The sequence below is a fragment of the Amia ocellicauda genome, chromosome 13, assembly GCF_036373705.1.
Source record: "Amia ocellicauda isolate fAmiCal2 chromosome 13, fAmiCal2.hap1, whole genome shotgun sequence".
NCBI lineage: Eukaryota > Metazoa > Chordata > Actinopteri > Amiiformes > Amiidae > Amia > Amia ocellicauda.
The window spans coordinates 15,440,874-15,512,962 of record NC_089862.1 but is presented as its reverse complement, the minus strand read 5'-3'; the positions used below and the strand labels follow the sequence as shown (position 1 = coordinate 15,512,962).

Genomic DNA, 72,089 nt, shown 5'->3' with positions numbered 1-72,089 from the left:
TGATTGGTTGGTTAGATAATTGCATTAATGAGAAATTGAACAGGTGTTCCTAATAATCCTTTAGGTGAGTGTATTCCTTGATGATGGTAGTTACATTATTTGCAAAAACCTCAAGTCAATAGTATTATCTCAACCTCATAGCTGGAGTTACTTAATTTCTTGGATAATTCAAAGTTTCTAGATTGACAAGGAACACTATTATAAGATTGAACTGAACAACACAGTATATTTGCTTTCTCTGTGCTATGGCTGAAATGTTAACTGTTTAACAGATATTAATGGCTCATAATTTCCTCTTACTTTTGAAATGGATAGATTTAAATTAAGTGTAATTAATAATTAATTGGGGTTCATTACACTCTACTTATGTATCAAAGACATATTTTCACTCTTGGGAATCCAGGGAAATTATGTCACTCAGACGCACACTTTGCATACTTTTAAAGTGTATTTTTAAGGATTTTTTCTTATACAAGATTGTTCCCTATACAAAGTATACTTTAATACACAATGCTTCTAATGTCTATACATGACAACTGCTGAAAACTATCAACACAATTAAATAGCAATTATATATTACTTCTTGAGGTTTGACAATGGGGGGGGTTGAATAATTTGACTGTGAAAAATCAAATGTATTAACTGTTCTTATACAAATAAGGTTAGTAATTTATTTCTTGTTATTTTTGCAAGAGCTTCAATTAAAACAAATCCAATTAGTTATATCAGTAGTGTGCCTGCATCCAGCAGCTTGATTTATGGACAAAAATAAATCACAACCTTAAATTGTATTTATCTAAATTATTATAATCTATTTAAGCACAACTGACAGCTTTACTTGAAAGACTGTATGAAGTAATACTGTTTAATAATGTTACTATTACCATCATTTTTAAAACAGCATGTTGTCAACCTAAAACTTAAAAGGTTGTTTACTTGCAATATAGTATATTCAATGTTGCTGGTGAAGTAATGTTAGTGGAATAAGTAACATATTCTTTTGCTCTATTAGGTCAACAAGCTTAAAAATTGAGGTAAATGGAGGAAACCTGAAATGGAGGTATTTACATGTATATACTACTGACTGTGTAGCACAAATATGTAACCTTGTTTAAAAAAAAAAAATATATATATATATATATATATATATATATATATATATTGTTAATCCACCTGTCTCACTTAATTGAGTCGTAAAGTGCCTTTCTGTAATTATGAAAAACAGTATACAAACTGTTGTACCCATTTAGCTCAAATCTTCAAAGTAACAGATACTCATTCTATCTGATTTAGTAAGAGCATTTAATGGACAGATGAATGCATTTGAATACTAAAACTGAATGACAACTTATTAATGCCATTCTGCTACATTGAGGATACAAAAGTTTAATTCTAAGTATCCATGAAAATGCTAGTTTTATATGAACATGTATAAGTCCAACCAAACATATTGGATTTGTTTATACATCAAATATAATTCAAGCTCTGAAGTTACATGCATAAAATATCAAATATCCTTTGTTTGAATAGTTACTATACGTGTGTGGTTAAGCAAATCAATTGAAATTCATCCAAGCTCTTACAGAAATATATACTCCCGACTCTAGTCCTCTGACATGCCTCAGTTCTCTCAGACCCACGGTGATTGATTAAAAAGACACCTCTGCAGACTTAAATGTGTACCTCAGATAAGGCTAACATGATCAGAATTTTGTGTTTAGTATTCCTAAAAAATAAAACAAATAAAAAATTGAATCGGTCCACAAGTTTTGTAGAATATGGGGCCAGCTTATCAAGAGATGAGACCAGGATGGATGTTATGTTGGGCAGGTAGATTAAGAGTTTTTAATGCAAAAGTAAACTTAATTGTTAGCAAATGTAGATGAGTCAGTTGTGGAGCAAAATGTGTGTTGCTCTTGTTACCAGTTATTACAATTATGGCTGAATCATTGCCTCCCTGCTGGTACACAAACAATGTTGCATTTCGATGGAATCAAATGACTGAGGTTAGAGAATCTCCTTACAGAATGGGTTTCACCCAAGTGTGATGCATGGTGTGCCGTAAAAATGGGATCCAGAGTAAGAACTAAAACTAGACATCTTCTTGGTGAAACTAGCATGGAGGTGATTATGGACTCCCCAAAATATCATTAGTACCCGTCGCCTGGTGCTATCCATGTGGTGGAAAATCTGTCTCTGAGAAAGCGATTGAGAGGGAATCTGTCATCATGGCTCTTGGTCTCCATTAGTTGTCCAAATAAATGTCTGTGTTAGGCATGAGCAGCTTGCTGATGCCTGATATACAGTCTGCTGATGACTGAAAGCCAAGAATCTGGCCACAGTTGCTTATGAAAAGCCAACTTGGAACATGCCCATAGCTTGGAGGTATTTTTTTGGAAGTCTTCATTAACAGTGTTGGTGGTTGAAACTTTATATTGTCTAGTTACATTTTTCAGTAAATGGGATTTATGTAAAACAAATGAGGTGGAGGGGAGAAGATTACATCGTGTATTTGATATACAAGGATTGGTGGTCAACAGTTACACAGTATTGTGTTAAAATTATGCATTAAATCTTGGTCCCTCTCTCCATTTCTTTCAGTCTTTATTTTCTGTTTGGTTGCTGATAAACATTATGTTGTAGGTTGATAAAGGCGTGATTCTTGGAGTCCAGTGTAGATTGTGTTCTTGCATGTCAAACTAAACACGAATGCAGACTTTTTAAATGGGTTTGCTAAAGAGCTCAAGATAATATCTAAAAAGGCCACTAGCCTAAAGTTCTGTAGACATCTGGTGTTGTGCAATATGGCTCTACATGTGGAAAAACAAAACAAACCGCAACATTTTTAGTCAGAGTATGGAAAGTAGTGGAAAAGCATACAAAAATAGCTTACACATTTTTTTAAACAATTACAAACTATTAGAAAGGGGAAAACAATTGTGTTTTTCTTAACATTGTACAGTTTATATTTTTGTGAAAGCAATTACAAACTATTAGAAGCTATTCTTTAATTGCTTTCACAAAAATATACCACACCGCATCTTCAGTCTTCAGAGATACACTAATTAATTAAAACCAACAAAGAACAATTTAAGACAATTACTTCACTCTGGGAGCACAAAAAATGTCATGTAACCAGCTTACCTTATTAAAGGTGAATTCTGAGCCCTTTACAGTGGTTTACTCCATGTGCTCTATTTTCATTCCAGCCAAATAAAGAATCATCCTTGTGATTCCATGGCAACGTTGTTCCTATAAAAGTACAAAAGCGTAGGCCTCACACTTTAAAGGTCCTTTTAGGCAGTTGAGGTTTTCTTTCCCCAAGAACACAATGTCGTGCAAAGCAATGGAAAGAGTAATGAGATTTCGTCTGCTAAATGAAAGAACAAAACACACAAAAAACATGTAAAGTAATGCTGTAATGTGCACGCTTCTCATGCATGGATGTTTAATGGTTGTTTTTGGTTTAATGATTGCAGTTATGGTGGTATATGTCAGCTGTTTTAGATCACCAGGTTCAAAATGTTTGGAGAACTGTAGAACTGTATAGATCTCTGCTATGTGACATATAAATGCGTGCTATAAAGGCTGTGTGCCTTGGGAGCAGCTGATGTTATGGCTTTGCTTCAGGATATTAAAACTCCAAACATCCATGTCCAGCATTACCTTAGACCTTAGCATCCAATGCCAATGCAATTGGCTCACACACTACAACTTCCTGTGAGATAACACAATTTTTTTAATAAATAGATTCTGGACACATATGTCATTCTCACAAGCATTTGTTTTTAAATGTTCACCTTGGATCATCAATGCAGGATCTCAGACAGCAATGGTTCCCCCAGCTATAAGAAACATTCCTCATGCCAAACCAATTTAGGTTCTATGTTATACAACAAACTGTAAGAAAAAATGTTTTGTTTTTGCTCCCTGCTTTGACTGAAATAGTCTAAGCATAGAACTTAGCATATTCATTGTGCCTTTCTTCCATCTAGATCACCTTGGTAGATTAACCATTTCTATTTCGTATGACTTTCACAATTAAATACAATTTTAAATAATAATTATTATTTATTATTATTAATATTAAAAAATATATATTAAGCAACTCCAGTATTAAGTGACCACCATTATTCATTTCTAGATGCTTCTCTCTTGTAAAATGTTCTGTGAGTGATTACGTTGCCTAATATTCAATTTTCTGAAATTACTGAGAGAATAAAAATCAATCAATTACACCTGCATTCTGTATCAAAATTGCAGACATTCTAAACATGTATCTCTTATAAAACTTTCCCAGCTAGCGATTACATTGTTTACTGTAGCATAATACTCAATTGTGGGGAATTACATTTAAATTCATCTGAGAATGTCACATGATCAAGCCATTACGCCCCCATTTCATATCAAAATTGCATAATCATATGTAACTCATATTTCTAGGAAAAGTCACGAAAGTACATTCCTGGAACTGTCAGAATAGTGGAGAAAACATGTTTTATAAACTGGAAATAGTCCAACTGACCTACTTGGTAGTTCCAATATTAAAGTCCACAGTTTAGGGGAGTACAGAAAGCCTGCTACAGATCCATAATTTCACAGACTGAACCTCAAACTCTTTTTCCCCAGACTACGGCCATTTGTCACACATTTGCCCTCGTTTCCGGAAGGTGTCAATCTTCTCCTTATCTTCCACTTGCAAAGATGGCAGAGAATCATAAATCCACTGACAGTTACCTGGTAAGCAAATAAGCAACCAATTGTTGGGTGGTGAGTCAACCTCATATGGAACCCACCAATGAGGAATGTACCACGAGGACTCAGACCACACCCCACAACTAGCAGTACTAGCATACTAACTTCTCTTAAAAACTGATATACCTATATCTATACAGCTCAACAAAGTAGCTCCTACAAAACTCCAAACTTCCCAATGGAAGCTGACAGAACTGTCCAAATACAGAAAGGAAGACAAACCAGCAGCCTCCAGATACATTGAAATGCATTCTTCATCGACGGAGACCTAACAGGTGGAAACCTAATTCTTTTACCACCCTTGAAACCGAAAACTTCAGTTAGTTAAGAATCCAGGTCCTACCAGTTACACGATATCCAAATTATAATGATTGGAGAATAATGAAAAAAAAACTGGTGATAAAAAAACAGCAGTGGTATTAATTAGTAGGCATCCTTTATGAGTATATTTTAATTAAATTAAACCCAATAAAACTGTCATTTTTAGCACAGGAATAAAAGGAGCTGGGAATGTACAAGATTTGGTTGTCATTATAATAATGACAAGCAATCAGGGAAGCTGGGAGTAGAAACATTTAATCTGACAGCAGTAAGATCTTAATAGAAAAAAGGTAAAAAAAATGCTTTAATATAGGTTAGCTTAGTAATTATGTGTATCATATTTCAGACCTCAAAGAGTTTGTAATGTGTCCTTTGTTTAATTGCCAATCTGACTGCCATGGCTGTCATGCTTGTCAGTTTTTCAACCTTCTTTTTGGCAAGGCTATACAGCAATGTGACCATTACCTATGGCCACTTTAGATTTCTAAAACTGGATCTGAACCAAGAACAGCCCTTTGTGGGTAGAGTGCCAACAAACTGTAAACAGCCAAACTCAGCACAAATTATACACTGATTCTATTGTAATTTTCTCAATATAGCCATGCATGTTCAGATTCTGTTGAACAATGTTAACATGACAACAACTGTATATGATTAACAGGTTGTAAACATATAAATATAATATATATCATAATATAAAGGGGTATCTCTCTCTCTCTATGTATGTGTGTGTGTGTGTATATATATATATACACTCACCTAAAGGATTATTAGGAACACCATACTAATACTGTGTTTGACCCCCTTTCGCCTTCAGAACTGCCTTAATTCTACGTGGCATTGATTCAACAAGGTGCTGAAAGTATTCTTTAGAAATGTTGGCCCATATTGATAGGATAGCATCTTGCAGTTGATGGAGATTTGTGGGATGCACATCCAGGGCACGAAGCTCCCGTTCCACCACATCCCAAAGATGCTCTATTGGGTTGAGATCTGGTGACTGTGGGGGCCAGTTTAGTACAGTGAACTCATTGTCATGTTCAAGAAACCAATTTGAAATGATTCGACCTTTGTGACATGGTGCATTATCCTGCTAGAAGTAGCCATCAGAGGATGGGTACATGGTGGTCATAAAGGGATGGACATGGTCAGAAACAATGCTCAGGTAGGCCGTGGCATTTAAACGATGCCCAATTGGCACTAAGGGGCCTAAAGTGTGCCAAGAAAACATCCCCCACACCATTACACCACCACCACCAGCCTGCACAGTGCTAACAAGGCATGATGGATCCATGTTGTCATTCTGTTTACGCCAAATTCTGACTCTACCATCTGAATGTCTCAACAGAAATCAAGACTCATCAGACCAGGCAACATTTTTCCAGTCTTCAACTGTCCAATTTTGGTGAGCTTGTGCAAATTGTAGCCTCTTTTTCCTATTTGTAGTGGAGATGAGTGGTACCCGGTGGGGTCTTCTGCTGTTGTAGCCCATCCGCCTCAAGGTTGTAGGTGTTGTGGCTTCACAAATGCTTTGCTGCATACCTCGGTTGTAACGAGTGGTTATTTCAGTCAAAGTTGCTCTTCTATCAGCTTGAATCAGTCGGCCCATTCTCCTCTGACCTCTAGCATCAACAAGGCATTTTCGCCCACAGGACTGCCACATACTGGATGTTTTTCCCTTTTCACACCATTCTTTGTAAACCCTAGAAATGGTTGTGCGTGAAAATCCCAGTAACTGAGCAGATTGTGAAATACTCAGACCGGCCCGTCTGGCACCAACAACCATGCCACGCTCAAAATTGCTTAAATCACCTTTCTTTCCCATTCAGACATTCAGTTTGGAGTTCAGGAGATTGTCTTGACCAGGACCACACCCCTAAATGCATTGAAGCAACTGCCATGTGATTGGTTGGTTAGATAATTGCATTAATGAGAAATTGAACAGGTGTTCCTAATAATCCTTTAGGTGAGTGTATATATATATATATATACAATCTTGGGAATTTCATCTTCATTTTACAGGTCTTATTTTTAAAACATCATTGTGCCATCTTATGTAAATATCACCAACCAAAATTGCCTGCGTATTTAATCTAAATTAATGTTAATAAAATATTATTCTGATGCTCCTGAGTGACTGGACTGGTAAAAGTCTCTTCTTGTTCCGCAGGTTGGGCCCTAGAGCCCAGACATCACCGGTCTAAATCTTGGCCAAACAACAGCTGACTGTGACTGGGATTCCCCTTCATGTGGAAACAGTTGGCCAAGTACTGCCAGGGTTGGGTGAGCTTGAACTTGGCCAGGATTGCCTTGGCTTGATGCATCATAGTGGCCTACTGTGCACCTGTGTGCCCATGGTGTTGTCAGTAACAGATGCATTAACATTATGAAAAAGTACAGTTAATTACACTGTAAATTCAGGACTTATATTAAGCTTTAGAATACTTCCACCTCCCTTTTCATAAGGGTAGGCTTCTCTAAAATGGTATAGGTGTCCCGTTTCTGCTAGGGAATTACAATGTGAAAAAAGGGAATGGGGTGAGAGAATATCAGAGGGCAAGTTAGTGCCAGGGTTTTTCCAGTTGAGTGTAGTCAAGTAATTTGATATTAGAATAATACAAATATTCAGAATACATTTTACAAATATGGTGTCCCTTAAAAAAGCAATCCACGAGCACAAGTCATGTATCCCAGATGAGTTGAATTGGCCAGCTCTTTTACATAACTGGGTCATTTGCAGAAAAAGGTAAGCTTTCACTTTCCTTTTAAGCTGCAAATCAGATTGATGGTGCATTGTAGTTATCATGGCAATGATAGTGCCCGCAGCTGCATTTCCTTCAAGGAGCAGGATGTTTTAGTGATTAAGGCCATGTATTATATAATTGTCAGACTATTTTCTCTTTCTTATGATATAATGGGTTGCAAGTGAAATAAACTCCCCTTCACTCATATAAAACCATCATGGTTGATGTTTGTAAATATTTATGCTTGGTATAACAAGAAGAGAGAAAATACATTAACAGATCTGAGAACTAGCACAATTATGTGACATAATTGAAAAGGAAGAACACCTGAAAGATGGACAGAGGAAGCTATCAAATGGATCCCAAGAGATAAGAAAAGACCTAGAACACCTTTGCAGGCGTGACATGGAAAAGGAAAGCTGTAGATCAAAGCAAGTGGAAACATCATGGGGAGGCCTTCATCCAGCAGTGGATTGAAATAGGCTGATGATGATATATACAGACGGGTGACAAATTAAAGGAAAAACCTGAATAAATTAGTGGAGGAACATTACAAATGCAGATGCCTCCAAACTGGTGTACTGCATGATACAATTAAGCAATTTACATCCTATTATGCTCTGTGGCATGTATAAAAATGCTGAGCAGGCCCAGTTGACCTCAATTTTGGATCAAGATGGCAAGAGGAAAGGATCCAAGTGACTTTGAAAAAGGGGTCATTATTGGAGCTCAAACGGCAGGAGCTTCCATCACAAAGACGCTCAACTGGCCAGTGTTCTCAACAAGTGGGCGAGTGCATGTGTGGCGGCACCAAGAGAATGGCATAGGCCTGACTGCTTGACCCCTACAGTGAGGGGGTCTGAGTCTCTGTTATGCTGTGGGGGGCATTTTCCTGGCATGGTTTGGGTCCACTTGTCCCCTTAGAGGGAAGGGTCACTGCAAATCATTACAAAGTTATTCTGAGTGATCACCTTTATCCTACGGAGAAAAAATTATATCCTGATGGGAGTGGTCTCTTCCAGGATGACAATGCCCCCATCCACAGGGCATGAGGAGTCACTGAATGGTTTGACAGCGCTCTCCACTACCATCATCAAAACCCCAAATGAGGGAATATCTTTTGGATGAATGGAGCTCCATTCCTCCAGTAGAGCCCAGAGACTCGTAGAATCTGTGGCAAGAACATTGATAGCTGTTCTGGCGGCTCGTGGTGCCCAACACCTTACTGAGACACTTCATGGTTTTAGATTGTCCCTGTCATAAACAAATCATTCAAACAAAGGAAACTGAGGAAAGGCAATCAACAATGAATCATTCAAACATGCAATACAAATATATGATTAACACAGATTTAAAAATAATATGAAATAGTAATCTTTAAGATAGTGTTTTAAATAATAAAGAGAAATGAACAGATGCACCTATGACAGGATGATACAATCTGGCATAGACAGCCCTTGCTTTGCCATAATGTTTCTCAGAATTGAATGACATGCTCACACTGAGATAGGATAGCTATTCCATGCAACTTGAGAGGTAGCCCCTGACAATCATTCTGATATCCATGCAACAGTTGCTAATTCAGTTTTTTTCTTTATCCTTTCACATCATGAAACTACTAAGGGGTCTTTGTGACATTCTGCCTACCATCTGCTAAAATGTATTATTAGAAAATCTTTATCATATAAATTACATTTCAACATTTCCTCACACCTCCAATTCGTATGGGTGTAGTATGGAAAGCCAAATTATCTTGTACAAATATCTCAGATTACATTTTCAGATATCTTCTAAAAAGGAATTTCAGATATCACATTTAACTCTTTAACATTTTGCTTCTAGTTATGTACCATTTATGTTAACTGTAATGGGAAAAAAAATAATAATAAAAAAAAAATATATATATATATATATATATATAATGTTAAAATGTATGTATGTATTCTCCAATTCAATTTCTAACCAATAGAACATCTCCCATCAAATATTTTATTTTAGCTAGGAAAAAAGCATATGTATGCTTTCAGTCTACTTAAAATTCCAGCCATGTCAACAGAATGTAAAAGCTCTGTTCATGTTAGCTTTCTTTGGTTTAGTAAGGTGTTCTAAATTTACTTTTGCTACCTCCATATTTGATCCACACTCTCATCTTGATTCTGTCCTACTTAACCATTGTCTTATATGATGCATGTCTTCCAATGTAGTGAAGCAAAACCCAAAACAAAGGTGCCTAGTTCAGAAAGGATTTATTAATCTATTATTTAAGTTACAATCATTAGTTGGATCTTTTCAGTCCCTTTCTCTACCAAGGTTCTTCCCCACCTTTCCTAAATTAACAACAAAAGCAAAAAAAAGAGAGATGTGTTTCCCTGAGTTCACAAAGTGCATAATCATCAGCAGAACCATTTTCAGGCATTCCTTCAAAATTAAAACTACTTCCTCAGCCTTTCATTGTAGAATTCCTGACCATCTTATTAAACAGCTCCAAATTCATTTAATTTCTATAAAAATACCTCATTGCTTGGATGTTTTGAGTGCCTTTGCCTCACAGCCAGGCTGTCATTCTACACCCAGGAGTTATATGTGTTTTAGACTTTTACTTATTATTATAGTACTTTTTAATTAATGTGTGATTCATCATCAGATCTCCATGATTGGATTGAGAAATGGACATGTATTTACAATGTTAATTACAGCTTGAAATGCAGATAGTGCCAGGTAGAATAAAAGTCTAAAGCAGGCATTGACAGAGGTTCTTGCCTTAATCAGCATGACTTATGCCTGGTTTTGTGAAGAAGGGTCACGACTGGACTGCTGATATAAATATTACTGATAATGCTTCTATTAATAATAGTAATAATAATAATACACATTTACCATGACTTTATTTTATTGTGTCATTCATAGAATACACAATGTCCTGTTACAACATTAATTTGGAAAAGGTAAAATAACACACATATTTCAGCACCATGGTGTGAGTGAGAAATCCCTGGTGAGAATCTCTCACTTGTAATTAGTGTTCCTGGTGTGCATTATGTTGTGTAAATAGTTAGGTGTGAAGTATTGCTCTTTTAATTAAATACTGATTCAAGTGGTAGACTCAATTAGGAATCATATAAGTTTGCGAGGTTATAAGTGTAAAGATTCATATTCAGATACAAAACTACATGAAAGACTAAAAGGTGTGGACTGTTCCTCATAATATCCTAAATCACCGTTTCACATAATTTGGGAACCACTGTTATAATGGTAACACATTTTTACTACTCATATGCACAATGCAAGATAAAAACATTTATTTTCAACTTTTCACATAGGATGAAACCTTAATATACAAATGTCACAATATGATACACATTTCTTCCCCCAAAACTTGTAGTGTGCCATGGAAATTAGTTTCCCCTATGGAATTATGGATTTGGAGAACTCCGAACTTTACATGGATCACCCAAACCCAAACAAACAAACAAAACAAGCAGAAAAAAATAACAATGTACATAAGGATATAGCCTTGAGTGCCTGGGGAGATGCATTTCCACAACTGTCATGAAAATTGGTTCCCCCGGGCAAACTAGCCCTATTTGAATCCGTATTTTTATTTTCATTTAGTTTTGGGGGCGGCAGGGTTTGAACATTGTGAAAGTTATAGTCCAATTCTCCCCCAAACCCTAATTCTGTAGGGGAACCAGTACCAGTTTTTTTTTGTATTAGACAATGTAGCATATGCATTTAATCATTGCAATACATGTATTCTCTGCACTACTTCCCCCATTTGAGTCTAAAATTGATCAACACTAATATTTTATTTATTTAACAATAATGTATTTTTGTATTGTCAACAACTAATATAAAATAAAATAGGTAAAAGCACTGTGTATGTTCATGTTTCCTTCAAGATTTCACGGATTGTGAGTTCAGACACAAATATGTTATGTCTAGGAACAGTAAAATACTTTCAAAAGCTTTGCAGTGCTCGGATATAGTCGGCGCATGTTTGTGCCCAGAAGAAATGCACTGACAGGAGCTGCACGTTCATGGAGAGAGGCGAGGAGGCCCTGCACACACTTTGAGGAGATTGGAGAGTGATCGCATAGCACGTGCACATGACATGCAGGGGAAACAGATTTCTATGGGGAACTGAATTCTGTGTGACACCCTATTGTTCACGGTAGCCCAGCTTTCCTCCACTTCTAACAGACCAGTAAACGAGGAAGCAGTAATAAAAAAATAATCATGTTTCTGTATGTAAAATGGTCAGGGAGATGGCAATGACAAATCTGATTCATATAACATCTTGAAGGAAATGGTATGAATAATGAGACAAATTGAGTCGTGACAATTGTGTCAGTTATGGATTATGCAAAAACATTACAATACTATAAATGATGTTGAAGCTTGTGCTGAGTTTGGGTGATGTTTGAAAGAAAAACAAAAGTCAGTCGTAGTAGTAATGGGTGAGACATTAACACCAAAGCACCACTGAATGTTGTGACTCGAGTTACTATGGGGACAAAACATCCAGTGATTTGGTACCTTTTCCTGTGTTTCCGTTATCCAGGAAATGATGACATGACACATCCTGAACCCCTGAAATAGCTTTTCACCATTTCATCTGCCATTTTTTAAATTTTTGGTGATGCTTTTGTGTTGCTTAAATTATAGATGTTGAAAAATCCCATACACCTTACTTATTGATTATAAGCAATACATAAAGACGCAAAACAACATAATTTTGGGAACCGTGCTAATTCCCCATTAACGTAATCAATATTAAACACATGCAGTTAATTAGTGGAAATTAAATGCCTGTTCGTCACCTCCCGTGACACTTATGTAATTTGACAGCTCATAACAGATTATTATAATGGCATCTGAGATAATTAGTTTTTGCAATGAAAGACTGCATGATGGAAAAATATATTTTACTAGGGTGTTTAGTCATAATTGCAAACCAAAGATATGACAGGTAAACATTTCAAGACCTGTTATTATATCCAAGGGAACTATTAAATGTGATACTTTTTAACAGACATGCATGAATACATTCAGCTACTTTCTGATTATATATTTTTTAAAGAACAACAAAGAAAAATGTTAACATTAAGAGTTTACATCTCTGTAACTATCATCCAGACATAAGTAAAACTTGTGTCACACATAATATCAATACATAGAAATCAGTAAAATGTGTGTCAATGGGCAAGAGTTAGCTCTGGTCAGAATTTTCTGTTCAGCAGCTTTTAACATGGTTTCAGTTGATTGTATAAAATGCATTGAGACATTTTGCGTTTAGGGATGTTATACCAATTATATCAATGAAAGGCTAAATAATTGACTATTTATGGTATTTCTGTGGTATATGTTTCAATGAAACGGTTTCAGAGGGAAACATATCAGAGGGATTGATTAAAATACACATATGGTGTGTGTGTGTGTATATATATATATATATATATATATATATATATATATATATGTGTGTGTGTGTGTATGTGTGTGCATACATTTTAATTGCTCCCTTTTCTGGCAAATGCTTTGAAAAAAAATCATATCTAAATGTAAATGAATTGTGCCAACTTGAATATAGCCTGTTTGATCAGAGGAATGCTGTTAATGTTGTTGTGGGACTGTGGCTAGTAAAATGGGCATGTTTGATGTTCAAGACAGAGTGCTGAAAGAAATAACAGCGTGCAGTGGTGAGGAAGCAGAAATTATTTCACAGCCAACCTACAACAGGTCACAGAGTGGGCAGATGGTGAGATCATGATTATACAGCACACCACATCTTCTGCACCAAGTCATGTTACATGTGAAATAAAAGTGCGTTTTGAAAGGCATGTATTATTGATAAAGCATTGTATTTAGGAGATAGTGTTTTGCCTGTGTGATTCAGCACAGGTTCAAGTTATATTAAATATTTATAAAAGACCATTATTTTCACTCCCATTGTAGCTCCCAGATTGAGGTCCCAGATTAAACCTGTCTCATTCTGTTAAAACAGGTACAATATGTACGTCTTCTTTGATTTCTTCAAAGTCTTCTTTGTGTGCATGCATACAGTAGCCTCCAGATGTATTCATACCCTTACTGAAGTGTAACTAAAAGTGTATTGAGCAAGGCAATGCAGGTGTCCACTTGGTATTTCTTCAATACAAATAAACAGAAAAGTTCTATGTGTCAATAGCATAACTGTCAAAACCAGTTACATAGCATGCGGAATACCTGATGTTCAAATATATTCATACAATCTAAATCCATAGTATTTGAGAAGATGGTAAAAGGGCTTCCTGTACCTCCAGGTTGTGTAGGTTATGCTTGTGGACAATTTTTTTGGTTCATAAAACACATTTTATATTCTATTCTATCCTATTTCTATTGAAGATTGTGGTTGCCAATTAAGAACACTAGTTTTGTACTCCTATAACCATTTATTTAATCTTGCTTGCTTCAGATTGTCATTGTGGGGTGATGTCTATTTCACAGATGGTATACATATATTTACATATATGTGGGAATTTTTTTTAAAGCGTCATTGTCTTTGTCAAACCAGTGGGAAGGGGATGCAGTGGAAAAGGCTTGGATTTAAAGGGAAACGTATAGGACATATCAAGGTGGCAGGCCAACTGCAGAGCATCCCCAATGCACACAGTTTACACAAAACTGTTCCATTGTGTTGGCACAAGGCCATCTCCAATTATCTTGAAACAGGCAATGGCAACCAGGGCAGATCAGCCTTGATTAAAACAGGTACCTGATCAGACAGCAACATTAGTATAATCTCGAATTAAACAGGTATCTGAAGGACAGTCCCAGTAATGGGAAGGTATCACGGTGTGGTCCCAACCAGATCACAACTAAGAGGAAAAGGTTTGCAGACGGCAAGAAACAGCAGCAGTAAGGCTGGCAAAAGCAAGTAAAATAACAAGTAGTACTAAAACTAAATATGTATAATAAAACTGGTACTAGTATACAGCATACCATAGTAGAGAAGTGGCAGCTCTCTTGCACATGTAGTGTTTGTTGGCTTAATGCTTGTTCCTTGATTGCATAATTCACAAAGCTGTTGCCCGCATTCTCCACCACTGTTACAGAGTGGGGGGTTGGGTGTTGTAAAAGTATGAGGTCGGCAGGGTGTACAGGCACAGAGGATCTCACGACACAGCAAATTCAAGGTGACACAGCTCAATGGCTGTACTTGTATTTGTAAAATGGTGTGATCTGTCCAACAAAGAACAGAACAAAAATAAAATCATGAAAATAACCTCTAACGTTTCTTTGACTTCTATCTTTACCTTTTATTTTAAGTTTCCTCTGTAAAACTAGGCAGTGAAGGAACTGTCTGTTTTGCGAACAATACCGAAAGGAAACAGACTGTGTTGTCAACACACAGTCAATGCCAAAGAGGGTTCATCCATCTATCCATCTTCGAAACCACTTATCCTCGTGAGGGTTGCGGGGAAGAACAAAAAAATCAAAGCAGTCATCATTCCTTTCTTCTCCTCTCCTTCTCTTCTTTTCATTCTTCTTAGCCGCCCTCCTTGTCAATGTTCACAAATGGTATGAAACAAGAGGAATGTTTGGTGTCCTGCTTTTATACAGGCGGCTCTGAGCATACCTGTTTCTGTTAATGGGTCATCTGTCTGGCAGAGGAGGTCAGCTGTGCTTGGGCACCTGGGAGTTGTTGTCTTTGCCCCTGGTGTTGTAGGCCTAGTGGCAAGAAAGTGAGAATGCAGGCAACAGCCTTGTGATTGACTCTATCAAGAAACAAGCATTGCAAACCGTATTCAGCAACTTGTGTAGACCAGCATGTAATATACAATTTGACATGTGCATGAGACTTGCAGCTTCTGTACTGTGTTATGCTGCAGGCACTTAGTGGCTGGACCTACACTGTATTACTATGTATGTACAGCCCTGGACCAGACCACTGCAAATATTTCTTAAATCAGCATGTCTACATGTATGGGAGCCATTCCTTTCAATTCAAATTATTATTTGGAATTTGGGAGAAATGTTGTCAGTAGTTTATAGAATAAAACAAAAATGTTAATTTCACCCAAACACATACCTACAAATAGTAAAACCAGAGAAACTGAAAATTTTGCAGTGGTCTCTTAATTTATTCCAGAGCTGTATGTATGTATGTATGTATGTATGTATGTATGTATGTAACTGGTCTTTGTTTTATAATATATATATATATATATATATATATATATAATCAAATAAAACAATTATATTAAAATCTGTCTTTGATTTTAGATGTAACATGAACAGGAAAATCAACCCCTAAACAAATGGGGCTTCTTTATTTGCTGTCTTATCAATTATTTAACACAACTTAAGCAGCTAATGGATCATAAAACACTTCCTTTCAAAGTGCCAGCAAAAATGCTGTAAAATGAAACAATAATCAATAACCTTTTCTATTCGTTTTCTACATAAGGGTACTACATTTATTTCTAGCATGACACACTCAGATATTCTTGGTTCAGACATTTGCAGGCTTTTAAATATATATTTATTTATTTATTTATTTATTTATTTATTTATTTATTCCTTCAGGTTAACAAATATGAATACACATTGCAATGATTAGTAAATTAAACCCACCATATGTATTTGGGAAAAATACAATATTATTTTGTAAATCTGAAGATTTATGTTTATTTATTTTTTAAATAGATTTCCATTTCTTCAATAAGATAATAACATACAGTACTGTGCAAAAGTTTTAGGCAGGTGTGAAAAAATGCTGTAAAGTAAGAATGCTTTCAAAAATAGACATGTTAATAGATTCTATGCATGAATTAACTAAATGAACAGTGAGTGAACAGAAGAAAAATCAAAATCAAATGCATATTTGGTGTTACCACCCTTTGCCTTCAAAACAGCATCAATTCTTCTAGGTGCACTTGCACACAGTTTTTGAAGGAACTCGGCGGGTAGGTTGGCCCAAACATCTTGGAGAACTAACCACAGTCCTTCTGTAGATTTAGGCAGCCTCAGTTGCTTCTCTCTTTTCATGGAATCCCAGACAGACTCGATGATGTTGAGATCAGGGCTCTGTGGGGGCCATACCATCACTTCCAGGATTCCTTGTTCTTCTAAAGATAGTTCTTAATGACTTTTGCTGTAGGTTTGGGTCATTGTCATGCTGCAGAATACATTTTGGGGCAATCAGATACCTCCCTGATGGTATTGCATGATGGATAAGTATCTGCCTATACTTCTCAGCATTGAGGAGATCATTAATTCTGACCAAATCCCCAACTCCATTTGCAGAAATGCAGCCCCAAACTTGCAAGGAACCTCCACCATGCTTCACTGTTGCCTGCAGACACTCATTCGTGTACCGCTCTCCAGCCCTTCGGTGAACAAACTGCCTTCTGCTGCAGCCAAATATTTCAGATTTTGACTCATTAGTCCAGAGCACCTGCTGCCATTTTTCTGCACCGCAGTTCCTGTGTTTTCGTGCATAGTTGAGTCACTTGGCCTTGTTTCCCATCGGAGGTATGACTTTTTGGCCGCAAGTCTTCCATGAAGGCCACTTCTGACCAGACTTCTCTGGACAGTAGATGGGTGTACCAAGGTCCCACTGTTTTCTGCCAATTCTGAGCTGATGGCAAAGGGAAGTGAGCATGATGTGTCTTTCATCTGCTGCAGTAAGTTTCCTTGTCCTTCCTCTGCGTCTACGGTCCACAACGTTGCCCGTTTCTTTGTGCTTCTTCAAAAGTGCTTGGAGAGCACATCTAGAAACCCCTGTCTGCCTTGACATTTCTGCCTGGGAGTGACATTGCTGATGCAGTATACAGTGAGGGAAAAAAGTATTTGATCCCCTGCTGATTTTGTACGTTTGCCCACTGACAAAGAAATGATCAGTCTATAATTTTAATGGTAGGTTTATTTTAACAGTGAGAGACAGAATAACAACAAAACAATCCAGACAAATGCATTTCAAAAAAGTTATACATTGATTTGCATGTTAATGAGGGAAATAAGTATTTGATCCCCTATCAATCAGCAAGATTTCTGGCTCCCAGGTGTCTTTTATACAGGTAACGAGCTGAGATTAGGAGCACTCTCTTAAAGGGAGTGCTCCTAATCTCAGCTTGTTGCCTGTATAAAAGACACCTGTCCACAGAAGCAATCAATCAATCAGATTCCAAACTCTCCACCATGGCCACCACCGAAGAGCTGTCCAAGGATGTCAGGGACAAGATTGTAGACCTACACAAGGCTGGAATGGGCTACAAGACCATCGCCAAGCAGCTTGGTGAGAAGGTGACAACCGTTGGTGCGATTATTCACAAATGGAAGAAACACAAAATAACTGTCAGTCTCCCTCGGTCTGGGGCTCCATGCAAGATCTCACCTCGTGGAGTTTCAATGATCATAAGAACAGTGAGGAATCAGCCCAGAACTACACGGGAGGATCTTGTTAATGATCTCAAGGCAGCTGGGACCATAGTCACCAAGAAAACAATTGGTAACACACTACGCCGTGAAGGACTGAAATCCTGCAGCGCCCGCAAGGTCCCCCTGCTCAAGAAAGCACATGTACAGGCCCGTCTGAAGTTTGCCAATGAACATCTGAATGATTCAGAGGAGAACTTGGTGAAAGTGTTGTGGTCAGATGAGACCAAAATCGAGCTCTTTGGCATCAACTCAACTCGCCGTGTTTGGAGGAGGAGGAATGATCCCAAGAACACCATCCCCACCGTCAAACATGGAGGTGGAAACATTATGCTTTGGGGGTGTTTTTCTGCTAAGGGGACAGGACAACTGCACTGCATCAAAGGGACGATGGACGGGGCCATGTACCGTCAAATCTTGGGTGAGAACCTCCTTCCCTCAGCTAGGGCATTGAAAATGGGTCGTGGATGGGTATTCCAGCATGACAATGACCCAAAACACACAGCCGAGGCAACAAAGGAGTGGCTCAAGAAGAAGCACATTAAGGTCCTGGAGTGGCCTAGCCAGTCTCCAGACCTTAATCCCATAGAAAATCTGTCGAGGGAGCTGAAGGTTCGAGTTGCCAAAAGTCAGCCTCGAAACCTTAATGACTTGGAGAGGATCTGCAAAGAGGAGTGGGACAAAATCCCACTGTGTGCAAACCTGGTGGCCAACTACAAGAAACGTCTGACCTCTGTGATTGCCAACAAGGGTTTTGCCACCAAGTACTAAGTCGAAGGGGTAAAATACTTATTTCACTCATTAACATGCAAATCAATTTATAACTTTTTTGAAATGCATTTTTCTGGATTTTTTTGTTGTTGTTCTGTCTCTCACTGCTAAAATACACCTACCATTAAAATTATAGGCTGATCATTTCTTTGTCAGTGGGCAAACGTACAAAATCAGCAGGGGATCAAATACTTTTTTCCCTCACTGTAACCTTGTGTCTTGTTGCTGTGCTCAGTTCTCAGTAATTTTTTCACACCTGCCTAAAACTTTTGCTTAGTACTGCAGATCAACTATATATATTCACAACCTTCATTTGAAAGGACACAATATGGCAATACATTTTGTATGTTGTTAATGAAACTATTTATTTATCAACTATATATTTTTTAGCACAGATTAAGTCTACAGAATACTGTCCGTCTACCATTGAGAACTTGTTGAATGTTTACACCGTCTTAATATAATAAATTTAATTTCTGCTCAGTATGCATAAATAATGTATTTTCTATTATGTACTTTACTAAATCCCTGTAGTTAGTAGTAGTGTGCATATGGCTATTAGCAAGAATAATGCAATTCACCTCAACTGTAATTGGTCAAGGGATATATGTTTTAATTAGCTTACATTTGTCATGACATTTACTGTAAAATCACTATGATTGATAATGCATCCTAAGGCCTTGCTATATTAAAATCTTATTGACTCAAATAGAACAAATCATTGCATCTGTAAATCCTCTTGAAGGCACATCTGTGCTGAAGCCAATAGATTGGTACATTTTTTAGAGAAATGTCATAAAAATCAAATTTATACTAACATTTAGTGTGCAAGACACTGAATGACAGTTTATTCCATTTGGCAACACCTAGTTAAAGAAAACAAATATACATTCTCCAAAGAGTGTTTTTGAATGAAAATCTGTTAGGCGGTCAATTTGTAAAAATATAATATTTGATATATGACCTGGTACCAGCTGTTAAAGACAGGTTTGTATAGTTTGCAAAATTTGCTTCATCATCACATGAGATTTTAATTTGAGGATGGGCTGGTCTGTGGGGGCTTGTTAAATCGTTCAGTGTGATTATCATAAGATGTATGCACACCAACTGGTCCCTTCCAGTTTTCAGTCTATTTTTATGGCTTGTAAATTTCCTATTTATACATTTAGCTATCATATTTTTCTGGAATCTTCAAAGAGTAACATTAATCAAGTTGCCCCCCCGGGATTGAGTTTTTTAGAACAATTCCGTGTAACTGGTCATGGTGGTGGTTTAGCCGTTATTCATCGGCTCGACCATAAAATTAAAATAGTGTCCACTTCAAATGTCAGCTCTTTTGAATGCTTATCATTACAAATTGTAATGTATTGCTCTCCCAAAGTGAATGCTACATTTTTCTCTGAGCTGGCTGACCTATTTACTTAATTGTTTATTTCATATAATAGGATTCTACTTCTTGGTGATTTTAATATTCATGTAGACCTTTTCGCTTGCTGCAGACTTTTTGTCTGTTGAACTACACTCACCTAAAGGATTATTAGGAAAACCTGTTCAATTTCTCATTAATGCAATTATCTAACCAACCAATCACATGGCAGTTGCTTCAATGCATTTAGGGGTGTGGTCCTGGTCAAGAACTCCAATCTGAATGTCTGAATGGGAAAGAAAGGTGATTTAAGCAATTTTGAGCGTGGCATGGTTGTTGGTGCCAGACGGGCCGGTCTGAGTATTTCACAATCTGCTCAGTTACTGGGATTTTCACGCACAACCATTTCTAGGGTTTACAAAGAATGGTGTGAAAAGGGAAAAACATCCAGTATGTGGCAGTCCTGTGGGCGAAAATGCCTTGTTGATGCTAGAGGTCAGAGGAGAATGGGCCGACTGATTCAAGCTGATAGAAGAGCAACTTTGACTGAAATAACCACTCGTTACAACCGAGGTATGCAGCAAAGCATTTGTGAAGCCACAACACGTACAACCTTGAGGCGGATGGGCTACAACAGCAGAAGACCCCACCGGGTACCACTCATCTCCACTACAAATAGGAAAAAGAGGCTACAATTTGCACAAGCTCACCAAAATTGGACAGTTGAAGACTGGAAAAATGTTGCCTGGTCTGATGAGTCTCGATTTCTGTTGAGACATTCAGATGGTAGAGTCAGAATTTGGCGTAAACAGAATGAGAACATGGATCCATCATGCCTTGTTACCACTGTGCAGGCTGGTGGTGGTGGTATAATGGTGTGGGGGATGTTTTCTTGGCACACTTTAGGCCCCTTAGTGCCAATTGGGCATCGTTTAAATGCCACGGCCTACCTGAGCATTGTTTCTGACCATGTCCATCCCTTTATGACCACCATGTACCCATCCTCTGATGGCTACTTCCAGCAGGATAATGCACCATGTCACAAAGGTCGAATCATTTCAAATTGGTTTCTTGAACATGACAATGAGTTCACTGTACTAAACTGGCCCCCACAGTCACCAGATCTCAACCCAATAGAGCATCTTTGGGATGTGGTGGAACGGGAGCTTCGTGCCCTGGATGTGCATCCCACAAATCTCCATCAACTGCAAGATGCCATCCTATCAATATGGGCCAACATTTCTAAAGAATGCTTTCAGCACCTTGTTGAATCAATGCCGTGTAGAATTAAGGCAGTTCTGAAGGCGAAAGGGGGTCAAACACAGTATTAGTATGGTGTTCCTAATAATCCTTTAGGTGAGTGTATTTTGACTTAATTCAACATGTCAGTGATCTCACACATAATCATGGCCATATACTTGATCTTGATACTTGGCTGTTGGCTTATCAGTTTCTTATCTTCAAGTATATGAGCTGGGCATTTCAGGGCATTTGAAAGTTCCTGTAGCTGTTTCTATTAAGGAGCACATTAATAAGTTTCATAATCGAATGTCAGTTTATTCCACTGCAGTCTCAGAGGTGACTCAGACTTTCCTATATGAGGTTCAGCCTAACTCTTTGGATTATGCAGCTGAATTGTAAAATGTCACATTCAGAAATATTCTGGACTCAAAAAACAAATTCTGTTTCTTGCCCCCCACTTGTCTCCCTTGCTGAATTACAATCTATGAAAGTTGAGGGGTACAAGTTAATGCGGTTATGGAGAAAATCTGAGCTAACTGCTTTTCTCAAGGCTTTGAACAACGTGTGTGTATAGGGATGCCCTAAATGTAACCTATTTAGCCTATTATTCCAACCTGATTGAGAATGGCCGGTGAACCCAGATATTTTGTTTTCCACTATGAATCAAATGCTGAAGGCAAACCACGTCTATCAACCAGTTTAATACATTTGTTGAATTCTTTCAGGATAAAATTGTTAACATTAGAAACCAATTGCTAACCACTTTTAGTTCTTGCGTATCTAGGCTATACTTTTACTGACTTTGCTGAGGTTTCCATTTCTGACATTAATCAGTTATTGACTCAATCTAAAGCTACAACCTGTTTCCAGCTGCCAAGCTTAAGATTTGTGCTTATGTTTTGTAACTCTCTACCCTTATGTTGTGAGTCTTATTAATAATCCACTTGTTGTTCCATCAACATTTAAGATTGCTGTGATTACCCCCTTACTAAATAATCTAATTTAGATCCAGATACACCTTCTTATTAAAAGGCCAATGTCTAATCTACCATTCTTGTCAAAACATGTAGAACAGGTAGTGGCACGGCAAGTTAAGAATCATTGGCTGTTTTTTTTAAATTTATGAAATATGCCAGTCATGTTTTAAAGCCAAGAGATCGCACTGGTGAAGGTGGTAAATGAAGGTGGTAAAAGTTGATAGCTGCTGATTCTGGCTTTATTAACGTACTTGTTCTCTCTGAGGGCAGCATGGGAAGTCTTGGGAATTATGTAGGCATCTATTTTAATTCTACCCATTTTAGTGGCAATGGATGGTCTTAAACAATGTTGGTCTCAACTGGTATTCTGCAAGGCTAGGGCCTCTTCTATTTATGATTTATCTTTTAGCTTAAGGTCAAATACTTTGTAGACATGGAAGCATATATATATATATATATATATATATATATATATATATATATATATATATATATATATATATATATATGTACAGCAATAAATCGGAATATATATATATATAGTCAACATAGAAATCAATGTATGACACAGAGTCAATTTAATTTCAGCTTCATCTTCAGTATTGCTAATTCACTTTACAATAATGCCAAGTTGAAAACAACATTGTGGAAAAGAAACCTCAAGTGAATGAGCCTGTAAAGAATCCATTTACAGTGGTGGAGATACTGCAAGGAGTGACAATTGTATGAGTTACTTTACATCATTACTATTTACATCAGTGTGAGTCCCACAGAAAGCTGAAATGGTGTTCATTGTTTTTCACAACCTAGAAAATATACAGTGTAGTATTGAGTAATTGACACTAATGGCAAAAGCCTCCACTGCACAACCACAGTAGGGTACCATTCATGCCACCATACTTCAGTACAAACATTTACTGGAAATTAAGATTAATGTGAGTAATGTATTGCTTATTTTTTGTTGATGATGTTAATATTGGCACCACTGGAGATATAACATGTAATTTATGGATGGAGGTGCTTGTGAATATAATTAAAGCTAAATTAATTATTGTAATTCTGGAGAGACCATAAACTAATCTCTCAATTTCTCATAAACTAAGTATAAAAAGGTTGCACAATAGCTCTACCTCTGTCTCTTCCTGTCTTTGTTTTTTGTTCCCCCTTTCTGCTAACACACCTTCTAAATAGCAGCTTGAGGCTGTAACAAAGGGAGTCTTTGGACCAAAATTATGAAGTGCAAATTCCATGATAATACACTGTAACAATTCTAGAACAAGTATACTTAAAACTACATCAGAATAAAGTTTGAGACCTAGTTGATAAATATATGTATCAGGAAGTGTACTAACTATAGAAAAAAAAAGATGGTGAATTAATGACACTACTTTTCACAAACATCAACCCTGATAAACCCCACACACACATCAATATATGTATATATTCCGAAAGTTCAATACATGATATACTCCCAATTGCCGGAGCTCCTCCAATATTAATGAGTCTTTATGCAGCCAATCAATAACCAAAAATAAAGTGATTCATCCACAAAAATTGCAGAAATGGGCAGATCTTACCATGGTGCAGTATGTAGACCAATTTAAGAGTCTTTCACCATAGTACTCCAAACCAGTTTGCCCAAACCACTGTCTCCAAAGCCATAACAAAACATATGTCTTGGTTATCCATAATGATGATCTTCAGCAAACAATTCTTTATAAGTACTGACCAATCACCTTTTACCATGAACTCAAAACAGCTGCCCATAATTGGAAATTAAATCAATTTTAAGACAGAAATGTGTGTGTAGGAGTGAAAGAGAATATTGAACCCCCCAAAAAGGAACTGGAAATAACCTGGCACAGACAATAACAAAAAACAGAATGTATACCTTTAGATTGTGCTGTCTTACAAAACAGTGTAACATTGTTTATTTTTGTATCTTGTGTTTCCATATTACATGTAAGGACTGTATTTGCTTTGTTTATTGTGAGCAAATTGCCTTGGTTTAACAACCATTTTGACTCAAAGAAGCATGGAAGAATAAACAACTAACTAACTAATATACAGATATGAAACAAAAAGCTATACATGGTTCATGGGAAGTATTACATTTATTTCTGATTATGGTCATGTTTCATGTTTGTCCTTCCTTTTGGTAGAGAAGTACAGACTTAGCCTTGTCTTTATTTTATGGTTTTATATTGGTTTCTCGTATGTTAATTACTGCATTATGATATAGTGACTTTTTAGTGGTGTACCTTGGCTCACACTTTTGAATCTTATCATAGTGTGCAGCTGGAATACAGCCCTTATTCAATTCATACTTTCTTATAGGTGTACGGTCTTATTTTTGTCAAGGCAAAAAAACAAATATCCCATTGTGGGTACATATATGCATATTTTCTGCACCTGTATAGTTTTCAGCTTTGCTTTGTAATTAGTATGTAAATATATTATTACAAAGCAATGAAGGACATAAAAGTACATAAAATAAAATAAAAACTCAGCAGCCTTACTGTATTAAGTTTCTTATACTAGCTACATCAAATATCAGGGTTTGGTTATTTTCTCTCTAAAGAAAATAGCTGTAACACAATTGAGACACTGAGCTTCATTTGGATAGCTAGATTTCTGATGGTCAGACGTGGCACATGTACAAAGAAAATGTAATCCAAAAGCATTTTTACTTATTATTCGAGAAAAATACATGTTTAAATAAAGCTACAATGGAACTGGAACCTTAACAACGAGAAATACATTTATATTATACATCTTGGAAGGTAAGGAGATATGGAAAACTAATCCACAAAAGGATCTCTTGCCTCCAGAAATAAGCTGTATCAGCAAATACCTGAGAGAATGAAACATGAATGCCAGTTATAGCTATAGTTCACTTTACATACAAATTGCTGTCAAAATAAAATTGTCTATTTGAACAAGGAAATATTTTAAGAACAAATACATCCAGGGAAGGTCAGCTTTTAAAAGCTGCTGAAAAGAAACGAATAAAATAAAACTTTCATATGCTAACTAAAGTTTTCTGATATGACATTAAAGTGGGGATTATTTTCTTTGAGTTACTATTATCATATCATTAATTCAAATCCAGAAATGCCCCCTATTCTGGCCTTTTTAATGTCCCAGTGTTACTTCCTGAGAATAAAGTACACTCACCTAAAGGATTATTAGGAACACCATACTAATACTGTGTTTGACCCCCTTTCGCCTTCAGAACTGCCTTAATTCTACGTGGCATTGATTCAACAAGGTGCTGAAAGCATTCTTTAGAAATGTTGGCCCATATTGATAGGATAGCATCTTGCAGTTGATGGAGATTTGTGGGATGCACATCCAGGGCACGAAGCTCCCGTTCCACCACATCCCAAAGATGCTCTATTGGGTTGAGATCTGGTGACTGTGGGGGCCAGTTTAGTACAGTGAACTCATTGTCATGTTCAAGAAACCAATTTGAAATGATTCGACCTTTGTGACATGGTGCATTATCCTGCTGGAAGTAGCCATCAGAGGATGGGTACATGGTGGTCATAAAGGGATGGACATGGTCAGAAACAATGCTCAGGTAGGCCGTGGCATTTAAACGATGCCCAATTGGCACTAAGGGGCCTAAAGTGTGCCAAGAAAACATCCCCCACACCATTATACCACCATCACCAGCCTGCACAGTGGTAACAAGGCATGATGGATCCATGTTCTCATTCTGTTTACGCCAAATTCTGACTCTACCATCTGAATGTTTCAACAGAAATTGAGACTCATCAGACCAGGCAACATTTTTCCAGTCTTCAACTGTCCAATTTTGGTGAGCTTGTGCAAATTGTAGCCTCTTTTTCCTATTTGTAGTGGAGATGAGTGGTACCCGGTGGGATCTTCTGCTGTTGTAGCCCATCCGCCTCAAGGTTGTACGTGTTGTGGCTTCACAAATGCTTTGCTGCTTACCTCGGTTGTAACGAGTGGTTATTTCAGTCAAAGTTGCTCTTCTATCAGCTTGAATCAGTCGGCCCATTCTCCTCTGACCTCTAGCATCAACAAGGCATTTTCGCCCACAGGACTGCCGCATACTGGATGTTTTTCCCTTTTCACACCATTCTTTGTAAACCCTAGAAATGGTTGTGCGTGAAAATCCCAGTAACTGAGCAGATTGTGAAATACTCAGACCGGCCCGTCTGGCACCAACAACCATGCCACGCTCAAAATTGCTTAAATCACCTTTCTTTCCCATTCAGACATTCAGTTTGGAGTTCAGGAGATTGTCTTGACCAGGACCACACCCCTAAATGCATTGAAGCAACTGCCATGTGATTGGTTGGTTAGATAATTGCATTAATGAGAAATTGAACAGGTGTTCCTAATAATCCTTTAGGTGAGTGTAGGTTCCCTGTGCTTTTCACTTACAATAAGCTTCAGGAAAATGTTCTGCATATTACAGTTTTACAAAGCATTATAAAAATGCATTAAAAAAATGGTAGAAAGACATCTACAAAATGTATGTAATGCATATGATTTTGGGGATACCGTTAAAATAATATAAAAAAAATCATATCAAAACAGATCTTTCAATAACATACATACAGAAAGAAAGGAATACAACTGTTAAGCCTGTTAGACTATTATAATTTCTTAATCTGATTCCATCTGTCTAAAAAATATCTTTAATTTAATGATTGTTGCCTAGATGGTAAACCCTATAATCCTACTTGTATGAAACAATTGAAAAAACATAATTTTATATAATTATTCACATACATGCATATTTATCAGAACACTAAATTACATCAATACAAAATATAATCAAACTGTGCTAGCTCTACTGAAGTCTGTTTAGCAGTGAAGTCAGCTTTTATATACTTACCTAAATGAAAAACTCAACATGTAATGAATTGATCAGTAAAGAGAAAAACGAAACAATGGGCACTCAAGTATGAGATTTAAGACCGCTTTGTGCTCGGATTAGTCTGTTTTCTTTTTTTTTCCTTATTGATGGAAAGCCCAAGGCTATCAGCTTCCTCACCAGCACCCAAATTGCTGTGGATTTCCATTCCACATTACATCTTACCATATCAAAAGAACCTATAAAAACAGATAAACTTGGAGGTGATAACATAAGAGTTTGCCAGAATTGTGCTGGTATACAAACAGATACACCCAACAAACAATGTCATTCCATTCATCAATGTCAAGCAATACCCTAAGGGAACAGACTTGTGCCTGTTTTTCAACATGATAATATCCCTAAGCATACTGCTAGAAGAAACCTAAATTACTTCAATCAAAAAGACGAATAACAGGCTTTGAACTTGATGTGCTGGTAACTCCATTTAAAGGCTGTTGGATGTGCTGTATGGAAGTCTGAAAAAGAATACTACTAATGAATACTAATACTATAACAATCATAAATCAGCTCTGGGAGATCAAGATAGAATGGACAACAATAGAGGGTGATGCACTGCTAAACAAAATAAAAACCTTTAGTGGTAGGAGGTATATTCCAAAAGTATTTTTGGATGAATACATATTTCTAATAAAATTACAGCAAAACAGAAACATCAAATTATGACTACAAATTGCAAACATAATCAGCAGGTCCGACTATCATCTGGTCCAGAAGGGAATAGATAACCACTCCTTTAGACAGGTTTAGTGAATAGGATTCGGAGAGGACAGGTCCATTGCTCCCCAGCACAACTAGGGGGCTGTAAGGAATCAGATTATTCACCACTTACCACTTAATATCACTTAATATCTGAAGCTGCATTTACTTGAAACCTAAATAGTCCCTTGACTTCAAAATGGCTATCCTTGTACCCACACTCTAACCACCTAAGATAATGCATATTACCTGTCCTTTAAATATAATTGTTTAATTTTCTGTCCTTCAAATCAACATCCAATTTTAAATTGGTTATGTACCTTTCTTGGTCAACTAGTCATCCTTCTTGCAAAGTTCAAATCTGCTAGTTTGAATGCAATTACTATACATTGACAAGGTAATACCATAAGTTTAACATTTCAACAATTCACTTAGTTTCTCTCTGCAGTAACCAGCACAGAGTAAGACTCTGGGAAATTATATCACAGGGATGCTCTTGATAGCAAAATATTGATATTGATATTGATAGCATGTTGCTAGGGATCACCATTTAAAATAAGTCAGTAGATTTGAAAAAATCTGTTACTTGCTGAAATGCCCCAAATTTTTTATTTCTGTATGAAAAAAAATATTAAATAGAATGCAGATATGCTAGTATCAAAAAAGTGTTTTTTTTCTTTCTTTCTTCTGTCATTATACATTTTGATGCAAATCTACACATTCACGTAGATTAGCATCCTGGCCATACTAATCTCTAATACTAATGTTGTTACTAGGCCTGAGAGCATTTAATTAGTACTACTAAAACTTAGGGGATACAATACAAAATTAATAACCCAGTATGCTTAGAAAGGTAATTGTACTATAAGTGCTGTTGTTCAGAGGACATGATAAACATAGGTTTGGTTTATACAGTGGACATTACAAATCTCATGACATACTTGATGTCAGGGAAGGCCCTGGTTCCACATGAAAGACAAGAAAGTTCAATAAAATCATCCTTGCCTAGATTGCGCCCACTCGACTAAATACTCAGATTGTATCTCATTTATTTTAATTTAGTTTCGTGCTGTTCCCATGGTGTGGGAGCATAGATCAAATAAATTGAAATCCAGAGATCACTCAATGTACACTTAAATTGACACTGTTTGCTTTATTTACTGTTATAATGTGTACAATTAGTGAGGAATATATCTCGGTAACTGCTGAGACACCAATATGCTAGTTTTTAATGATATCATAGCACCTGTCAGAGATCTGTACACAAAAACATTAATTAATCAATATTTGTTGAAGAATACACGATGATCCAAATGCAAGATACTTTCAACCTTTAAAAGACCAATAATTTTTTTTTTGTTTTTCAGTTAAGCCATGGTAGGTGATGGAGAGCTTTATCTGCACTTTATTACTTTGTTGTTTAATTATTATCTTTTCACTTTCCACACCACCATTTTCTAAGTGAACTATTTTGTTGTTGTTTATATATTAGATTACATTTCATTGCCCATATAATTAAAAAAGATTTTAACTGTTTTATGTATAGTCAGCTTAATGTGTGCAGACTTTGTGCCCTACACAGTTGTAGCGTTATAATTGGATGCTTGAAGATTAGAATGCATAAAGAAAAACTGCTTGTTTTTCCCTTGTTTATGATTGAGGGCCCTGGGGACTTGAGGAACCTTTGGGAAAATAAAAGCACCTGGAACAGAACTTGGAGTATCTTGAGGTCCCCAATCCTGTCCATCTGGGGTGGTATTGTCACCTCTGTTTCAGTAATATTCATGTTTTAGCAGATATGATAAAATAATTTGGCAAGTATTGATTCAAATGAGAATTTCCTGAAAAGTGTGCAAGCTTTCGTGTATGACTATTTACATTACCACATGCTTTTGATCTTTTTACGGTGCACATTTATGTCTTTGTATATTGCAATGTAAGCATAATACCAATGGGATGAATTGTCATGGATTATCGTCCTATCAAATGGAAATGAGAGCAGGCATATCATTTAGCATAGGTTTATATTTAGGTCTTTCAAAACCATCCATCACGAATGTGCATTCTTAGTATCTGAAATGCAACTCCAATATTTCTGTAAAACAAACTGAAGGACAAATGTTTAATTTTCATTAACAGTCCACCTACAATGTGATTGGCTGTATGGACTGCTGCAATGTGTTCCCGTAAATCTTTGTGGGAAACAGTGTGACGTTTCAGTCCACTGGGTATTCATTTGAAAGTGAGATGGCTTTGGAAAAATATACACATTTAGTGTAATGCAATTCTTCATATAGTTGTACATATACAGTGAAAGTTAAAAAAAATCAGATCAGATGTCTGGTTCTAATTCTCACTGATGCTCATAGGGAAATGAATATAAACGGCTTTTGTAAACTCCAGGTGTGTTTTTCATGCTGGGTTATCATTCACAATAAATGGTTAATGTGATCCTTGCCAGATGTTCCTGTGCTTGGCAGGAAGAAAGAAAAAGATAGGAAGGTGGAAGAAGGAAAAAAACAGAGTGCAACTTTAGAAGCAGGAGACGTACTGAATAGATAATGACAGGGTGTTCACAGAATCAGTAGATCTGTTTCAAGATGATAAAGAATGAAAGCTATGCATGTCTGTTGATTTGAAAGGTAGGATTTGTTTATAAACCTTTTTCATATTCATGGTAAGAAAGGGCAGATGAAGATGAATTTTGAAACGCATGTTTGTGTAATTTATTGTTTGTAATCTTTCAAATTCATTTTGGAACCATATTTAGTTTGATAGCGCTTTATGAAATAGGCTGCTTGATCACATGTATGAAATTACAATTCATTTTTCACATTCGAGCTGCTTTATATTTCCTTACTTTACAATTTGTAAGTTAGAACATGAATACCACTTGTAAGTCATAAAATGTCTATGTATTGTATATGATGGGCCTTAGATACACCAACATTTATTTACAGACAGTATGTTGTAGGTGACAACAAATTCAGCAAAATATATATTTATGTGGAAAGGTCACTACAGCCCCTTTACCTGACTCATGTACTGACCAAACTGTCACTGCTCTATGGGTCACAGTTTATTTCTGCAATATATTTTTAGCTGACAAATATATGTCTGATGCATTAAACCATTAAGATTGTTTTTTTCAGCAATTAATAACTCAGAACCCAGTTTTTCATTCATGTCCATGGTTTTGGAAAAGCTATAATCAGAACTTTAAAAACTTAAAAAAATGGAAAACTATTTACATATATTATCCTATTGTATGCATTGTATTCTCTCTCTCTCTCTTTCATTTTGGTTGAAGATTAATTAATGAAGGAAGCACCAAGTTTCTATTAAGAATGTTAATATTTTATAAAATATTTAAAGTTAAAGCTGATTCTTCCTTTCTTTGCTGCATTTCATTACAATGTTCTGTATAACATTATCAGTTTCAACACCCAGATATGCATTTCCTGGGATTTATTGTTTATTATAAGCCATAAGCAGAGGGGAATGCAGAAATTCAGAGTTCAGTGCAGTGAAGTTACAGCAATCCTGTTGTATCATTAACGGTAGGTAGATGGGTTATGTGTATATTTTCACCTTCTTAATATGTCAAGGTAGAAGAGAACCCAGTCACACTGTAACTCCTCTTATATGATGGGAAGTTAATTTTATTTGATGTTAGTAATACAATTTTAGTCTTAAAAACCAATCAACCTGACACGTTTGCCTGGATACATGATTCTCCAGTGTGTTCTCATAACATTATTCGTATTAATTTATATGATGCAAAGCAGAAAGATAGTTCATTTTACAAGAACAGTCTGAAAATATGGATCTTACGGAGGTGTTCAGAGAGGATTTCTGATGATTGCCACATTCTCTATACCAGAGGTTCCCAAACTGGAGTCAGCGGACCACTAGGGGTCCGTGTGGGAGTGCTAGGGGGTCCGCGGCAAAATCCCCCCAAACCCCCACGCACATGTTTTAAAATGTGGTCTTGCACTCCGGCGAACAAAACGTCAACTCCCCGCTCTCGCATGTTGTTGCCGTAACCCCTCCCCCCGATCTTGCACGTTTGTACCGTCAGCACCTCCCCCACCCTGCTCTCACACGTTTTTACCCTCAGCAACCACCAACCCCCCCAACGCTCTCACACGTTTTCTCACTACTTTGGTAGGTGGGGGTCCTTGGCCAAACTCTGGGTGGCAAAGGGGTCCCTGGGTCAAAAAGGTTTGGGAACCCCTGCTCTATACAATACACTTACGGGCAAACTATTAGGATTAAGTATCATGAGGACTGCTTGTGCATCACACATCATTTGAACATTAATGGAATGGCAATATTTCATATTACTACATATGTGCTCATCATTCCTAATAGTGATCAAGACTTTCAATGGCTCCTATAATACTGAGAGGAGAGCTCCGTTCAGGTAATTTATATGTTTTTGCACCTAGCATTGTATCTTTGCCAAACTACTTATTACAGACATCCTATTTTAAGTATTTCATTCAAATCTCTCGACTGCTTTACTGGCTTTTGTATTTGCAATTCTTATATCAGACCCTACAGATGATGTGCACTTGCTAAAACTATTTTCAAAATTAATTAATCTTAGCATTACCTAATTCCATGATAAGAAATATATTTGTTAGTTCCCGGTAATTTAGGTTAACCGAATGTACTGAACCCTGCTGTATATATCCCAAAAGCATTATCTAAATGAAATGTATAGATGTTTTTTGTACAAAACAACCTTGAGTCTTGAACCGATGCCCTGTTCAGTGTAAATGGGATTAAGACATGCACTGTTCTAGGATTAATTTTTTCATTTTAGCTAATAATAGTTTTGTTCACACATAATATCTATGCAGAGACTAATGCATTTAACTAAGTAAAAAATGATTATGCAACTAACACAATCCAATTAGCATATTTTTATGCATTTGTGTGTGTTTTTAGAAGGACTATGATATTCAAACAGTGTGCAATCTTTTGTCCAATACTGTACATTTGTTCTCATCCTCCATGAAAGGCAAAGGGTGAGAGTAATTTCTGTCAACCAGCATTGTAAACTCCCACTTCAAAGAGGTTTGATATTGATCTAGGAATCATGGATGTGAATAAAGACCACTTTCAAATGGCTTTCAGCTCCATCCCTATGGCAATAGAAAGCATTCATCTCTTTCTGCACTGTTCTGGACCTCTATTTATGCAGTGGCAGTTAAGTAAAGTGTATTTCTCAGAGCAATTTGTACATTTCTACATATTCATTACCTCGTTGTTTTGTTGGGTTGAACTTGTCAAACTAAAGGGAATAACCCAGGACATGCAGCATGAAGTCATTTAAATAGGAATGAAAAGTTTATTGAGTCAAGCACATGTCTAGCATACACTCAGCTCAATATGCAGTCCCCAATGGGCAAACACTAACATGCCCTCACTTTTCAGCTTGAACATTTACTGTAGCACTGCCCAGAGGAATGTAAAGCAGCACACAGTGTACATGGACTTTGTAATAGCACAAGGCAATTACATGCTGGCAATTCAGGAAACTAACTTGGAACTGATTTCCAATGGGTCGAAGTAAACTGAGGCTGTCTGAATCTGAGTCAAAACTGCTGTGAGGTGAGCATGAAAGACACATCTTGCCGGAAGAGTTTACAATTATAAAAGCATTAAGAGATAAAAGCAAGAACAATCTGAAAACACAATATAATTAAGGATAGTGAAGATAGGCAAAATGCCAAAAAATATAAATAAAACAAATTAATGCATGAATAATGAGGAAATTAAGTTATTTATTTATTTCCCCATGCAATCCCTTGTAGGAGATTTGCAGGTTGGATTAACAAAGGATCTCTTGTGAGGTGTTCTTTTTTTTTGTGGTAACTAACACCAAAAAATAAATAAAATACTAATACTAATCAGTGACTTCAACATAATCAAATGGCACAAATCTGGAATTCATCTAATTGAAAATATACTTCATAGAATTGAAAAACTTAAGCAGGTTCTGAACCAAATAACTCATAATATATAAACTGATATGTCATTGTATATGTATAATCACTGCATGACCTCTCTTCAATACATATTCCTTGGAACATCTATTTTTAGTATGTAATCAGTTGATTGTGCATAACATTATACATGGAAAATGTATTTAACATCCTTTGCTGTAAGTTTGAAATATAAAAATGGTTCTGTGACTACTTTCAGAAATTAAAGCGGTTTGTACTGTTATACATTGGAGATAATACTTGTTAACCAGTGTAGTCAACCAAAAGTATAATTTTGTTATGGTAAAATGATGAAGAAATCATGGCTGTGCTACCTGTGACAACTTCAGAACCTTGTCTTTACTATTGTTATTAGTTGCTTCCCCCTTTGTGTATCATGTTTTAAACATTATAGATGAATAACGTTTTTTAGCCCTGTCTTGATAAAATATGTTGATGTTTTGAGTTGTATATATGGTGAATTAAGAATATATAGAATATATATATAGAATTAAAGTAATATAGTAATATAAAAAGAATACAAAATATCAAATCAAATATTAAACTAAAGCTGTATCCAGTGAAAATCCTAAAATATATATTTAAAATAGTTCAATAAAATATCATTACATCTGACAACAGATAGAACCAGCAGAATAAAAATAGACTATGACTAATACTGAATATGATTTGCTGTCAAGAAGTTACTGTAGCTTTGGAGAGATAGGGCTAACACTGTGAGCTAAATAATAAAAAGGTAAACATCCAGGTAATGTGAATTAGGAACTTGAACAATATGTATTTGAAATTATGTTATTTCCAATTGTTAATGTAAAAAAAAGGAGTTTCTAACAAAACTAATTGACCACAACCATAAACACGAAAGGTCAGGAGAAAGTAGATTCAGCTATGCATCAAGAGCCTTTTTCCAATAAATAACTCTACATGGCAATGGTGGGGACAAAACATGGCATTGTGCACTAATGTATATATATATATATATATATATTCATTACCCATGACATACAAAGGAGTAAAGGTTAGAGTATGAATACACACACAAAAAAATCACTTAAGACATATTCCAAGCCTTAGAGAAGCCTTTCAAAATGCTGGTATAAGTCACACATTTTCCACACCTAACACAAGTGTCATTTCAAAATTAATTAAAACACAAATTGAAATGTCTGAATTCATTTATATTATGCATGAGCTTGAAAAGAGGAGAATGAGAAAGACTGGAAGTGCAAAATGAGGAACAGTCACAGCCAAAACTGCATATATTTATCACTTTCTCCAAATCAGTAATGGAACAAAAATAGTCCAGGGTCATATATTGCCATCTGGCAGGAAGGGTCTCCTCTCCCTGATCATACATGCCATTGCCAAATGTATAGATCTGCCCATGACTCATACACAATGAAGTAATTCCTGCCATGCAAACAATTTGAAATGTGTGATATCCAGAGAGGATGTATATTGTGTAACTACCCCACAATTTAAGTTATTTACTAGTAGAAATGCATAGCCAATCCTATTTAATTAAGTACTGAGAGCATTGAAAAGATAATTCCATTGATGCCTATTCATGAGTTTGTTTTGATGCCTAAATATAATTTGTGAATCTGTCAGATGTCAACAAATGCCCCACTGTTTACTCCTTAAAGCCATGGCTCATCCCATTGCATCATCCTACTCACACATAGAACAAAGCTACATTGTCTTTCATGATCAACATGGAGTATAATGTATGGGACATCTGGGACTCTAAATCAGTCTTTGTTGTGTATACATGTCAGGCAAATAGTTGTGATGCAGCCCTGAAAAAGCAGAATATTCCGGCCCTGTTGTAAAAAGCATAGCATTGCCTTGCAAAGTGGAATACTGTTGCTTGAAGTCGAATGCCAGATTTATTGTATGAGCAATTATTTCCTATTTCATGGCCAGGGTGTAACTCTTACTAGAGAGTATTTCTGCCTCTGTCTCTTCTTCCTTGTGCTACCCCCAAAAAACTTTCACATTGCATTCACACTGAGAAAGATGACCAAATGAAGTACACTAACGATACCTGGATGATACCCTAAATTAAGCCAAAAATTGAAATGTGCAATGATATACATTTTGTGCACTCAATATGTCCCATCATGCACTAGGCAGAGGAAGAGGAGGAGCTATCATGGCTGAAAAAAAAGGTTAATTGGCCAGTACATAAAGATGGAAAATAAACTTAACACATTGAAAATGATAGGTTACGAATGCAACCCCGGTTATCTGAAAAAGGAAGCACTGCCCAAGGGGGAGGTGTTACTGTATAACAAAACCGTCGCAAGGGAGGAGGCAGCGAGCTGATAATAGTGGTATGGTAATAGTGTCCACAATCCAATGCGAGAGGCGCTGCTTTGAAAACGCCTGGCCCTGTGTTCACGCTCCATAAGACACAAACAGTTGGTCTGAGCGCTGAATGTCTTTAGTGCGTTCCAAATAGCACCTGAGGGCCCACACAGGGCAGAGCAGGTGAAGCCGACTCTCTTGCTCCGGAGGATGAAAATGGGGCCAATGGGGCAATGAATTGTGTCTTGACCACTGCCCATATGGAAAGGAAATATATTGCAATATATTATAAAAATATGTGGACATATCATTCAATATAATGTAAAATATATTCAGTTCAAAATACAATTTCCTAAATATCTAAAATACATTTAAGAATATATTTACATTCATATATTTCACTAAATGTATTTGTCATTTTTACAAAATATATTTCACCAAATATATTATTTCCAATTTCAATACATTTTTAACATTGCATTGTAGTGAGTCTCAAACTCAGGTGTTGGAGGTATGTATTGTCTACTAGCCATTACCTGGACAAGTATCATAACTCAAAATATTTCATATGTAACTACCCAGCCAGCACACCCAGATGGGCCCCAAGTGGGTAGTAACTGGTTAGGCTGGGCTCAGCTGGGCTTGGGCATTAGACAGGGGTTGCCAATATCTGCAACTCTACAGACCTGTATCTGTCTTAACTCAGTTAAATCAACTGGAATCTCCACTACTGCTCTCTAGTCTAGGTTCAATCAATTTGAAATAATGCAATACATTTAAAACTAAATGAGTGAATAATGCTTAAATTAAGGAAGCCAAAACTTCAGTTTCACCTGTATATATACCAATAAATATTTTTAATTGAATCCCAATTTCACATTATTAAAATATTACATATTCCTAATATGTGACCCCTGTTTATCTACCCATCTATACATCTGTCTTTCTATCTATAATGAGTTGAGCCGTATAGGCTCTGAGTTGACGTGATATGTTCTGCTGTCAATCAAGTTTGAAACACTTGATACTCAGAGCTGATTGGAGGAGGGGGGGGGTGGTGGTGTGTGTGATGCGAAGAGGAGGCAGAGAGAAGGTCTGAATGAGTCGCACGGGAAAGATGGAGATTGGGACAACAGACAACGGGATGTTTTCCATTTTGCTTCATGTTAGTTATGTAAAATGTTTTCCTGAGCGTTAAGAACTAAAGGAAGAGATTTCAGATGGACAAGGATTAAAAGGTGTAATCCCCTTGGAATCCACCACAATCTCTCCTTCTTTTTCCGCTAAAAATCTAGGAGTCACCCTCGATCCTGCGCTCTCCTACACCCAGCACATCACCACGCTGACACGCACCTGCAGATTCTTCCTGAGCATCATACGCCGGATCCGTCCCTTCCTCACCGACTTCTTGACTCAGCTGCTCGTCCAGTCACTGGTCCTCTCCCGCCTGGACTACTGCAACTCCCTCCTGGCCGGCCTGCCTGCATCTACTATTACTACTACTCCAGCTCATCCAGAACTCTGCGGCTCGTCTGGTGTCTCTCTGCCCCGATTCACACACGCTACTCCACTGCTCCGCTCCCTCCACTGGCTCCCGATACCGGCACGCATTCAGTTCAAGACACTGACCCTCACCTACCACTGTCTCAACCACATTGCACCAAGCTACCTTCAGACACTTGTCTCTCCATACATCCCCTCCAGACCACTATGCTCCTCCAGTGCCAGAATACTAACTCTGCCTCCTCTCCACTCTCCTTCCTACAGAGCCGCTCCTTCTCATCCCTGGCCCCTAAGTGGTGGAACGACCTTCCCACCGAAGTCAAAACAGCAGAGTCCTTGACCCACTTCCGGCGCTTACTCAATACACATCTTTTCAGACAGTACTTGTAATATTAGTCCTTTTAATCCCTGATAGATAGCACTTCATAGCATTTTATCATGCTTCTTGCGTTATTGACAATTTCCTCCTTGCTCCCTTCTCTGTAACCCTTGACTGTGACCTTACATCTTGATGGCACTTAGCTTTACTTTCCAGGATGTATGTTCGCACTTACTGTACTTTACTGTATAAATTGGAAGTTGTAAAATGTATTATATCTTGAATTGCTTTGTTTAATGTAAATCTGAATTTGTAATGTTTGATGCCTTGTACTTAACTGTATTTTTGCACATTGTATTGCACTTACGTTGTAATAATAATAAAAAAGACTTGTTACCTTAATGGTGAGATGAGCAGAAGTGTGCATGCATTTACTAGACAGTCTTTATTTTATATTTGTAGCCAGATGTGCACTGGTCAGTCTGTTTCTCTGTTTCCTCTTTACAATGTTCATTGTAGAAAATGTCGATTCACATGTATATGTGCTGACAAAAAAGTACATTACCTTTTGCACAAACTGTTTCACAGTAGAAAAGTGTGACTCAGAGACCATGCTCCATACGTAGCCAACACCTGTTCTGAGTTCAGCTTTTCAGGTCTGCAGCTCAATTATTTCACTTTTCAGTGCAGCACGGTCAGCAGGGTAGAGTTGTGTGATAGCTGGGATCAGAGAGGACACAGCCACATGAAAGGGGTTATCAATTAAATTGAAAATTTCCTTATACTCCATCACATTCTTGAATCTGGATTCAAACTCACCTCTAAGATCCTCCAACACTTCCACAGATTTACTGTGGTTAAAGTGCTGCAATAGTTCTGGGTCATCTGTCATGACAGCTCTAAATTTTGGGAAGTGAACAAGCTCTTTGTCAGGTATGTACAAGTGTTGTTATTTTGTTTTGGAATGCTTGAACCACATGTAGCATGTTATCTGGATGTTTCTCTGTCCCTTGAAGCTGGAGATTCAGTGTGTTCAGGTGGCACATGATGTCAGTCAGGAGAGCCAGTCTGATAATCCATTTAGGGTTTTCCAACTCTGGCTCATTTCTTGCTTTGCCTCCTAGTGTATGATGCAGTGAAAATTTGAGGTTAGGAATTTCTTCTCTTTTCCTCATCAGACCAGTAAGTCCCTTCTCTTTTCCTTGCATGTTGGGAGTGCCGTCCGTGCACACAGATGCAAGACCAGACCAGTTCAGATCTTTCTCGTTAAAAAATGACAAAAGTGCATTCAGGAAGTCCTCTCCTCTAGTTTGGCCTTGCAGTGGCAATAAGCATAACATTTCTTCTCTGAATGAAACTTCTTTTGGGAACCTGGCCCACACACACAACTGGGCAACATCACACACATCTGTGCTGTCGTCCACCGCAATGCTGAAACACAGTGCAGTGGATACATTAATTATTAACTGGTTACTGATGTCTTTACCGATGTCTTCTATTCGCCTCATTATGGTTGAATCAGATAACTGCAGTCCCCTGATTTGCTTGATAATCACATCTTTGTTTTTAAAGTCTGCATACAGTATATCAGCTGTAGCCAAAAAACATTCCTTTACTATCTCTGCATCACAAAATGTTTTTTTCGCTCTAGTTAAGATCCATGCTATCTCAAATGGTGCATCAGTCAAGCGCTCGGATGTGGAGTTTGTTCTGTGAATTAGTTGTTGCTGTTCACCATGCAAAGTAGTAAGCTGGTCAATTTTGTCTTTTCTAAGGTTACTCCTGGGTGGGTATGCATTATTGAATTTCGCACGCATAGTTCGGAAATGATGTTCTAAATTACTAAGTTTGAAACCAGAGCAGGTTTTGTCGCAAATTAGACAAAGTGGATTGGCACCGTGTAGTACAAATAAAAAATCCTCTGTCCACTTCTCTTGAAATTTTCTGTGTTCACCTTGTATAGCTCGTATCTTTCTCTTTTTCTTAACATGCTCACTTGGATCAGCCTGTAGCCTGCTTGCCCCTTCTCCTCCATCTTCATCATTTTCATTTCCAGTTGTAGGATGTTGTTCTGTTTGTTGTTCGTTAGTTTTGGACCCTGTTGTGTCTCCATCAGATTTGCGTCTTTGTTTAATGATAAATCGAGAGTAGGCTAATGATACCTAGCTGGTTATAGATTTTTTACTCATCTCTGTGTGAGGATTTTGTAGTATGTCATGTCTATTATGCTGCCACCTTCAGGATGAGCAAAGTCCTGTTTTGAATAATTTGCCTCGTATTGGCTTTTTTCATACAATTTCACACACTGAACTGCTTGATCATATTGTAATTATTCTCTGCCACGGGAGCTGCCAATTGAACATAGGCGAGCCGCGCAATGAGTAACACCGCTGTAGCGCATCTGTAGTGCAGCCTTCCAAGTTTATTGTATTGGACATTTCAATAAATGGCACAGACAGAGCAAGCCAGTGATGGCACAGGTTTTGATGAGTTTTAGTTTATAATTACTGTTCATTGTTAATTATCATTACAGTGTTTCAGTGTATTATTTTAATTTGCGTTTCACTGTATTGACATATTATTTGTATTTATTTTGTTTATTTGCATTTAAGTTAATTGTTGGCTTTTATTACAAAATGTTGTTATTATAAAGTATAATATTGTAAAAATTATGTATATTACATTTGCAGTGTTTTGATTGATCAAACCAAAACATGTGTTTATCTCTTCAGCGGACACGTAATACACAGGAGCGTAAAGGGCTAATGAAAAACACATTTTGGTTCATTTTTTTGTATTTCATTCATCATATATTTACCTTTTAAAGCAAGTAATCTGGTACCTGGAAAGTTTAAGTGGTTAAATGGACAATCAGTGTGTATGTTTAATATTTAAAAGTTTACAATATATTTAGAAGTTTAAAATACATAATACTTTATATATATATTTTTTTTTCAATGTTTTATGTTTTAAAAATATTCATGTATTTCACATAATATATTACAATATACAAAAACTGCAATTTATACATTTTGAAGTATATTACAAGACACTGTAATATATTTTCCAGAAAAATTACAATATACTGTAATGTATATTAAACTAGATTTTGATGTTTTGATAATATATTTCTTATATATTGATATATATTGTTTAATTCTGTGATTGTATTTTCAACAGCCCTGTTTATATTATGATTTTATTGTATTACTCTTATATTATACATGTAATGTAACACATTTGTTTTTTAAGCTTTGGCAACACCAGAGCATTCCCGTCATACCAATAAAGCTTGAACTTGAATTTGAATTTCATGTATTTTACAAATCATATCTCAATATACAAACCCATCAATCATTTACATATTTTATATTATATATTGCATATTGTATATTGTATATTATATATTATATTGTCCTATCTTCCTGGAACATACATTGTAACATATATGCTAAAATATCTTTTGATGTTTTTATAATATATTCATATATTTTGAAAAATATATCACAATATACAAAAATGACAATACTTTACATATTTTTAAATATATTGCATCTTGTAATATATTTTCTGGGAATATACTGAAACAGACATTTTTAAATATATAGTTTTTACAATATAATATTTTGACAAATATATTCTGCATATATATCATTTCCGTAAGGGCACCTTGGCATCAGGTGCTAATCATCTGTCAGCGGTAGGAATACTGCGACCTCATAGAGGGAGCTCTCGCCGACTGAATAGTGGCTACTACCGCGTCTGACAGACCCCAAGGAAATCAAACACATATACACATATATAGCTGGGAACAGTTGAGTTTTAGTGGCAGTTATTGTTGGAATATACTATAATCGGTAGGCCTGAATATATCTTCTTGCCATCTAGATGGCATATAACTGTTACAATCTGAATTAGCAAAATAATGTGAAAATAAGGAGAAATTATTTAAGGAATAATCAAGATGTTTGACTTGATAACATGTCTGTTATAAAGTAATGAGACATTCAGTGCTACTGGGTACAATATACACCCAACATATTACTAGATGACATTGACAACATAATGAAATGGCATATGACATGGTTTTGCATTTATGTGAAATGCATCAAATGGAAATGGAACTGACCATTTTCTCCCACAAAGTGAATGCCCTGTAACTGAAGAAATACTAAACATACATCAACATTCAGTTCATTTGTAGTACATCATGCCAAAACACAGCTCTGACAGTTTCTAAATCAATCAAATAACTTAATTAAAATAAATGTAGTTTTAATAGATTTACCCCAACGTAAGATGCCCAAAAATTTACCCCAAAGTTAGAAGTATTACGTTTTTAAATAGCTCTGTATTATATTAAGCTCCCACTGTGCAAGATATATTTAAAACGTTTTTTTTGTTTTGTTTTTTGTTTTAATATGCTAATATAAAATCTGATACTCTGAAAGAGTAAACACATGAAATCCTACAGGATTCTATATGCAATGAATGTGCTGTGCAACTGCATAATTTCAGAAGTGTGAACTCAGTTGCCATTTACTTTCAACAGCGACTCATTACATGAAATTGGTCTTGCCAGAATCAAGGCTGTAAAACACTTGAAGATTGAATTGAGTAAATTAATGGTTTGTCTATCACTTAAGGCAGGCCAAGATGATCTAACATTAAAACTTGCTCTGTGACACTCAAACACATAAGCGATGTTGCAGTGTAGATATAAAGCAGGTATCCATATCCATTACTAGAAAGGAATTGTACAAAATACTTTGAATATTAATCATTTTGCTGGGGTGGTATGAAAATAATTGTATTTATTTTAATCATTTAATCATTTATTCTTACAACATACAATAGATTTTATTAAAGATAAATACAAGCATCTATTGATTATATTATTATTATGATTATTATTATGATTATGATTATTATTATTATTATTATTATTATTATTATTATTGACAAAGAATAAGGGATACATATGTTTTATAGGTCATTACTTTTAGATATATTAGTTATTTGTTCTGTTGCACCTAATTCCTCTTCAAATCTAATCTCAATATCCAGATCCCTCTCTAAACAGAATAAATAACCACAAAAAAAAAAACACAGAGCTATCACTCCTGAACATAATCCAAATCATTGTCAAGTCCGTAATCAAAGTCCTATAATTTAATCCACTTTCACTTTTCTCCTCTCCACACCCAGGCTCTCCTCCTGCCTCACCACAACAAAAAGTGGGTCACTTCCCGTTTTAAAGAGAAGGAAAGCCAGTCCTGAGGAAGCAGAGGGTCAGATGCATCCGGGGAACACTGCTGGGGGCACTCTCTCTGTTTCTCACAGTCTTTCCAAGGAACTTTACACACCATCATTAATGTGTCAGCTATCTTAGAAATTGAAATATTGTATGTTTTTTTAGATTTTGACCAGTTTTAACTATAAGTATTTAAATAGATGTATTTCAACTTTAAATTTCCTTTAATTACAGCCATATTGCATCACTAACTGACATAGGCAACCTTTAGCTTCGCACAAGTGATAGGTATTTCTGATATGAAGACCTGTCAATGAATAATAAAATCTGATTTCAAAATGTATACACACTGCACAAATAACTGCTGATAATCACACGATATAACTGCAGTTTCACACCCAATGGAAGTGCTAAACTCATCTACATTTTTTAATTGTATAATTATTTTTTAAATTAGAGAGATTTTCCATCAGAGATACCAGGCACATGTGGGAGTGAGAATGGGAGAAGGGAGAACACACATTTCTTATCACCGAAACGTCAACATGAATAAAGTCCAAAAAAAAGCAAATAAAGTAACAGTGCATAGAATTTATGTTATAGATATTGTATGTGTTTAAGCCATTCTATATTATTTTAGTAGGTTAATGGGTTCATTTATAACCTTCTGAAAAAAAAACTAATACCACATATGTGGAAACCTATTAATGAATACAGTTGTGTCCACTGATAATGAATTCCTATTATCTGTTGCTGACAACCTGCAAAATATGTTCAGATACAAATAAATTCAGTGATGTAGGTTTCATCTTTATTTCAGCTTGATTGCCATTTCAAACGACTGCGTAAGTGCTGTACAAAGAAATCGTTTCCCAGATAGCACAGTAGAAAACAAGAAACGATAACCATGCTCTGTAAAGTCTACTATATATATTTACATGAACAGAAATTATATGTTATGAGTATCACTCGTTTTAAGGCAAGTCTTTTAATGACAGTGGATATAGATCATTTTCAATAATCAGTAATTTAACATGGGTTTTCACACCTTGCATTAGTCTATTTATACAAACCAGTGTACTGTTACGCAAAGAGGCACACCTGCCTGCCATGTTATATCAGCTACTCCTGACCACCTATATCTGTGACTCATTACTGCTTTCCATCCACTTAACGAACATGTTTTGTGTACAAAAGTCTTACATTCGCATTAAAAGTAAAATACGTATAAATATACATATTTGGACATAATTTTCTGTAAAAGCAAATTCACATATCATATGACTGCAAACTTATTCGACAAGGTAATAGTAATTGGAAAAAACGATTTCCACTGGCATTTGTCGCTTAATCGACTATATGGACATATGAAAAATCCACCTCTGACGAACGTAAACTTTTGGTCGATGTTTGCTGTTTCCATCAAGCCTGTCGTAATTTTTTTGTCAACATTTATTGTAAAAAAGACTTAATGGAAACTGGACTAGTCTCTCAAGAGTAGATCACACCATTTTTAAGCCCCAAGAAGGAAGAAAAATGTGTCCTGGTTGTAGCATTTGGAGGAGCAGGGGTGACAGAGGTAGCGTACTGGTGTTTTCAAAACAGCCTGAAGCAAAAGAGGAGACTTGGGTAGGTAGAGGGATTGTGATCCTGAAGAGTGCAGTGGAAACCTGGAACTGAGGAACATACTTATTGAATGACTGTTCTACTGAGTGAAGATAAACCGCTCCCTCCTTTTTTTTAAGAATCTCTAGTATAGGCATTTAAAAAAAAAAACGTGATTCTTTTTTCTTTTGGTTTGATTGGTCTGGAGCTGTATTTCTGTTTCTTCTCCTACATCATCTGTCTGCTTGCTGGTTTGTGTCAGCTTCTCTGTGGAGGCCTGGGGGCATGAGAAAGTATCGATTAGCTGCTGTTTCTACTCACCTGGATCCTGTGGCGTCGGCCCTGATCCTCGGCCCGTCAGATCCGTCCGCTGCACCTGTGGAGAGAAAGAAAGACGAGAGACAAGTTGTGTGAGAGTGACATGTTTGTGTGTGTGCTTACAGATTGAGGAGAGAGTGTGTTTGCTGCTGGAGTGTGTTTGCTGCTGGTCTTGACCTGGTACTGAGACCCTTTTGCTCTTTTTCTGAGGTGTCTGTCGAGGTTGTAATGCCCATCTCCAGTCCCAGCAGTGCCAGAGGAAAGCAAGCAGGGAATGAAACCTATAAACCCTGGCAAAACCTGATCTGGTTTTGGAATTGACATTTCTTCTTTTTATGTTTTTTTTTTTTAATTTTGTATTTTTGTTAGAAAAGATTTTGTCCGTTTTATTTCAGTTTATTAAAAGCAGATTTAACAGTAATGTGGATAAATGGTTTAAGCTACCTTTTAGTGTTCTACAGGTTAGATTTCTTTCATTTGCATGCATAATTCATGCCCCACATTTTTGTTTTTTTTTAGAAAGATACTAGGGAACCAAAAGAGACTGCTACAGGTAGATCTGGGCATGAAGAGCTCCACCCCTCTTTTACAGGGAGGGGGCATAATCGCAAAACTGATCTTTTGCTATGTCTAGACAACAAAATCTATTTTTTGCGTACTGTTTGCTACAGACAATAGTTTAGCTTCCCAGTTTTAGAGAGTTTGGTAACTCTACAATGTCAAACAGGATTGGTCCATGTTCACCGTCTGTGGGAAATACAAATATAATCTTGTTATAGAGACATGTTGGTAGTGTAATCTCCTTCTAGCCACATATCAGACACTCAGATTTCCATCCAGCCCTCTCTCATTCCTCTTGTGTCAGTCTCATGGCATCCTCTGACTGTCTACTTGGTGAAGTTCCAACATGTACATGCCAAACATGTATGAGAATGTAACCAAGATTACAGCATCTTCCATGTAAAACAGCACCATGGTGTAACATGATAATATTGAAAGAAAACAGTTTCTATTTAACCCCTGAACAAAACCAAAGTCAATTACAGAAAGGTAGTTCTAGTTTTAAAGCAAGTCATTTAAACCTTGAACACAAATCTGAAGAGTAATGCGGCCACTATTTGCCAATGAAAGTGATTGAAAACTAAATATTATAAAGTGAAATAAACTGGAGTGAATTAATGCTCTTATCCACACCAAGCCTTTCATTTTTGTTCTACAAATACCAAGGATAATATTATTGAAAGTATAAAATACTAACAAGAGCATAGACTGTTTAAAAACAGTCAAGATGTAGTGAAACCAGCTTACCTCCGGCTGCAGACTATCAAATTCTTCAGACATCTCAGGACAGATTATCTGGAAATGTGCTCTTTTTGAGTGAAATAACTTTATTGCCTTTAAAGTGCAGTCATGCAGATTGCAGCAGCATTACACCTGTACATTAAGGTTAATGAATATGTTAATTAGAAACCTGTGGCAACTAGTTAGTTGCACCCACAACACATATAAAATCAGAAGACCAATATATGAGAAATATTATCATACTGTTTTTCCCAAGCACCACTGTACATACTGCAGACTTTCATTTGAAAGGTAACTAAAAATAACACATAAATAACATTGTACAATACTGCATACTCTGCTTTACCACTGTGCACAGAGATATTGGTTATAATGAAACCTGGCATAAACTTACTTCCATGATTGACATATAGTGTTTATATATAGCATTTGGAAAATACGTGTTGAATAGTAACTTATTCTACAAAAAGTCAAAAAAGAATTTGTTTCACTCTGTATTTGTTTACCATAGTAAATCCCTCCTTTTATAAATACAGGCAATTGTGGATATATCACCTACAAGGATACAGAAATTGTAAGCAGAGAGTAAAAAACATTATTCTCCATTTCAAATAACTAAATACAAGGTAATCATATGCACATTTTCTGGTCTCTAGTTTTGGTGTAAACAGTACATTAAATTGCCTGTAACCTTTTCTCAAATGACCCGCATGACGAAATTCTAACAAGGTTCTTTGCTGTTTTTGTCTTTAGTAGATTTTCTGGGAAGTTCTTTGCAATAAGATGACTTAATTCTTGGTCTGTAACATTTTCAGATTGTATTTCGCTTTAATAAAATTGAATCACAAAAAACATGAAAACGTTTTAAAGCTGACCAAATCTGGTAAAGGGAGACTCATAATATTATCTACCGGCATATGCATATATATAGTGTTTTTGTCTAATACAACCTGTTGTAATAAACATAATCATGTTGATAAACCAAACGCTGTCAAGTCTTGGAGTACAGAAATGTCTTCTGTTTTCAGTCCTGAATTGTCACCCACAGATATATTAATTGTAGTATAAACAGTTAATCCCGTTTTGTAGCATATGATCACTACCATAAGAGACTGACACAAAACACCATGGCAGTGGCTATATTGCTCGCAAAACAGAGGAAATACTAGCTGTGTAGTGTTAGCTAAGTCTTTGTCAATGACTTCACAGGGTTCCTGCAGAGTCTATAGTTCTACTGGGTGTGCCGCTATCACACAGATCATGCTGGTAAGCACAGATGAGTTGTAAACCCACAAGGAAGATCACAATATTAAAACTGAGTCATTTCAGTGACAGCTTGATGGGATTTTAGATCCTAATCTGTGAACCTCTGACTATGTTAAAGATCACAGAGGGTATTTAAACCTTTGAATGTCACTACATGCATTTCTTTGGTGTGTCAGTTTCACATTGTTGGTGTTCAAGAAATTCCAAAACATGACAGCCTCTGATTAGTGTGATTTACTAAAAGAAAAATAGTACAGTGTGTATATTACAAAATTGTATTTCCATGTACCTCCAAATGACAAAAAAGAAATACAATGGCTTTGCAACTGCCTGACAGGGTGACAGAAGTTGTTATTCCATTTTAAAAGCACAGCATAGTTTTGTACATTGTGCATGACAGCTGTCAATTTCAAAAGAAAAGCAAGCTGTGACAAGACCCTTTAAAGTGCAACATAAAAGTTTAAGGTTGTGGAAAATAGAAAGGTGAAACAGCAAGAAAACTGAATTGTTAAAATGAAAAGCTGATGAAACACATATCTATTGAAGAGGTTTGGAAAAAATTTACAAAATGACCCAACCCAAGGTATCTTTTGAGTTATGTATTTGTTTATATATCCCATTGTTATGAGATTAAAATGAATAAATACAGTTAGGTCCTTAAATATTTGGACAGTGACACAATTATTATCATTTTGGCTCTGTACGCCACCACAATGGATTTGAAACAAAACAATCAAGATGTGCTTTAAGTGTAGACTTTAATCTTTCAATTGAGGGTAGTTACATCCAAACTGTGGATTCATGTGGTCCCCCCAATTTTAGGGGCTCAAAAGTATGGCAAGCCAAAGTGTCATTTAGAGATATCTCAAAATACAATTCAAGATATCTTAAATTTAATTGCAGATATCTCAAATTGACTTCCTGTCCTATTTCAGATATCTTGAATTGAATTTGAGATATCTCAGATTGACTTCCTGTCCTACTTCCGATATCTTAAAATAGACAGGAAGTTCCATCCATCACTCTAGGCAGGAAAAACCTGTGGGCGTAAGTTGATGACCGGTTATTTGGCAGCAAAGGGAATTCGAGCTGCTGGAAGTCGTGTTGGACAAGCCCTCCGGACAATAGATCAGCCATACCATGAAATGCGATGCAATGTAATCCATGTTTTGTATTATTATTATTATTATTATTATTATTATTATTATTATTATTATGAATTCTTATTAATTCTTATTATATCCATGAAAACATCATTGAATTGCCCCAGGGGATTGTTATTTAAATATTATTTTTAATACACACACCACTAAATTACTGCTACCGCAACATTTACTATAGCAACCTCTACAGTTGGCATTACCTACTAGCCATTAGCTACTTTTACTATTAACAAATATTGGACAAATAATTCAAACATGACATTGCAATTCTTGCAGTATTTTTTTCCCTCCTCTTGTCATAGGGTGAGCGGAATCTTAATCCTATACCCTACCGTGTTGCTTATACAGGACACAAACTCCATTTAGATCAAAATGAAAAGCTGGGCATGTTTGGAGTTACACATGTCCTAGCAATTGATGGCTATAGCAGCAAGATCATGACTTATGCCTGTATGCCAATAAAGAATAACCTCACTATTTATGAAAAAGTGTACAGGTTTGTATTTCAAAAGACTTTCTGGCTTGAACATATATTACATCTGAATATATAGCATATAGGAGAGTCAATCTTGAGTACTGCAATTCCCATTTTGAACATATAATTTAAGGCCTGCTGCAATCAACAATGGAATGTGGGACCAAATAAGAGTAGACCATGGCAAAGAGTTCTATTCAAGAAATCCTTGCTGACCAGAATGAATACAGAAACACCACCTTATAGTCAGACCCAATCAACAAAAATAGGTGTTCCATTGTGTTGTGGTTTAGAATTAAACTATTACTGTTCTGAAGACTCAAAACTTTTAAAAGGATAAGAACAAGTAGTACTATATCTATAGAATGCAATAGATTAAATATCAATTTAATTATTTGGTTTTAATTAGTCTTGTTTCACCTGCAAGTGCTGGTAATCCTCACAAAAATAAATTTACAAGTTAGTTATTATTAATTTTTTTTCAAACAGCCAAATCATCAGAATGATATCACTGGTTGTATCCATCTATCGTCAGACCGAAATATAGTTTTAATTTATACATTTACTTATGTTTGTTACCTATTTTAGTTGATTTTATTTTATTGTATTATAAAATAAGATGGCATATTTGTATTGAAAACATCTTACATTTTTAAAAACTTTTGCTTACAATTAAATCACAACAGTGGTACATATACTTGAGTATTTAGATTTTCTGCTACTTGTAGTAAACTACATTACAGAGAAATATTTTACTTGTTACTTCACAACATTTTCCTTCTGTTACTGAATGATTTTTAGTCCACTGTGATATAACTGATCACCTGTTTTATCACTTGTTTTATTCACAAGAATCACACAATTGAGAGGATGTGGTCTGAAATTAATAACAGGGTTAATTATCCTTTGAAGGAGACTCTTGTCCAGTTGGTCGACCAAGAAGTCATTGATATGGACTGCAACTTAACAAGATACTGTGTGTCTAAACTGTCTGTCAACTGTGTCATCTGGGCATAAGCAGGGTAGTAGAGGCCTGGAACAACCGCAGGATTCCTGGTATGCTAAATAATGTTTAAAACAAAACTCTTGACAAGCAGTTGACATTCATAACAAATTTAATAATGGTTAAAATTCCCCAACTGTTACAGGAAAAGGAATCCCCAAACAGCTTGCACAGGGTGGTTGTGCAAGAAATATCTCAGCAGCACTACTGCCCCATGGAACTGATGCAGCTGATCAATGGGAAAGTTCAAGATGCTCTTGGCAGTTATGATCCTGTAATTCTCACTGATGCCCTGGGTAATGAGATACTTGGCTTTGAAGGAACTAAAGGTAGATTTTATTTTTATGTTTGTATTTTTAAGCTGGTAAAAATATCTAGAATGATGGACACATGGACACAATGGGATCCTCTTTGACAAGGGTTTCTGTGTTTGGAATGGACCCTTTCACAAGTGAACATGAGAAGGCAACAGTGGAACAACTGTTTTCTGAGATGTGTCCAGACATCACTGATTTGCTCAATAATGCAATCAACAAAAACTTTTTGCCTTTTAAAGAGGCTTTGATCTCTCTAGTCAATCTAACCCAAAGATACTCATAAAGGCCATGCTTATTGCATGTTATATGCTGTTTTCCATCAAATGCTCTTTCTAGAAACATAAAACAAAACATTAAATGTACTAGTTTGATGCTGACAAACGCAATTAACTAAATCTTACATCTGTTTTTCTTGTTAGTTCTTGTTTTAACTGAATCAGCTGTGTAACAAAACTGTAAATATCAACTGTCAAATAAACCGCTGAACTAAACTTGAATCACTGAACAGCTAAACATTTTTTTCTGAGTAATGCAGGCCTACTCAACCTTAATGATGTCAACTAAGAGCTAACAATGCCTCAGAAAGACCCGCTGCAAGAAAGACATTTCAAACACTGATGCAGTAGCTATCCACTGATCAACACAAAGTTTGCATCCAATCAGGCTTCTAAAGCAGGTGGCAAAAACTGGTTGATCCTGCAAAATATAAAATGTCACATAAAAGTCAGCTGTACAAGTTGTACATACAGTGTAGGGTGTGTTAAAAAAAAGCAAGAAGGCAAGTTTTGTCCTGGCTACCTTAAAAAAGACATGTCATGTAGTAAAACACATAAATACTGATTACCTCATGCTATCAATTTCTGTTATATATATATACAGTGGCCCACGAGTGTTAGAACACGTAAGCAGCACTTACAAATATAAGAATTCCATTGCATTAGAGCAACCCAAAGTGGAATTTACTGAATAGATAGCAGGAACAGGATTGCAAGCTAAATACTACAACACTTGAACTTGTGATCTTTACTGAAGTCATTACCAAGTGTCCAAATAATTTGCCTTAATTTTAAAATGTCTATTGTATTATACTTTAAAAAATAAGTTTATTTTTGTAAAATGTGTTCCTTGAAAAGTGTGCTTATTGTAAGACAATTTGATATGCTTGGTTTTTCAGTCAATCTAAATAAATAGTTGAACTGAAAACTCATAGGTCAATTGGTTTCTCTTTTAAGATTCTTTTTAGAGGGAAGATGCAGTCAAGTCACAGATGTGCAATAATCATTTATTTGTGACAAAAATAGCAAACTAATATCATTCAATTATATGACTTAATTATAACTTAATTACTTAAATAAGTAATATTAAGCTTCTGCTGGATTACAGAAAGAAAACAGATAATACCCGATTTCTCCTCTTCTCTCAGAGGGCAGCTTAGGTCAGTCTGTTCAGGCAGACAGCGGTGTGTCTCTCTCTATTCCTCCTGCTCTTCCTCTTCTTCTTGTCTCTGTCCTCTCTTCTCCTGTTCTCCTTTCTCTTTGTCTGTTTCTTCTGATATGAGGTTTTTCTTTAACCAATCAGTTTTTGCCAACATCACACCATATTTCGGTATGGCAGTAAGAAACCTAACTTTGGCCTCTTTGAGGTGTCTGACCTTGTACTCTTATCTCTAGTTTAACTGCTAGCAGGGCCCCTCAGAATCTGAGAAACTAGGCAAAAAGAGGGAGATGTGGGTTTTCCTGTATCAAACCAGACAGCAAGATATTCCCCATAGAAAAATACATTCTAACAAATAATATCTTACATTATCTTTCTTTACAATAAATGTTTTTTTTTTGTTTGTTCTCTAATGCAATGGAATTCATATATTTGACAGTGCAGCTTCAGTGTCCAAAAAATAAACAATAAAAAAAAATAAAACAATGTACATACACGTACCCTTGCATACTATGCAAGTGAAAGCTGCTTTTATTTTGTCTGTTTGGACTTCAGTCAAGGTTTTGGCAGATGTTTGACTGGACAGCTCAGAAAGCTCTTTGATAGTTGAGATAACTTGCTGAAGGCCCTGTGAGGCCAGCACCACCTCTTCTATCGTATCATAGACATCTTGTAAAGCTGAAGTCTTGTCATCTTTTCGACTTGAGCTAAAAATAAATTATTTTAAATAGATTAGTTCAGATTGTGCAGGTGAGAAATTTACTCACAAATTTTGATTCTGTACCTTCTCTTCCTCTTGCTGCCTTGAAACTCTTGCTCTGCAATGGCAAAAACCTTGCGGGCATTCTGCTTCCAGTAGAGGGACCTGGGTACATGGGGATAACATGACACAATGGTTGCCATATCATTCTAGATATTTTAAGCAGCTTAAAAATACAAACATAAAAATAAAATGTACCTTTAGTTCCTTCAGAGTCAAGTATCTCATTACCCTGGGCATCGGTGAGAATTACAGGATCATAAATGCCATGAGCATCTTGAACTTTCCTGACAATGCCATGTTCTGTAGCCTCACATTCCATGAAATGGACTACCACCATGTTGCTCGGCCTCAGTTTGCCGTTCACTAAATCACGTATGTAAATGGATCTGGAAGACATAATACACATTACAAATTCAAAATTTAAATTCAAACATACACACACACAAATACACATTATACATGTCAGTCACACAATCATTTCCAGTCAAATAGGTAGTTCTTGTTCAAAAATGAGGCTACGTGGAGTAGACGTTTGAGTTATGTCTGGCTCATTAGGTGTCCAGTATTACAAATAGAAAAGTACCTAAGAAACAGCAAACTATTAAAGCATATTACATTATAATATACATCAACAGTGGAACAAATGTCCATGTGTATAAGAAAAGGACAGTGATAAACAAGAAATGATCAATTACTCTGTATAAACTTTCACAAGTAAAAACATTGAATATCCAGTGACCAGTGAGTATAGTTCCTGAGGAAATATATTGTTATATTTATTTATATTTATTTATTTATATTTAAATAACAAATTTATTGTTATAAAAATGGAACATAACTGTGGCTCATAATTATACTCAGAATCTTTCTAAGTTAATAAAAATAATGATATAGGCCTACCTCTGAAACGAGCGAGTCATGGAGGCTCTCGGAGGTGCTGAGACAGCCGTGACAGGTGGACCAGCAGCAGCAGAGGGTGGAGTTGTGCGGGTGAAGGAGAAACGCTGAGCGACTGCTGCTGGGGGTGTTCCTGAGGAGAGAAGCCCTTTATCCACTTCATCCCCATGGACCTCATAATGTCCACATGCAGTAAGGTCTAGGTTGCTGAAGTAACCCGACTGTGTCGGAAAAATTGCTATGTTCGAATCATCTGTTAAGTACAGAGTCTGTGATGAAACCTTAAAAACAACAGCAAGGTTAACGTTATTTAGCTGTTACACCCCCCCTCCCTGTAAACTGCTAGCGATTACCAAAAAGGCTAACTACGTCTAGCTTTCCGATAATTACTGGCAGATTTTTTCTTATAACCTAATGACACTGAGCAGGTTTGTACTCACCTGAGAAATCCGACCCATTTTCTCCTCGCTCATATCATTGACGCCCCAAGAACAAGCAAGAACTAAAGACAGCTGCAGTGCAGGCCTGGCAGAGCATCACCAGGGAAGAAACCCAGCATCTGGTGATGTCTATGGGTTCTAGCCTTCAGGCAGTCATTGACTGCAAAGGATTTGAAACCACGTATTGAAACTCACAATTTAATTCATGATTATGTTAGGTTGTCCAAATACTTTTGAACCCCTAAAATTGGGGGGACCACATATAAAAATGGGTGTAATTCCTACACCGTTCACCCAATTTGGATGTAACTACCCTCAAATTAAAGATAAAAGTCTACACGTAAAGAACATTGTTTCCTTTCACATCCATTGTGGTGGTGTACAGAGCCAAAATGATGACAATTGTGTCACTGTCCAAATATTTATGGATGTAACTACATGTATGGATGACGGATGGCAATGCTCCTTCAGTCTTTAGTTGATATAACCACTGAATATGGGATCTCTTAAAAACACTGAACTAAGAAACAGGGTATTGATAAAGCACAAGGGAGAACAGGTGAAAACACAGCTAAGTTGGTTAGAAAACAGGGTGTGCATTACAGCCCTAAATGGATCTAGCTTCAAAATCATAACTTTTCCATGATATCCTCCTGATGACTAACCACACAATTTCCCTTGGACTTTGCATATTCGTGTAGAGAAAGCTTTGTGTGTTCTGTCTTCATTAAGAAAGGATAGAATGTGATACAATTATCAACTAAGGGACAGTGGAAGTAAAACATAAAAAAAATGATTTTTGTTTTTCTTAATCCACATTATTGTTCAGTGCTTCTGAAACAGGGGGTGTTGTCCTCCTAGTCAAGACTGCATGTACAGTTATCCCTTTTGCTCATATTTGTTGATGAATAAGGACATAATGTGCAATGAATTATACAATGTCTCTTATTTTAATGTAATATGTATGAATTGCTTGTTTTGAGCACCAAAAGTGACTAGTGAAAAAATAACAATTTGAAAAGAAAATGTATTTCATTCCTTAATTCCCTCAATAGACAGATCATTAATGCTTTCACAGTAATTTGATCTGTTTTAGTTCACTTTCATTAAACTAGTTTTATAAAATGGCACGTAAACTAACAGTAGCCTTCTTTACCATCCTCGTGTTACCTGCTTATATTATTTATAAGTATTTACTATAATTGAAGGCATATGTATTCAGAGCCTACCATGTATGTAAAATCAAGATTATATAACAATATAAACTTGAAATGATCATGTACAGTGAGGGAAAAAAGTATTTGATCCCCTGCTGATTTTGTACGTTTGCCCACTGACAAAGAAATGATCAGTCTATAATTTTAATGGTAGGTGTATTTTAACAGTGAGAGACAGAATAACAATAAAATCCAGAAAAACACATTTCAAAAAAGTTATAAATTAATTTGCATGTTAATGAATGAAATAAGTATTTGACCCCTTCAACTTACTACTTGGAGGCAAAACCCTTGTTGGCAATCACAGAGGTCAGACGTTTCTTGTAGTTGGCCACCAGGTTTGCACACATCTCAGGAGGGATTTTGTCCCACTCCTCTTTGCAGATCCTCTTCAAGTCATTAAGGTTTCGAGGCTGACGTTTGGCAACTCGAACCTTCAGCTCCCTCCACAGATTTTCTATGGGATTAAGGTCTGGAGACTGGCTAGGCCACTCAAGGACCTTAATGTGCTTCTTCTTGAGCCACTCCTATGTTGCCTTGGCTGTGTGTTTTGGGTCATTGTCATGCTGGAATACCCATCCACGACCCATTTTCAATGCCCTGGCTGAGGGAAGGAGGTTCTCATCCAAGATTTGATGGTACATGGCCCCGTCCATCGTCCCTTTGATGCGGTGCAGTTGTCCTGTCCCCAAACATAATGTTTCCACCTCCATGTTTGATGGTGGGGATGGTGTTCTTGGGGTCATTCCTCCTCCTCCAAACATGGCAAGTTGAGTTGATGCCAAAGAGCTTGATTTTGGTCTCATCTGACCACAACACTTTCACCCAGTTCTCCTCTGAATCATTCAGATGTTCATTGGCAAACTTCAGACGGGCCTGTACATGTGCTTTCTTGAGCATTTGGACCTTGCGGGCGCTGCAGGATTTCAGTCCTTCACGGCGTAGTGTGTTACCAATTGTTTTCTTGGTGACTATGGTCCCAGCTGCCTTGAGATCATTAACAAGATCCTCCCGTGTAGTTCTGGGCTGATTCCTCACCGTTCTCATGATCATTGAAACTCCACGAGGTGAGATCTTGCATGGAGCCCCAGACCGAGGGAGACTGACAGTTATTTTGTGTTTCTTCCATTTGTGAATAATCGCACCAACGGTTGTCACCTTCTCACCAAGCTGCTTGGCGATGGTCTTGTAGCCCATTCCAGCCTTATGTAGGGCTACAATCTTGTCCCTGACATCCTTGGACAGCTCTTTGGTCTTGGCCATGGTGGAGAGTTTGGAATCTGATTGATTGATTGCTTCTGTGGACAGGTGTCTTTTATACAGGTAACGAGCTGAGATTAGGAGCACTCCCTTTAAGAGAGTGCTCCTAATCTCAGCTCGTTACCTGTATAAAAGACACATGGGAGCCAGAAATCTTGCTGATTGATAGGGGATCAAATACTTATTTCACTCATTAACATGCAAATTAATTTATAACTTTTTTGAAATGTGTTTTTTTGGATTTTATTGTTATTCTGTCTCTCACTGTTAAAATACACCTACCATTAAAATTATAGACTGATAATTTCTATGTCAGCGGGCAAACGTACAAAATCAGCAGGGGATCAGATACTTTTTTCCCTCACTGTATCTACATGTATCTAGAAAGCAAAACTTACAGTAAGCAAAAAATAGAACATTAATGCATGAAGACATGCATCCAAGTTATTGCTTTAAATGTTGCTGTAGATCTTATTGTTGTTGTTGCTGTTTACATAGTATCCATAAGACCATTAAAGGGATGCATAAGATTTGTTTACATCGTGCCTGAATTCAAACAACAAGCAATCTTTTGAAGTATTGGAATTAGGATAGCATTATTTTAAACTTGAAAGATTCCTAGTATTTAGAAGAGCAAGTTAATTGTACACACATTATGTTATTCTGACACATTCATTCTGCTTCTTCAAAGTGAACAAAAACAATAGAATGGAGAATCAGATGTTATTTTATAAGCAGAATGACATCACATACTCATTAACATACATGCTTACAATCATTTAAGCTTTTAATAAGCCATATTTACTGTGAATACACACACAACCAAATGTAATCACCAAAGTAAAATTATTGTAATCCCTACCACAACTTTGTATTGGACATATACATTACACAGATTGATAGTTATATTAAGTCAGTTACTATAGCAACTGAACAAGAAACTTACCTGCAAATACACAGCATTGTTCACCTTTGTTTTCCACCCACTGGAGTGTGACACTGTTAATGCTGTATCCATGCAGGTCAAAAGCAATAAGTGGAATATAAATAATCTTTCAACAAAATAATGGGTTGGAAAAGTGTCCCCTTGAACATAGTTTGTCAGAGCACCATCATTGTTTTCTCCTTGCCAAGTTTTTCTGTTAACACCATGATGTGTCAGTTGTTTATGATGTTGCGTAGTGTGCTTGTTTGTGTTACTATTCCAATTAAAAAGTGGCATGTTTTGAATACCCATTACGCATACATTGTATATTTTCTTTAACACTAAAAGTCATTATTTTTATCATAGTGTTCAAGCAGAGCCAAAGAAAAAAGACATACATAAAAATGAGAAATCACAGCACATGTTCTTGCCTTATAATATTCATTTCACAGAAAGTGTGATTCAGCAGATCAGGAGGGATGGTTCAATTAATTCTAAAGATGAAATACCGAAACAATATCCACTTTGTTTTTCTTGACTTTTATGTGCAATTAATAATGTAATGTGTCATATTCAATTCAATACATATTCTTGACATATTTCAGAAGATGCATTAACAAAAGCATGTGTACACTTTTAAAAAATATCAAGGAAATGTGATTCACTTAATTTTATGATTCTGGAATTAAAGAATAGACTGTATTTGTTGGAACGGCAAAACTTCTCAACAGATCTCAGAAGTTTTATCAAGGCAGAGCCTGTTTTATACTTTAAATAGTTGCTGATGAAATGTACTACAGATGGAATCCATAGGTGGCACCCTTCTTTCTAGAATTAAAAGTATCAATAAAATCTCCACAATGCTATTAGTGAGTACTGTGATATGATATATACATTATTTCTTGATTTAAAATTCAACTTATGCCTTGCACATCATAAAGCTATCCATTCTGTATTAGAAAGGATGCTAAATGTAATGCCCCTGTATTCCCCCTACTTTAATTATAATAATTCACAGATAATTAGAGCTTAATATTGAAGGAAACACTAGAAACCACTGGTGTTTCAGCTACTTTTGGTTAATGTTGAGTTTTACACAGCAAAATCCATTGTGTTATATGTTTCTTTGTCCTTTTTATATGAAGCAGAAGCAAATTATGTGATTATTGAATTTCAGACAGACAAAATGATAGGTTGCGAATGCAACTGTGGTTATCTGAGAAAACAGGTGTGGTTATCACTCAAACAGGACCCTTCCACTTCCTGTTTGTATAAAAGGTGACGTCTGCACAAATAGTTTTTGCCAGGAGCTAGAACTCCCGCGCGATCTTGTAACCCTTGGGCAGTGCTTCTTTTCTCAGATAACTACGGTTGCATTCGCAACCTATCGTTATCTTTCAAGGTGGAGGGGTTACAGTATTACCAAACCATCGCAAGGGAGGAGGCAGCGAGCTGGTAAGAGAGCTTGCCCCAAGGTGTACCTACTAGGAGCCATACCAACTCTATGATAGAAACCACAGGGGCCCCTTGGGGCCACATCCTGGCTGCCCAGACTCAAAGACCGCAGTCACACTGAACTGGGAAGAAATAAGGAATGGTGTATCCACGGGGCAACAAGAACCTTGTGCCTACTGTGAAGCAGGGCTAGGAGCGGGGCCAATACCAAGACCACCCCATATAAGCACAGGGCGCAGTCTCGCACCCTGCGCTCAACATACAGCGGACTAACCAGACTGGATAGCCACTGCTGGATATTCAATTAATAATAATGGAACTATATACACAGCGGAACAACAAGAACCAACCCAAGTGCCTTCCGCTGGACACAGCAGCAGCGGCCCCCAGCACAGCTAGCATAGCTAGGGTGGGGCCACAGACTGCTGGCAAAGGAACTATATACATAGCGAGGCACAATGTGCCCTCACTAACAACAAGAGCAGTCGTCCACGCTCAACTTAATAAGGAGCGGTCAAGCTCAACTGTCTATTCCAATGAACTGTATACACTGTGGGGTGCAGGAGCCAGCTCATGCGCCACACACAGGACACAGGAGCAAGTTACACACTGCTGACCAGCAGCTAGCGGCAGCAGATGCTCTAATGATGTCAATTATTAATTATATACACAGCAGGACACAAGAGTAAACTCAAAAGCCTCCCACTGAACACAGCAGCAGCAGCCCTCAGGACAGCTAGCATAGCTAGGGCGGGGCCACAGGCTTGCTGCCAAATGAACTATGTACAATGGCGGGGTACAGGTGTAAAAACACATGCACTCCCGCATACAGAATGAACTATATACAAGTCACAGTCCGGTAGGAAGGGAAAACTGTTCTGCGTTGCTTTCCCCAAGCACGCTCGACAGGGGCAGACAGGGATAGAAAGGCCAGGAGCCAGCGCCTGACAGGCTACTGAGCCTCAACTGAAGCCAACACCAGATTCCCAATAGAAGGAACCGGGCCCGTCACGTCCAGCCTGAAGAACCGAACAAAGGTGTGCAGCAAGACCGAACTTACAGCTGCACAGATGTCAACCAGTGGGGCGCCTTGAATTCAAGTCGACTGGGCCACCAGCTGTTCAGGCACCGGGGCTCCAGCTGACTCGTAGGCCATGGTAATGGTGTCCACAATCCAGTGCGAGAGGCGTGGCTTTGAAAGTGCCTGGCCCCGCGTCCATGCTCTGTAGGGCACGCGGGCAGGGAAGGAGTGTGGGTAGGCCTCAGCCTGGGCACACCTTTCAGAAACTGCGCCGCCAAAATATGAGAGCCCGGAGGCTCGCCATCAATTCTGACATGACATGAGGAGATGGCAGCCAAATAAACCTTGAGCATGGACGGGGACTTGCCCTGGTCCAACAGCTCCTGCAGGAATTGCAGAATGACACCTATATGGAAATTAACTGGGTCATGAGACTTCTCTAGACACCAAGTTTAAAAAGTCCATCAGCGGTAGGAGTACTGCGACCTCGTAGAGGGAGCTCTCGCCGACTGAATTGTAGCCACTACCGTGTCCAACAGACCCCAAGCCATCAGGCGATCCCGCTCAGGGGCCAGGCCCCAGGTTGCCTGCTGACTATCCTCCTCTGCAGAGTGGACAGACAGGCTCCCCTCATACTCCATAGACACTGCCGGTGGAATGGCAGGTGGAGGAGGGGAGGGGCACTTGATCTGGTCCATCCTGGTGTTGAGAACCAGGTTGGCAGCATCTCGTCCCCTGTCCGCAGAGCTGGAGCCGTGCTGTTAGAAAAACCACCAGCCGAAGTAGGGCTTAACACACCAGAACCACTACATGGATGAGTGAGTGCAGCAGAGCTCAATCCAGTAAACTGGAAGAGTTGAGACCTCCTACAGCCACAGCCACAGGCTGTAGTGTGGGCACAAGATTGCGGAGGAGCCCCTCTTGCGGGCGAGGTCTCTTACGACAGACACGCTATTACTGCCGCTGCGTACGCTCTCGCCGTGAAGCAAGAAGTCCTGTGGACAAAAACCAACACAGCGAACTAGCCTGAGTAATAATAATAATAATAATAATAATAATAATAATATTAAACGACTAGTAGTCGTGTGAAAGCCGAGATTAACCGAGCAGCCAACAGACTTCCAGCTGCGTGGCTAATTTAAATACATTGAAATAGCAATAGCACAATAACACACAACTGAAGTGAATCGGTGGAAAGAAAGCACAGTATGTACTGCCAGTCAGCCGAAAAACGCAGATTTCTAGTTTAGAAAAACACAGAAGGCTCTCTTATGCGTCTTGATGAACCAAGGCGAAGGGCAAAAAGAGGAAGTGTTTGTGCAGACGTCACCTTTTATACAAACAGGAAGTGGAAGGGTCCTGTTTGAGTGACGGGCACAAGGGCCAATGGCAGCTTTGATAGACAAATGTCTTCGATACATTCCAGAAATGTGCGCTGAAAACCCCTCCCCCATGGGCAGGTAACTGCCCATGTATGATTCTTGAATTTTGTATTGTAGAGAACACTTTCAATGTCTATTTATTTTGATTAATATTGTGTAACATTACAAATCATAATACTACTACAGCTGTACAAGAACTTTTAAATTCACTGCATCTGATCCATTTGTTGCCCTATGGAGGGAGCAGTGTTGTCCTTCTCATCCACTGCTTTACCCAGTAACCCAGTACCCATGTTCACTACATTGCCCTTTGTAGAAGAAGGCTTTTTTATTCCTCCAAACTGTTCTTAAAGCTAACAATCATGTATTTATTGTGTAACTGGATTGACCGATTTGAATGTCAGGAGCAGATTTCATTATGTTAAGTCTCTGTATTAAAAATTAAAATATTTTTTAATTCCATTATTGAATATTATTGTAGTGATCTGGAACTGTTGTGTAGAATGGATGGACTGCTGTATGTGTGTGTCTGTCAGTTTGCTGATCTGGGGTCGGGGCAGATCATTGGACTCTATTGATCAGCCCCAGGTTTGGGAATTCCGGGTGGTTAGGAGTTGAAAATCTTACCTGTAAATATCCCTGGTTGTGTTTGGTCTCCTACTCAGTGCATATCACTCCATAGGATAACAAAAAGCACAAATTGGACATCTAAGCCACAGTGCAACCTTCCTCTCTTATTCTGAAAACTGAGCTCTAATGTAATTTACAAGAGCAGTCGATTGTGAATTGCCACAGCAGCCAGTAATGTTTCGTTAATGTTCTTTTCGTACCTCCTAACTCTTATTTAGCAAGGTGTAATTTTAACTGAAATAAAACCAAGCTGCTGCCTCAAGTGTCCTACATAGCACCTAGCAGTGTTTTGCAGTGTTTGAAAAACACAGCATGAACCTGTAATATGGTGCATACCTAATGCGTACATTCCATGAATATTCTAATTTATTTCTTTGAAGAAAAATTTTGCAGATAGAAATCAATAACAGCTCTGCACAATAAAGAAATCTTACTTTTGAATGAATGATACAAGCTTAAAAATATCCACTGCACTTCATTACGAGCCCTATAGCAGGAGCCTCTTCTTCAAGCCACAAGAGCTCAGTGGGAGTTGATTAATAGCATGGATTTCAGCTATCAAGCTGGGCACAAACTGTTCAATTATGCATTTTAAAATCTCTTTGGATCATGTTTTAGTTGCAGTACCTTCTTAAGTATTTCCAGATTACTGTGTTTCATCTACATCCTCAGGAAGTGAATATGTGCTGCTTTGAGACTGAAACTAAAACTGACTACAGCCAAGTCTTTCACGTAAAAAAAGATACTGTCACAGAATATAAATGTCATTTCAATGACAAAATAGTAAATCGGATTCTTGCAAAGGGTATGGCAACCTTGACTGTACAACTGTTTTTTTTTTTTGCATAAAATTGTACAAGTCCTTCACAGATGTGTTTAGTTGAAGATTAAATAAAATTACACTTTCACTTATAGGTTCTGCTTGTAAATTCAATTGTGTGTAATCTGGTAAAAGATTCCAGTACTCAGGTCTCTGTCATGACTTCAGTTCGACATCATTATAAGTTACATGACAGACAAATTAGACTGGGTGCATTAGGGTGAACATCTTTTCAAAATAGCAAACTAGAAAAAAGGGGCCGGTGGGATTTTAATCATAACACCTACTTGCCAATGCCATCTGCCATCACAGCATATTCACTAGCAACAAAAAACTGTTCAAATGTAACAAATTATTTTTGATAGTATCGCAAAGCAATTTCAGAAGAAATGTATTCAATAACATTTAGCAAATTGTGTGTCCTATTAATTTATTAATACATGTTCATCTACATGCTTTTTTAGTGCTTTAAAATATAATTTAATTTTACAATTATTACTAACAAACTCTTGAAAGTCATTTAACCATTAGAGCTGAATCAATTAGAATAGACTGGACACAAACATAAGTTCAATGGATACAAACAACTCTTTATTTAAAATAAAGTTACACTGACTATGCTATTTTACTACAAGGGTTGATACAATAGGCAGTCAGATTAATTGTAGGAAAAGTGATGGTTGTAATGGTGACGATAGCAAGGCTACTCTTAAAATTCAATATTGTTACCCCAAGCCTAACCTAATACGTAATGGTAATGGTTAGTTATTTCAAAGTTTGTATTATCAGTCTCAAACACTGGTTTGGAAGAAATACTAACAATGCTCAGAGGTGGACTCCACTCAACTAATTACGGGTGTCATAGCAAAGGGGTTGATTACTTATGCATTCAATTATTTTCTGTTTTGTATTTGTAATTAATTTAGTACAATTTGCAGATTATATTTTTCACTTTGACATTATGGACATTTTCTGTGTTGATCAGTGGCAAAAACTCCTGATTAAATCCATTCTGATTTCATGTTGTAACACAATGCAATGTTGAAAAGTCTAGACTGATAAGTTGCGGGAGTGGAACATTGACCAGATTGAGCTGCGGTTGAACCCAACTATACAGCATTCGTGTGTTGGTTGGAGTGTGTCAGACAAGCCTATCTCTGTATAAGGGTGTCACAGAGCAGCTCCCAGGGTGATGGGGTTACAGTGTGGAAAAGGCTCCCTAGGCGGGTGGTTAGCTGGAGACGTATTATTCTCCCTCCCTCTCTCTGATCACAGGGTATCATAGGGCATCACACTAGGTGGGTGACTATTTGAGGTATTTTTTAATCCCTCCCTTTCTCTCTTTCTTTGGTCCCTGTCTTTATTTTCTCTCACTGCTGGCAATCCACTGTAATAAACAAGAATTAGTATTATAATCTACTGTATTATTAAAATATTTGTTTGTAATATATATATTCATAAAAAACTGCAATGTTTTGTTTGTTACAATAAGTATAGCTAATTAAATATAAATTAATTACGTAGTCATATTACATGAGCTACACCATGATGTGCTTCCTTTTTCTGCATTTAACCACCAATGTAATTAACTATACTACATTCTATAATGTAGATCACATACAAAATGTCCAGAAATAAGCATTTAGCAACTGTATACATTATCAACTTAATAGAATTTTAATAATTTCATATTTATAACAATAAAAAAACTATTATGCAAAAATGACATAAAAAAATGACTAACTTATATAAACAAAAGTTGACTGAATTAAGAATCTACCAGTAAAGTGAACCTTTAACGTCATATCAACAATGTTGTCAATCTGTCATTTCACAAACACGTCTACTGCCAATTTTCCATATTTGCAAAAAGTCGCCTGAAAAAAAGTGCTCTAACTCAAAAGATAAAAAAAAAGTCAAAATGAATAATAGAAAAATAAAACTGTCACCTCTCCTACCGCCCTATTTGGAAAGACTTCCTCCAAATATATTAAAATGACACCTAACTGCTGTAATTACGATAATTAAAATTCTAAAGGTCAAAACCCGAATGGCATCTAGTGCTCGCTCTGTCTGGCTCTCATATTCTCTCACACAGGGTGCAGTACAGGGTATGTGACAGTGTCTCCCTGTACTAAACAAATACTGTACTTAATCCAGTACTTAAAGACAACGCTTTCATACAGAAAACGAGAAAACGGCAAAAGCACCACCATGAGAATTGCATCTGCAAAGGGCGATATATATGCAGCAACACAATCATACACACAGACTTATACTTTAATACATAATTATGTATATGTTTTGTGGTTCATTATTAAAAATAAATAAATAGATATTTAAATATGGGAAGGCGTTGTCTATATAGCCTCCCCTTAAAAACCGCCTAACTGATCTATACTCATCTACTGTATATACTTGAGACACTAGGGTTACACAATTGACACATTTCATATTCTGTGAAGCTCCTCTGATGTCTCAAGTATACCCAGTTTTTGGTTTTAGAAACGCCGGAGTATACATAAATAGTTTACTTGTTTAAGAACATTCTCATAATAACCTTTCCATACAGCAATGCACACTATTTACAGCACCTGCTTTTATTTGATTTGATTCTGCTGCTTATTAGTGTTTTCATCAATCCTGCTTCAACATAAGAACAACAATTATAGAGAGTTTTTCATGTGTAACCTATTGCTAGTGGAACGTCAGGCCTGGGAAAGATGAAGCACATGTTAATGTATTTCCATTCATTTCTTCATCAATATCTTGTCAGATGGAACCTAACAAATATTATTCTTTGAGAATAATCCAGAATGGGGTGTCTTAGTAGACCTTGCACACTATTTTGTGAAGGGCTCCCAATACATCAGAGCATGCATCATAATTGGATACCCTGCAGCAAAAGAAAGGCAATACACAGGAGAATTAATCTCTATGAACTTTATTTAAAAATATTCCATACAGAAAAATGTGGATGTACAAGGATCATCAACAAATTGACCATCAGCAGTATTTTTCAGAAACCAATTTTACTTTTCATAAAATAGAAGCCTGAGTACCAGATATATCTGTGTTTCAAGTATAACAAATACAATTGAATAACACAATGTATTTCCACAAAAATCTGTTTTTAATTAAAAACTACATTCTTCTCTAAATTATATACAATTACATGAGTACAGAACCAGTACATTAGACATTTTCTCATACCAGACCAAGACCATTCTTTCTGAAAATTGTATAGATAATTATAAAGAGGGGGATTCATCTTACTATTTGTGTATTAAAAGGGGAATAAGCATAATTCAGACATCTATGTATGAGGCAACATATGGACCAGCAATAAAAGTATGCTTTACAGCAAATTAGGGAACACGTGCAGGGGACAAATTAGGACAGTCTACTATTTGTTAACTCTGACTCTGCTTAAACTACATGAGATGAGACAAAGCATGTTATTTTTCATTCTGCAGGCCTAGAATGTCATCAGCCTTCCTATTACACCAATGGGGGGATTTGATACAATTGTAAATGCAAACAGTTTCAACCTGCAGGAAGCACAGGTAGACGCGGGTGTGCAATGAAATGAGGATTGGTTTGATGATTGTTACTCATTTTGCCTTGCTGGTGCTTGGCCAGTTGTGCACTGCCTCCTAGGAACTCTTCAGTACAGCCAGCAATGACATACCAATCAATCCATGTTACGGGACACGTCCTGCACTGCTGATTGATGTTTTTACCTGATGCACAATGCTGGAGCTATTTTTAGGGATGGTTTCAGTACCTTGCACAATGAAATTAACTTTGACCCACCCACTAATAGAAAATTGCAATACTGTGCTCTGTGTCAGCTTCAAGTTTTGTAAGATGTGACTTTATTCTTATCATAAATCTCACTGCTGTGATGTACAGGTTTGTAGTTTGCTATTAGCAGGTGGGTCAAAGTTTTGATTTAATCCGGCCCTTAGTCTTGAAACTGTGCAGTACCCTCTGGTTGTTTTTGCTGAACCAGAAAGTGAAGAGAGTATTATAATGTTGCACTTCATTCAAACATGTAAGTAACTAAGGGAGAGAGCGTGAGAAGATATACAAAAATATGCCATTCATTGTACAAGCATGACATTATTTTTATATTGACAACATATACATTTAGTCTTATGCACTAAAATAAAGTATATTTGCATCATCTCTGACATAGTAAGTTTTTTTTTTAATACCCTGAGATGATCTGTGGTTTGTTTCAGCAGAGGGTGCCTAAAGACTATTGAGTGAACACCACCATTAACTGAGGCCGTGTTGTCAAGTGTTTTTAAATAATCTCCAGGTCTGCTTCCCCAGATCCATAACCACTTTAAACAGCAAAGGAAAGGTAGGTAATGTGTTTTTCAAATGATAATCTTTAAAACAAATACATGAAAATAGTAATAAAAACACAGTAACTACTACAAAATACTTCACAAATAGACATATGCTAGATACAAATGTAGGAAAGTTAATATACAGATTTAAAAGTATTAATGTATTTAAATCAGTAAAAAGAAGGAAGCAAACCTAAAAAGTACATACAAAATGCAAGCAGTTATATAACTGATATACTGCAAAGGTATGTTGATATTATGAACCTCTGATTGAATGAGGTAGAGTTTAAGAGTCTTGGTGCATAAAAACAGAAAGCACTAATCTCTCCCTTCCTTATGCGATTCACCCTGGGAATTAACAACAGCCTAGCCTCAGCACATCGTAGTGCACAATCAGGCTGGTACAGATTAATCATATCAGATACATAGCCTGGTGCCAGTTCACTCTGTGCTTTAAAACAAGAGATTATATAATAATAATAATAATAATAATAATAATAATAATAATAATAATAATAATAGAGAGTGACATACAGAATCATGTTTGTAGCACCTTTTATATAATATTGTGAGGCATGATCTCTTTATTTCAAACTTTACAGTCATTCTAGTTGCTTATTTTACAGTTATTCATATTCGTTACAAGTTTGCCTGAAAAATGATATGAGTCATGAATTGATCCAGGAAACTTGGCTTCTACAGCTGTGATTTGGAACAGTGAATCACAAACCACCTGCACACCTGCACATAAATAGAAGACTGTGTTCCCCATTCCGATACAGACACTCAGCATGAGCTGGAGGTGTTAGCAGAACATGCGTGCAATCTATTGCTCCCAGTGCATTGGGGAAACCAGAAATGTCATTAAAAAAACAACGCTTTGTAAGTCCACCATGCTGTTGTGTTTGGGTGTTTGCCTCAAAAATGTGTTGAGCGCAACTGGCAATATGCAAGAAAAAGCAGACTGTGAAAGGCCAGCAACAGATGCCACACTTCCCAGAAAGCATTTCCAGGCAAACAACATGGACAATTGTTTGACCACTGCTGGGGCAGCATGTTTTTTTTTTTGTTTTTTTTTTCTGGCTGACAGGCATCTTTTATATCAGGCTGCAGCTCAATAATAAAGTGGCTGCTGAGTCTGCACCTGTGCTTAATTTGGTCTTCATTAAAATCAAAAAGTGTTAAGTGCAAAATACTATTTCTCTTCACTCCTTGTTCTGGCAGAAGTTGAGCTCTCTTTCTTACTGCATTACGGGGGTGGCGTTCTCAAAAACCCTTAAGTGCTTTGTTATAGTGGTTTCCTACAAGTGTGCATTCAAAAGTTCTTAACAGCTTCTTGCAAATGTTTTAGCACACATCATCATTTGAATATTATCATAATCTCCTCCCTATTTTGGAGAACTATTGCAGGAATGCCCCTCATTATATATTAAGTCAAGGCAGGACCACAAAGGTAAACCACTGTCTCAAAGCATTCCTTGACACCTTGCTAACAGAATCACTCTTCTAATACCTTTCCACTACATTTTCAAGTTGTTTACAAGTGGTTTTGTGTCTTATTTATTTGTGTGGGTCAGGGTGAGGGGATACTTGTAAGCAAGAGAGATTCTTGTATGCAGCAGATAACAGACTGTGTTCAAAAGCACCCGATTGCCTGTGCTCATGCCGATGGGAATCACCTCATAGATTCCATGTGGTTTTCATACATGACCAAAAACACCATTAAATGTTCTAATGCTTTTTCTGACACCATGTACTTGTGACAATTAAATGTTTTGACATAATGCTTTTGTTTATATAACACATTTCAAGTACTGACACAATTCCAATGCAAGCATACTGGGCTTTCATTATATGTTGTTTGTAAAATGAAACAGGGAAATGAGGATGTTTTCATTATGTAAGCATTTAATTCAGTCTTTCTATTAAACAACAATATGGCTTACAATGTACACTATTTCTGTTTTTGACTTATCTAGGTACGTCTGCAATTCTCTGGCCTTCCCCATTCAGTTTCTGTTTTGTTAAAGTCATTCTCTTCAGAATTTTGGCCCAATAGGACGCATTTGAATTGCAAATCCATATTTCAAAGAATGCAGCAATGTTAACAATGCTTTTGGCTTGCCTTTCCATATTGTAGGCTTAACCAGTAGAAATATTAAAGCAGTAGCAGAAAAAGTGCAATGCAAGCTGAAAAACCTAAATCAAAACATCAATCAGACTACAGACCGTATGTTGTATTCCGCATATTTATATGGTTACATAAGATTTGGCACAATCTCAGAAATGCTGTATTGCAGCAAATAAACACTTTTAATGGCTTTTGTTTATGCTGAAAACCCATTTAAACATTCACTTCAATTAATACTGCTCCAATACTATTCAACAGTAATTGGTTTCTCTAAACATAATTATCTGTATAAAGCATTATGAAACAATACAGTACTGGCAATAGCCTGTTAATACTATCATTTTAATTAGTTTAAAATAAAGACAGACTATTTATTCCACAGATCATTAATGATAGATGGTGCAAATGGGGATGTAAATAACCCAAACCCTCATTTAACCCTATTTCCTTCCTAATTAATAAGTGTGAATAGTGGTAGAGTATATTTAATCAATATTAAAAACTACAACTGAAATCTAATTAACAAATATTCACTGGAGAAAAGAAAGTACTTAAAGATGTATGAGCAAAAGTTTTGTATGCTGCCTACAATGTTATATAAGTCCTAAGTTAATAGTAATGCATATTGATAGTATGCATATGATGGTAAATACATATTAATTTCCTGTTTGTGTATGTAGTGTGTAAGTAAAGTACCTGTGAGGTTTCTGTTCAATCTTATTACTAACTTTTAAAAAGTCTAACCCTCAACAGCTGTCAAAAGGCTATAGGAGTGCCTTAGCTTTAATATGTTACCATTTAGTATAATAATAATAATAATAATAATAATAATAATAATAATTATTATTATTATTATTATTATTATTATTATTATTATTATTATTATTATTTTTTTTTTTTTTAAATTTATTTATTTATTTATTTTTTATTATTATTTTTATTTCTTGGCAGACGCCCTTATCCAGGGCGACTTACAACATAAGTGCAAACAAAGTGCAAAAATACAGAGAAGTACAAGGCATCAATCATTACAAATTCAACTTTAGCTAAAACATAGCAATTCAAAATAATACATTTTACAAATTCCAATTTACAATTTACACAACAATAATAATAATAATAATAATAATAATAATAATAATAATAATAATAATAATAATAAACAGCCTAATAAGGTAACAGAGCTGAATCAATTTAACTGAAAATGCTCCACTCCAAAGCAATATTTAGAAATAAATGACATAAATGCCATGGGACAGCTTATATTCATATCATTCCCCCAAAATCTACTTCTGAGCTCAGCTTTGATGATCATATACATTGTTTTAGTATAACTCATTGTATAACATTCACTGTAACTCAATGTATATTTTTTGTTGTTGTTGTTTCTTGTTTAAATGCAGTACTTTAAACTATTTTAGAATAGATCCGATGACGTGGTTTTCTGTAATATCACATTTCCAAATTAAATTTCACTTTACTAAAGATTTGCCTGTATTAGCGCATTAGAAACACTTTCACAACAGTTTTTTTTAATTACTGAATATTGTTTTGTATTTAAATTAAAGATTCATAAAAAAATATAAATACACCTGTCAAAAGTATAAATATGCTGTACATTAGCAAAATAAATACATAAACTCACTACTCTGAATAGTGTAAATAAACATTTAATATTTTGTAATTATACCAATTAAACCCATTACAATTGAAACAAAGTAAAACATAGCCCTTGGACACTGATATAAAAAAATCAGGAGGCATTTTACATTCATAAACTCAATAGGAAATCCCTGTAGGTTTATCACAGGACATAAATGAACAAAGGCAAAGTACCTGGAGGTGCTTTTTAATGGATATAAAATCCTAATATCCTCTATGGTTCTTTTTAATTTAGTGTTTATTAATACATTAGTTGACACATTGTGATGTGCTATTGCTACTCAATTAAATATAAGAGATTATTTTAGCTGAGACCTTTATTGCACCATCTATCTAATCACACATTGGCAGTGTCTCATTAAATTAAATCTGTGCAATACTCTTTTATTTCACACTGAATAAAAACGGATTTAAAAAAGTACAAAGGTGGAATCTTCAGAGAAATTGGTGTGACAAATATAATCAAAGGAATCTACCATCTATATTATATACTGCATCAGTGATAAACACAGACACAGTCATTTGTTTATTTACAATTCCATCAGCCGACATGTTACGATGTATATATTATATAATATTACTAAATGTGCTGGGACAACAGGCATGTATTTAATACTGTGTCGGTCCATCCCT

The 72,089-nt window shown here is 36.5% G+C and overlaps 1 pseudogene; it reads left to right on the top strand.

Moving 5' to 3' along the window:
- The first annotated feature begins 48,668 nt into the window (after nucleotides 1-48,668).
- LOC136766968 (uncharacterized) lies at nucleotides 48,669-51,011 on the top strand (annotated as a pseudogene).
- Nucleotides 51,012-72,089: the final 21,078 nt, after the last annotated feature.